The 72,089-nt window shown below is 25.0% G+C and overlaps 6 protein-coding genes and 1 pseudogene across 6 annotated transcripts; 4 read left to right on the top strand and 3 right to left on the bottom strand.

The window, feature by feature from the left end:
• Window positions 1-6,706: 6,706 nt before the first annotated feature.
• On the bottom strand, window positions 6,707-8,011 carry LOC112595121. The gene is made up of 3 exons (XM_025340213.1): window positions 7,640-8,011; window positions 7,106-7,217; window positions 6,707-7,008 (listed from the first exon to the last, which is right to left on the bottom strand). The coding sequence occupies exons 1-3, from the start codon at window positions 8,009-8,011 to the stop codon at window positions 6,707-6,709; spliced, it is 786 nt and encodes a 261-aa protein (XP_025195998.1).
• Window positions 8,012-14,219: 6,208 nt separating this feature from the next.
• On the top strand, window positions 14,220-16,420 carry LOC112595120. The gene is made up of 2 exons (XM_025340212.1): window positions 14,220-14,645; window positions 15,776-16,420. Exons 1-2 carry the CDS (start codon window positions 14,220-14,222, stop codon window positions 16,418-16,420), a joined length of 1,071 nt encoding a protein of 356 aa, XP_025195997.1.
• A 9,926-nt stretch (window positions 16,421-26,346) lies between these two features.
• Window positions 26,347-29,186, top strand: LOC112595109 (ER membrane protein complex subunit 4). Its single transcript, XM_025340200.1, has 5 exons — window positions 26,347-26,458; window positions 26,583-26,664; window positions 26,731-26,881; window positions 26,941-27,058; window positions 28,785-29,186. The coding sequence occupies exons 2-5, from the start codon at window positions 26,615-26,617 to the stop codon at window positions 28,979-28,981; spliced, it is 516 nt and encodes a 171-aa protein (XP_025195985.1). The 5' UTR covers window positions 26,347-26,458; window positions 26,583-26,614; the 3' UTR covers window positions 28,982-29,186.
• A 582-nt stretch (window positions 29,187-29,768) lies between these two features.
• Window positions 29,769-34,443, bottom strand: LOC112595119. The gene is made up of 5 exons (XM_025340211.1): window positions 34,425-34,443; window positions 34,300-34,352; window positions 31,854-31,898; window positions 30,064-30,117; window positions 29,769-29,994 (listed from the first exon to the last, which is right to left on the bottom strand). Exons 1-5 carry the CDS (start codon window positions 34,441-34,443, stop codon window positions 29,914-29,916), a joined length of 252 nt encoding a protein of 83 aa, XP_025195996.1. The 3' UTR covers window positions 29,769-29,913.
• Window positions 34,444-34,591: 148 nt separating this feature from the next.
• On the top strand, window positions 34,592-38,468 carry LOC112595105 (protein CutA homolog). Its single transcript, XM_025340195.1, has 6 exons — window positions 34,592-34,800; window positions 34,865-35,009; window positions 36,562-36,667; window positions 37,095-37,144; window positions 38,123-38,165; window positions 38,340-38,468. The coding sequence occupies exons 2-6, from the start codon at window positions 34,936-34,938 to the stop codon at window positions 38,451-38,453; spliced, it is 387 nt and encodes a 128-aa protein (XP_025195980.1). The 5' UTR covers window positions 34,592-34,800; window positions 34,865-34,935; the 3' UTR covers window positions 38,454-38,468.
• A 2,322-nt stretch (window positions 38,469-40,790) lies between these two features.
• Window positions 40,791-49,972, top strand: LOC112595107 (transcriptional adapter 2B). Its single transcript, XM_025340198.1, has 10 exons — window positions 40,791-41,091; window positions 43,396-43,494; window positions 44,207-44,266; window positions 47,710-47,854; window positions 47,947-48,143; window positions 48,215-48,284; window positions 48,395-48,539; window positions 48,593-48,798; window positions 48,872-48,939; window positions 49,748-49,972. Exons 2-10 carry the CDS (start codon window positions 43,405-43,407, stop codon window positions 49,871-49,873), a joined length of 1,107 nt encoding a protein of 368 aa, XP_025195983.1. The 5' UTR covers window positions 40,791-41,091; window positions 43,396-43,404; the 3' UTR covers window positions 49,874-49,972.
• A 3,498-nt stretch (window positions 49,973-53,470) lies between these two features.
• On the bottom strand, window positions 53,471-56,223 carry LOC112595118 (annotated as a pseudogene).
• Between the last annotated feature and the right edge of the window lie 15,866 nt (window positions 56,224-72,089).

Here is a 72,089-nt window from a genome sequence, read left to right as displayed (position 1 = left end):
ATCTTACTCGCTACGTCACGCAATTCAACCCAAACAATAATAATTAGTTAATTTATATGTATATGTTTTGCTTTTAATGAGGAGGTCTTATCAATAAAAATCATATGATAATTATTAAAAAAAAATTTAAGTGTTGAATTTTTTATTTTTATAATTAAATATATTATTTCCTTACCTCAAAGTTACTATTAATCGTTCCTCAGGAGATATTGTGTCGCGAAAGTTACTGAATTTTGTCAGGTTAGGTCGTATAAAGTTTAAAATATATTCAAAAGTTTCTTTCTTCATGCGTAAATAGCCATGAAACAGTATGTGGTCATTATATAAGTCTTCCATAATATGATGAAATTCACCGAATTCATTTCTTTTTAAATATATTTCCCGTACCCATTCGGTTCTACGATAATGACGACGACGCAGCCGTCTCCGGATTAGAAGAGAATTATCTTGAAGGTACAAATTATTCATTGCGTTCTAAGGACGTCACGATTGCGATATCGCCGGAACACTGACTATTTTACGGAAAAAAAACGTATTCAGTGTGCGCAATCAATTCGTACGACCAGTATTCGTACGTTTTTGTACGAAACAAATTCGTATACAATGTGCGCGCGGCCTATGAGTTTCTTCCGTGAAATAGTATATTGATCTAATATAATATTCTCTTGTCTAATTTTAAATCATATTTTAATTTGAACTAAAAATTATAATTTATTGATTAGATTTAATAAAATATTGAAATAGATTCAAAACATTTAGACTAAAATATTATTTTAAATTAAAAATTGTTGTCTTAAAGTTATTTTATATTATTAACCAAATGTTATTTTAATGTTCTAGTTTAATTTAATATTAAATATTACTTAAAAAAAAATTAGATTAAAACATTAAAAAAACATTTAAAAGTATTATTTTTTTTTAATTGCTATAAGATATTTTAAAAATGTGTTAATTAAAATATTATAAAAATCGTCTAACTTAAAAATTATTATAATGTTAAAATAATAAAATTACTATCTGGGTTATTCTATATTATGTTCTTTATTCTTTAGTATTATAGGTAAAAATTATTCATCTTTAAAATACAAAATTTTGTTCAAATTGAAGCTTCTTCAAAAATGTATACAAATAATTGTATTATCAACTATATATTATATATATATATATAAGCTGACCCAGTAAACGTTGTTTTGCCATATAAATTATATCTGAACTTAAGCGCATTACAATGCGGACATTCCTTGTCCATAGCACCAATCTCTACTTTCGAATGAGCGTAATACTTAATATCGGGCCCATACTTGAATGCTAGACGAAGGAATGAATTGGATGTATAAGTCAAAATGAAATTATATCTCAATTTAAGGATACTGATAACGGCGATTATCGATAATAACTAATATACAAAAAGTACACTGGTGAATGGTCATAGGAATTGGACATTGGACCTATATAATCTGACAATCTGTGTATTATCTTAGATTCATTTTGACTACTGGTTTTTATTGTTGGGTTTTATAAATTGCCCAGTAGCAGTAAATTTAACAAATATTTAAATGTTAATAAGTCGCAAACGGATAACTCAAATAAAATACTGTAAACGTTAAATATATTTTTTTCAATATGTTTCTAAATAGGCTATTTTCAATTTTTTCAAAAAAATTTGAATCAAATTTAAAATTTATTATTTTTCCTACTATAAAATAAAAAAAAAATTTTATAACATACGTGTAGTACAAGCGTCTATTAATTATATAAAAAAAAAAAAAATGAAAAAATATTGATTAGATTTCAAGTTATTTCATTTGTCAGAACTCCGTGGGACACAAACTGAAAATTAGTAGATAGCTTAATTACAATAAAAATTCCAAATTTATCAGACTTTATTGGAGTCTTGTAATAACATTTTTACAATAAATGTTTTCCCTTCTATCATAATTTGATAGTTAACTAAGTTTTTTACAAATAAATTGCCTTAATAACATTGTTATCTAATATTCCAAAATAATAATTGGATTCTAAATCTATTATTAGAGTGATTAATTTATATTTTAGAATGAATGTTTTGAATTCAGATCCTTGGATTGAATTTGGTAAAGGGCCATTTATATGTTGGTTCTTTATAATTATGTCACTGTTATTATTAATAATAATATGATTTGTGTTTGAAATACAATTTATTTCAAATTCTTTAAACCGCTTAATAATTTGTTCTAATGGCTGTTCATGCTTTCTTAACATAACTTGGAATTTTTCAAGAAAATTTTCAAATGGAAAACAACTGATATTGTCTAATCGACCAAAAATTTTTAATCATTACACAAATTCAATAACCCATAAACTTTGTGTGAAATTAAATGCTTGCCATATATAATTTGAACATTTTTAATTTAAACTCATTAAAAGTTGTTTAGCAAATTCAATATACAAATGCAAACCAGGTCTTATTTATTACAGCACATAAAATGAGACTAATTTTTTTTCAGATAAAGCATTCTATGCTAAACATGTTAAGTGCATGTAGCCTAATAGAAATTAATTAATTATATTAAAATTTGGTAAACTTAAAAGAACAGTATTAACATTTGGAGTAATATATTCATTTTATGTTCATAATGGTGCCATATCTTTGATGTAAGGAAAACACCTACATTTACAAAAATCTTCACCTTCTTGAGTACATTTTGTACAAGAAAATACTATGTATAATTTTTGGCTTTTGTTTTTTTTTGGGGGGGGGGGGAATTATTATATCATTGATGTTTAATCCAATTAGCCCATTAGTCAATAATGGTTTAGCTTAATTTACAAAATAATATAGATATTCATATTTATTGTTATCAGTAGGCTTACTTTTCTCCTAATATAAATCAATAGGAAATATATTTTTTTTACCTTAATAGTTATCAGGTTTAACATAAGCTAATATTGGCCAAATTACTACTGTAGCTATTGGGAGTACCTCAATACCAATAATTAATTCTAATTTTTTGAGAATATTATCACTTGAATAATATTTTATCAGTGTATCAACTATTCCAAAATGAAAATATTTGCCATTTGGTTCGAGAAGTCATGTTTGACCAATATGAACAAGGGGAGTTTGAAGGAGTTCTAGAATTTTTTTAAATCTTTTAAAAACCTTTAAACTTTCTTAGAATAATTGATAATGTATTCAAAAACACTGAGTAATTTTAAAATTGGCAGCCCAATTTTTAAACTCAATTTCAATAGTTTCAGTAGTATTTTCAATACTTTAACCATACCTATATCATAGGTAATACATTATAAAAATCTTTTGTTAAATCGTTCAAAATATTTGTTTCAGAACATAAATTATCACTAATTATATTAACAACAACTGCAGTACCCACACTATTCGTTATAATATGTCATAAAGGTGAATTAAAAGAACAAGGTGAACTTAATGAACTATTAAAATTAATTTGTTCATTTAAATTGTTTCTTGTAGCTGAATTATTCTTTTGAGAGTCTGAGAAAAAATATTAAAAAACTTTTTACTGGACCCTTTGTTAATTTTTGGCATTTTTATAGACAAATTATGATTAATGATTATACAATTTCTAAAATAAATGCTAATGTTTAAAAATTGAATTAAATTATAATTTACAATATTTTAGTATGGTAAATAAAACCTAATAATACAGAGAATGATAAACAGGAAGCATAATATATTGAAACTTCATTAATATTTCTTTTTGCATTTGATGTTAAATGAAATATTATAACTATCATCTATATGAAATTACTAAATTTTCAATAATAGTTAAAAAATTATTTAAATTTAGCATTATTGTGTCTTATAAAAGTAAAGTACATTTAAATACTTTTATAAATAATAATGCTTACTAATAGAATGTAGATACATATCAAATATATAACAACTAAGTTTTTTTTTAATTACTAATAAAGTAATAAATGTAATAAATACTTACTCATATTAAAGAACAAATTATATTTCACGTATTCCGTATTGCGTACTAAATAATTTTGGAGATGTATTAAGACTGAAAGACTGAATTGACTCGACTACTGGAGAACGGAGGATTCTTAAATTTTAATTGTCATTGCCAGTGCAGTCGTCTACTCACGAACACTAAAGCCAAACAAACAATCGACGGACTAAACAATCATTGTCGGATTGTCGGTTATAAATTTAGTACAGTATAAAAAATTATACAATATAAATATTTATTAATAAATTTATTATATAAGTATATATGAATATAATATGTACCACATAATATATTAATTATTACGATTACTGTTCGGAGTATTCATTACTCCTCAGTCCACGATATCACACGCGATAACATATTGGGATTATCCGTTACGGTAGCGACCAGCAGGCCTGCAGTGGTGTTTCAGAAAATACCTACTACCTAGAGTAAATATTAATGTACAAAATACAATAGATGTTTCATCCAAAATAATAATTTTTTTTTTTTTTTTTAATATTTTATTATAATAAAATAATATTACCGAAACCTCATTTTCCACTAATTTGACTAATCGTGTATCTAACAAAAATAATAAACCAATATTTGCAATACTATACACGAATTAGTATTAATAAGTACTATTTAAAAAATACCAACTTATTTTTTGGACTGATGTCATTTTTACTATTGATTTAATATATTGATATATTTTAATTTTTAATCAATGCTTTTACCAACTATAAACCGTTTGCTAGGACTATACAATATATTTTATTGTTATTTGATAGGTACCTAACAAAATCGCCTGCACAATAATTTCATAATAAAAAAGAATAATGTTGTGATCCAGTTACATCGAATCAAAATAAATTTAACATGTCGTTTAATAAACTATTATTGAAGTTTATTAACGTAGATTAATATTTAACACGTTTTAAACACTCAGAGTAATGTAACATCTTAAGAAAAATACTTCTAGCACGGATACCGTTAAAGAGTCACCACGCATAAATAGTATGTTCAGATCGTTCTGAGAGCGCCCTTATATGTTAAACAACAGCCGGATTCTATTATTAATTACAAGGTCTCGTTTAAGTATTTATTTTTGGTACTTTGATTTTAGAAACTAACTAGGTAGGTATTTCTTGTAATATTTATTGACAACAATTTATGTACTGCAGCACTGCAGCTCGTATCAATGCGTTAATGCGTAATACATGCCTGTTAGTGTGGTCCTACGTGTTACATACATATATATAAGTGTGTATGTATTGAGTACGGAGTTACAATCAGTCATCAGTGGTGTATTGGTAAAGGTAATAGGGATGGACAAATATTTTTAAACACCGATTTTCGATGTATCGATACATTGAAATTTGAAACATCGATTCTCACAGTGAAAATATCAATGTTTTTTAAAATCGGTGTACATAGAAAAAACATCGATGTTTACCGATGTTTTCACAAAAAAATTTTACCTTAAAAGCTGTTTTTTTTAGTGTGAGGTGGAATTTTTAATTGCTACATAGTGCAAATTTTATACTTACTAAATACCTTTTATACCTATTAAATGGTAATTAATTGGGTAAACTTCAAATACAAAACTATTTGTTTCAGTAAATATAGATTGAACATTTTTATTTTGAATTATTTTGTTATATTATTCTATTTTTATAAATCATTATTTACACACGATTAGTAATACATGTATAACTTACCTAATACCTGTATTCATATGAATAATTTTTAATAATAAAATTTTTAAATAAAAACAAATAACAATGCTTAATGTAAAATGTTTTATTATAATAATAATATACCTAATAGCTATTATGAGCAGATAATTAGTTATATGTATCAAGATAAAGATAATAAGTATAATTTTTTTTAGATAAATTATATAGGTTTTCTTAGTACTTAATTATAAATTATAAGTTATAACTTATAATACGTACAAATTACAAATATAATATTAATAAAAACAAAACTAAACAAAAAATATATAATATTAAAAACATATCTTTGTTTATAAATTATAAAAAAAAAAAAAACTAAAAACTTAAAAGAGAGTAAAATATTAAAAACATAACTTATCATTTATACATCTATTACAACAAACAATTTTTAACAAAAAAGATAATATAATACTAAAAACGACAACTTTTTGTTTAAATAATTATGGCATAAAACATAATAACTTGGTTATAATGACCATAATGTATCATCTAAGGATTGTAATAATAATAATTTGTTTAGATGTTTTTGTGTTAAACGATTCCGTTGATTAGTTAAAGTTAGTCCAGCTTTAGAGAACAACCTCTCACTTGATACAGATGTTGCAACAGTTGATAAATATTTTATTGCAATGTTTGACAAAATGCGATATACACTTTTCATATCATTCCATAAGTGAAAAGGATTGTCTGATAACCAAGCCACGCTTGATTTCAAGTACAAATTTAATTCATTTGGAAACCCCATGTCATCAGACCGAAGCTGCCCTCTACGTCTGGTAGCTTGTTGTGCCATTGATTCATGTTCTTGGCTTCTTGCCATAAATTGAAAGGTTTTGCTTCATCATGTACTAAAACAAAATAAATATATATATATATATAATATTATAATACAGTTTTTTTTACATTTTATTTCTTGAAGTTTCCATACTTGTTGTTGTATCGTTGTTACTCGAGCTTTCACTATGATCTTGGTTTTGTTTTATCTCTTCAGAAATATATTTCAATGTCTTAGAGAGTGCCAATCAATGGATCTTTAAAATAAATCTTTTTAAATTGTGAATCTAAAACTGTTGCTATGCTTAAAAATGTAACACTTTCAACTAAACCAAAACGCTTCTCACAATGAAATATGATTTCTTTTTTTAACTGAATGCCTAATTCTTGTGTACGTTTGAATTGAATGATGTTTTTAACCATCATGTACACCATAGGAATAACCATACTTGAAGTTACATATTTTTGACCACAAAGTTCTTTGGTAGATGCTTCAATAGGTCTTAATAATATCAGAAATATCTTTGATTTCTTTTCTGGATATCATTGATGGAGCTGTAATATGATTATGCACAATATCATTAATTATTTTGCTTAATTTAGTGAAGCGTTTTAACATATTATAATATGTACTGTTCCATCTGGTTGCTACCTCTTGAATGAGTTTACCATCACCATTGGTTGCTTTTCGCAGTTCGTCGCTCGCCACAACACTATATTTATTAGTTCTGTCAGTTTGGAGACACTTGAAATTGCATTCTGTGCAACAAGATTTAATGTATGTACAAAGCAAAGAATGTGTTGTTTTTTTCCAAAAGACAAATCGATTGCTTTAGTCATGTTTGCCGCTCCATCGGTTACCACTGCAACTATTTTTTATTTGGTAATATTCCATTCTGTGCAAACATCTATCAATTTAGACTTTAGTGGCTATATATTCATTTGTATGTCCTCGTCTAGTTCATATACTCTTAATAATGCTGCGTTGAATTTATATTTATCAACAAAATGAATAGTAACACCAATATAACTTCTAGTTTGGATGTCTGTCCAAATATCTGTCGTTAAAGTGAAATATTGTACATTTTTTAATTTGGCCATAAAAATGTCTTTCATTGTATCATATTTTTCAAATATTTTGCTAGAAATATATCGACGACTGGGTACTTTAAAATTTGGTGAAACTGTCTTCATAAAGTATTTAAACGCTTCGTCTTCGACTATGCTTAATGGCTGATTGTCTTTACAAATTATAAACATAATTGCATGGATAAGTTTTTTGGATTTGACACCACCTTCTTTGAACGATACCATAACACCAAATGATTCTGAAATCGTTTTTTGTCGTTTAAATGCTCCCATAAAAGTTTCATTGGATACGTTATGGTCTTTATTTTGTTCAATGGAACTTGAAGGTATATCATGAATCTTGGATGTTAATGCCTCAGGAATCTTGGATGCTGATGCCTCAGGACTCTTTAGTTTATCTTTATTAGATAATAAAGTATTTTTATGTTTGCTTTTTAAATGTCCATTCATATTAGATGTGTTACCTAAAAAATATGTCATGAAAATGTTGTGCTCACTTAGCATACGATTAACCAGAATAAATATGCAAATGTTGAAATGCATACAAATCCGCGCGTAAATTTATAATTTGTACATATACCTACGTAATTTAATAATGTTTATCTTAACGACGTTCATGTGCGGTTAGATTATCAATAAATATTGTATGCTGAATTACTGGACATCTATATTATACTTGTACGAGTATTATGTATATAATTAGTCAGTTTATCAAAAATTGACTTTTTTTTAATTTCTATTATCCGAACTCAGTGTGGTCCCAATTATATAGTTCGGATAATCGAGGTTTTATTGTACTAATTATTGTTGGAGTAGTCGAATAGTGTTCCTGATAGTCTACAGTAAATTATTTTACGTCCCAAAAAGTATTAACAACAATCGCGTCATATAACTACTACCAGTAACCGAACGCAGTTGCGTTGTCGTCCGCAGTTCCACGGCTAGACTCCGGTGTAGGCCACACCGTGTTGTCCGCCGTCTTTGATTGGGTGTACGGTGTACCCATAGGTCATCTATGATCTATTATCTATAGCAGGGATGGGCAACTCAAAGTTACTATAGGGCCAATTTTTAGAAAAATTTAAATATAGCGGGCCAGAACATAGAAAGCAAAAAAAAAAAGTCATCAAAATATACATTTTGAATAGCATTTATTTTGTATATAATGAAATAGGACTTAGGTTAAAATTGTATACCTATACCTAATGCAATTTGAAAATGTAGCGCAGGCCAGATAAAAAAGGCTCGCGGGCTGCCAGTTGCCCACTCCTGATCTATAGTACATAGATAACCCAAGCAAATATTATGTAAATATCTATTAGTCATTATTAACATAGGCGTAATCTAGGGGAAAGAAGGGAAAACTGTCCCTCTATATTTTATTGAGGAGACAATAGTATCATTTTTCCCCTTTTTAAAAGTTATAATTTAACTTCTACTTAATCATAGAAAAATAAAACAGCATAATTAATTTTAAAATAATTAATAATAGATTTATCGTTTTGTGTGCTATGGTATATTGAAAGAGATGGACTAGTTAATATTGATCAAGTAGTTTGACGAATTTGATGAAGGTGTTCTTTGATTCGTGATCGTCGATTGTGTTAAAATAAATTGAGTTATAAACATATAATTTTTAATAACTTTGTTGAGTTTAATATCTTTTTTATTAGTTTTGCAATGTAAAATTTAAAAAAAAATAATGAGTTATTAAATATTATTTGTTCATTAATTTATTAAACTAACTTTTAGTGTTACATTGCTTACCCCCCCCCCCCCTTAGAATTTACTTAAAGTTCTGCCACTGGTTATTAGTATTTTAGTAACTATTTATACTTAGAACCCATTTTTATATTATCACAAAATATTTTTAAATTATCAAAAAATTGGATAATTTTAATGAATTTTTTTGAGATTATTATTATTATTATGCGTATACATGTACTAGCCGGTGTGTATGTGCACATATACTGACGTATACTTGCGTATCGGCTATTTTTCAAAAGGTATACGCTATGGATGAAAATCTCATGACTATGGATATACTATGTCGTATACCCTCCAATGCATCACTGGTAAAATTTTTAAAAAAACTCGTATGCGGAGTCAAAGTGATATATTATGAAACAGCAACAATGCGTATACAATTACAGTGTACCGTTATATTCGTTATAATGATTCGTACATACCTACGTGAAATATTTTTTTTCTTTTATCATCTTCTATAACGAATTATTGAAAATTCCACTTTTCTATTCACACGATGGACCATACCCGGTAGAATACCTACCTTCCTATTTACATGTAGATTTCCAATGGTCATTCATTGTTATTTCTTTGTTAATCCATTGTTATTTATCATTATTCCTTTAGATCATACACGTATTGATCAGATTTTAAAGATTTCAATCTCTACTTAAGAACTTATTTAAGATTTATTTGAACATGAGTATGCATGATACGTCACACAATATTTTGCTACATAGCTTAAAAAAATTAACTGTTTTTGAATTATGGTTCGAGTTTCTCTCGAAAAAAATCCTTTATTTAATCGTTATTATTTGCAATACGCGGTGACAAACTGAATAAAAGTCATTGAAGACAAAATTAATAAAATGTATAACCATAGCAAAGAGATCTCTCTAAATTTTATATTAAAAATAAAATAACTTGGAACAAATAAGATGCATTCAATTTTGTCTGAAACAAAAGAATATTATTTTTCAATTACGAAGTATGAATATCTTATTTTTAAGTTAGAAAATTTGGAATATTGGTAATTGGTGATATTTAGAATGCGAATGTAAATGTTTAATGTATTTAATATAATGAATGCTAGTATAAAAATCTAAAATAACTTAAAATTCAAAAATTATTTCAAATGCTTCTTAAAATTGTTTCTTAAATCTAGTACAAATTTAGTATGGTTGAACAACTAAAAGAAAAATATTTTTAAAGTAAAAACCACTGATGGTTTAAATTTAATTAAAATATTTGTATTTATGACTTCTTCGTGCTATTTAAAAAATACGTGTTAGCGTGTCTTTTTAAGTGTCGACATCTAATTCACCACCCAATTCCCAATTTGCATACTGCCGCATACTTCCAATTGATTGAAATTTTTTTATTTTGTAAATATTTTAATTACATTTTATAAAACGAGTAAATAAGTATTATGTGCATTAAGTCTAGTTTTTTAAAACTTAGGTCTTAGTTATATTTAAATAATACTATTCACAAAGACATGGGTGTAGGCACTTACCTATTAATTATGCTACGGTCTTCACAACGATTTTGGTATGGGCCACGAATTAAATTTTAAAACTACTTGAATACAGTGAAAAATTTTGAATTTACTCAATCAGTATTGATCTAATAAAGCGTCTCCGTTGGGTATATTTTTCCCCGAGGTATAAAAATGCCTAATTCCCGGTCAATACATTGTTGATGATTAAAACTAAAAGATAAAGATGAAATAAATAAAATATGTCGCATATAAAAAATAACAAAACAAATATTTTATTTTATTTAGGTAGAAAAGTGTAGAATGTTAAGTTTTAGAATATAGAATTCATTTTTAGTGCAGCCCGCTGAACTAATGGAACCGAACAACACCTTATTATGTTTAATTATCAACTATTTTTTTTTTATCCAGTATTGTAACTTGTTAGTTGTCACATAACAATACCAGTTGTAGTCGCATCAGACTCGTTCGGAATAGGCTTTCTCTTTAGGAGGGGAGATAATATCCCGGTCGTCTGAGATGGACCACCAGCATTGAACGCCACTGCTGCAGGTCCGTACATATAAAGAAAATGGAGTGGTTTATGCCACTCGGGCTCCACCACTCATTTCTCATGTTGTAGCACCGATGATTTTCATACCTACTGCACATATCTGATGTCACTTGTTCTACATCTACCTGCATGTTACAGCCCTAATTCACATATTTTTTCAAAATATATGATATTTTTGTCTATTGTAGGTAAACTGTCAATGTGCAGGGCGGAAGCGTAAAGTAGTAATATGTGCGTCCCGATACCAAAAATAAAAACTTAGACTTCGCACACTAACACCTAAGACCTAAAATACGTAGAAAATAGATATATCTGGCTTGTGTGGTGCTGTTATAACTCGAACTGAAGTGGTCGGGATTGCCGAGCAAATACTGTCAAGCTATGAAATACGTGTTGTATTAAGTATGAGTTAAGTTAAAAATTAGTGTCAGTCGATAGATAAGTAACTCAGAGTTAAGTATAGTGTAATACGATATAAATAACTACGACCCTTTTAGCCCCATAGATAAAAATAATATACAACATGTATGTAGTAAATATAATAAACTATCTGAATTACCCGGCTTGGCCGTGTGTATTTATGTCGATTAATTTCTCGGAACAATTCAATTTATAGTATTAATAAAGTTTGAACACTACTACAACTTTTCGGCATTTTAAGATTGACGAATGTACAAAAAACTTGAAAAATTATTAAACGAAATCTGTATGTACGGAAAGCGTATCATGAAATTATATTTATATACGTGACTGCGATTACTGCTTGGCGATTAAACACCGACTAAATGCTCGACAATATGAGGCGGTGTGTTTATAAAATATAAGAATAAAAATATAATTTTGTAAAGGAAATTTAATAAATTTAAATATAACTGGTCTTCATTGTTGTCTATGACTACGTTGCAAAACGAGATACAATTTTAACATAAATTATCCAAAAATATAATAGTTAGGGAATAATTTATTTCTTAACAATACGTCATGAATTCATTAATCATAATCTCTTTCTATGGTAAAATGGAATTAAATAATTAGTTTAATGATCTTTTTATACAAAATAAGCTTGATTATGCTAAGTATGATTTTGGAGGAAATGATGAAAACCACCTAAGATTATTTTTATCAGTTTGCAGCATCATGTACGATCAAAACTGTAGATGCATTAAACGTTTTTTACGCAAATATTATTCATGTAACATGTATAACACATAAAATGTGGTGGAATAAGTAAGATAGTTATCCTTTATTGTAAACAAATTATTTAACAATCCCCTCTAAGATTGAATATAACAGATTTTATTTATTATAATATATATTGGTTTTTAGAAACATAAATTGTTTTCATGAGAAAATGATACAATATTTATAAATTATAATTATTCGCTAAAATAAATTATGTATTTTTATTTAATTTGAGATTTAATAAATAAGTGGACTCTATATCATGCATGACGTTTAATTCCAAAAATTAAGTTAAACTGAAGAAATTCTGAAAGCTGTCATGAAATTAAACTAACACTTTTAGAGTATATAAATATAATATACTATATATTTTGCTAACTGTAACTTCTGTAATCCTCCATCACTACCACGACGTATGCATCGAGTAATAGTAGTGATTTTGATTAAAACGATTTTAGACTAAATAATTATGAAAAAAAATTTGAAATTAATGATATCCACAATATTGCAAATAACTATTTTTTGAATATTAATATTAAAATTCTATTAGATTTGTTATTAGTTTAAAAAAAATGCTTATAACCAATCTAATACAACTCTTCAGTTCACGGTGAATGTATATTTAGTGTAATCGGTTAGTTATTTAATAAGCGAAGAGATCCAATAGGCAATAGCTGATAAAAACTTTAAGATGAAACTTTTGCTATAATTTAATAAATATTTTACTAAAATACAAAGTTGGCTCCTTTCTCTTATAGTTTTTGTTCCCTGAAAAGTATTCAGAGTTTAAAATTCATTATATTCTTAAATATCATGTCAATTTTATTTAATAATTTAAAAAAAAAAATGTTTATCTATATAAACAAGTTAAAAGATTACCTATAATTACGCTTTTGGTAACTACTACATATTTATTTTCATTTGTACCTTTTTTTTTTCAATTTAGTTTTATGTATAGTACATTTATTTTTAAGCTAAATAACATTTATGATTTTTATTATTTTAAATTATATTATCAATTATTTATGTATTTCAAAAAAAATAAAAATAATAATTTAATTAAAAGTTTTTTTATAACTTATAAATTAATTGAGTTAAAAACAAATTAGGATACTATTAACCAAACTTTTTAAAAATGTATTTTTTATTAACTTAACTCGGTCAAAAAAATTCAAGTTATCATTATCCAGGTTTGTTATTTTATAGTAAAACATTTACAAAATCTTCAATTCTTCTGAGGTTTTACAATTGAATAAATATTTAATAAATAATTTTTAATATTGAAACAATATTAAATAAAATTACATTGTTTACATAAATATAAATAGCTTTACATCTTAAAATATTTTCCTTAATAATTAATATTATTATTTATTACGATAATTGTATTTTAATTAATAGTGTATCTAGCTAGAATCGGTTGCAGTTGCTATGCATGAAATGTTTATTTGGGTAGGTTCACCTACATATATTATTGTACGCGTCGCGAAATCAAATAAAACTGCGATGCTCAACAGCGGCTTAATTAACAAAAAACAAAATTGATGAGTTGACAAATTAACCAAAACATAATAAATATATAAAATTGCCGATTTCAGGGCACAAAATTATCGAAAAAAATCTATAAACAGGACACCACTGATTCGATAACGATATAGATTAAATATAATATTACCTTCATGAACGGAATCGATTGTGAGGAAGATGGCGCAAGTATGTTCCTGATGCCCCTAAAAAAGAAGCGGTGTCCAGTCGATAACGACTATCCACCTACCCAAGCTGGGCCGAGTGCTGCTCGGTTCGAGGATTCAGTCGAGTGGAAATGGACAAAGTGCACGTGCGAAAGTCTGTTCCGGACTTTAGGTCGGTACTACGACGAGACATGGTTTCCAACCGTGATTAACGAGTGGTGTCAGCTTTATTATCGGTGTAACCACGTAACTGATTACTGGCAGCACCGGGACGAATGGCTGGCTGGCGACGAGGAAGTCCGGCTAGCCGTGTGGGCTGAAGTGCTTAGGCATCGCGACCAACACGACGCGAATCAAAGCGAACAGAATGATACCGATCTAATGTACGTTGACGACCGAGTGGATGCTGCAAAGGTCAGCCCATTATATTTTATTATTAAAGCTCACTCACACATTTTTTGTTGAAACAACTCGACAAATTAATTCTTCACACTTTCTGTAGTTAATTTAACAAAAATAAGATTAAAAATATTAGTATTTAACATTAGGCATACATAACTTATTAATTTGTTTGATATGATTTTTTTTTTGTTGTAACCTTGATGCTAATTCTTTTATATTTGGTTTAAAATTTGTAACTTTTAACGAAACACATACGAGACTGCATTCATCCAATAGTCGTAACACTCTAGTCTTTTAAATAAAATTTGATGAAATTCATTTCCAAAAAGACTTACTCCCATGAATAAGTTGAAGGTCACTATAATATAATTTTCTAGAAGATGTAAAGGATAATGAAAAAGTATTTATAATGTGGTCTCATGATTAATTAAATTATAAAATAAATAAAATATTTTTATTTTTCACGTGCCTTTGACATTTTTTTCCATCCCTGTCTTACATATTTAACTAGTCACTTTCTGACCTCATCATAATAATATTTATAAAAAAATTGACATAACTATTATATTTTAATATACATTTTTTAATTTTTCAATATTTATACCAATTTTGTATTTATCGTTTTACTAGTAATAAATAGGGTACCAAAACTTATTTATATATCATATAATATAACAGAGGTAGCCAATATAAATATGTTCGTGAGCTAAAGGATAAATACAATGACACCAAAATCTAAGATATTTATAAACACATTTCATAATATAATTTGATAAATGTTTTTAAATTTATACCAATAACATTAAAATTTATAGTAACAATAAGTACATTTTTATTTTATAAATAAAACGCGGGCTACAATAATTAACAACTCCTAATATAACATAGTAACAGCTAAAAAGTATGATGTGGTATTTGTAATTCACCCTTTATACTAAGTAAATTACGCACTATAAACAACCTATACATATTACGTATAATGGATTATATTTTCATGATCAATAACACTAATTTTAATATAGAAAAAAAAAAATGATTAAAATGATTTGGTATTATTATTACTGAATAGTTTATTTTATTCAACAGTTATTTTACCATGCATTATTTTTAACCACGCAATTTATACTGAATGCATGCTGTAGATAATGGAAATACACGGGGCCTTGAACGAAGCCAACGATAGGATCGAACTGAAACGAATGGACGTACAACTCACGCCTTATGTTGAGAAGCCAAGTGCTGCGGATAGAAAACGGGCAGAAGTTGAAGCAGCAGAGATAGCATTAGCCGACCCGGACAACGAACCAGACTGGGTGGATATGAGACGAAAAATGCGCGGCTCGTTTGCGGCATTAAATCTGGCCCAGTGCGATGTCAGCGCCGAACTCCTGGACCACATTATTATTGAGCTGTGCAAGTATTGGGCCAATGTGCCGGAATTAGAGCACGTGATTGAACCGCTTCTAGAGCGGAATATAATGCGTGAAGTACAAAGCTTTCGGTTCAAACTATTCAATATGGTAATCGATATTGAACCGGAGATCGAACAATCATGTCCGGAAACGGAGGAACCGGAACCATGTTACATACGACCGCGGTCATCATCCCTACCGCCACCACCACCACCATCACCTGTGATCTGCAAGAAACCGAAACCTAGAACGGCAAGCTGTCGCAGTCGCAGACCAGCTACCACAAAATTGGCCGAAGCTAGAGCTCGGCAAAACGCCGCCCGAGCGCAGGATCGCGAAAACGCGTCTATGGGCCAATGTCGTGACCGTAGGTAAATCGCGACCGACTAATATTTACGAGTCTACATTTTACTCTTAGATTGTACGTTGTGACAGTTTATAATATGATAACCAAATAAAATTTTAAATTTAATTATATTTTTCATTAAAAATAATATATACAATCTATGGTAAAACTTAATAGACATAATAAGCAAATTAGAAAATGAAAAGAATACACAAAAATGATATTCATGAGTAGGGATACCACCTAGTAATAGAAGCCAACGTTAATATTCTTGTTATTATAATATAATTATATAACATGCATTTCTGGATATAATAATAATTTGGTGTTATTATTGTTTCTCACCTTGTGAAGAATATTTGACGGGTTGATTTATGAGGGAAGGGGGGGGCAACGTGACATTGAACACTAGGACGTTTTAAATAATAATTATTTTTCATATTTTTTTTAATTATGCATAATTCTTAATATGTTTATTTACATAATCTGTAAATCATTTTTATAATTTTATTTATTTAAATATTAATGTGGTAATATTATACTGCAAAATAATAAAATGTTTACAGTGAAATCATATAATATTTAAATAATATATTCTATTTTATAATGGGCTGTAATACTTAATTTATGTTATTTAAAACTTGGACGCAACTAGACTATTTAAAAAGATACAGATTGGACGCAGATAGGCTATGATCCTATTTGAACTATTTTAACGGGACGCAAATTTGACTCGTCTACTGATAATTATCTCGAACGCAAGTATTATGCACTGATATTTATAAAAATAAAATTCTTTATAAGCAGGGTTGGGAATTATAGCATTTGCATATTTCTTATGAGATGCTTAAAAAATAGCAGAGTAAGCTAAAAATGTATTTCATGATACAGATAACTCAAATTAAAAATTTTATTTAGCTTTTTTTGGACTTTTTTGCATTTTTACTAGTTTTTAAATCAAAATCGGTCATATTTACTTGAAATTTTATTTTAGCAAAATGTGTTTTCAGATTTTTGTCAATTAAATTTAAAAGTGAATTGTAAATGTTTTAAATTAAGTAAATAGACTGATTACGCTGATTTAACGCCGTACAACTATAGCGATAATATTATATAGATATAATATAATATTAAGATGATTTCGTGTTAGGTATTTGGTTTTAATTTTTGTTAATTGCTGATTTTGTTAGGTTTTTTGCACGATTTCCTTTTTTTGCATATTTTGTTTTTTTTACAGCATATTTAGCGATATTTAAGGTAATATTATAGCGCATATTTATGTACCTAATTTTAAGTGTTATAAAATCCTAACCATGCTAATAAGCATTTATTTTCTCAAAATGTGACGAATGACAAAAAAAACACAGATTATTTTAAATAAGCTAATTAATTTTCACTTCTCTCAGAACTGTATCTATAAAATGAAAAATAAATGGACACTTATTTAAATAGGAACAAATAAAAACAATACAAACCCACTAACCAAGGTAAAATAAATGACAAAATCCATCTTATAATTAGCTTAAATATTTATACAGAGATGAAGAAAAATAATTATGTATATTTGGGTAGAATACCTACGTATTTTTTTAAACAAAGAATACTTCATATTGCCTGTAATGATATTAAATTTAGATACCCATAGGTCATAGGTACCATAGTTATTTATATTAATAATTAACTATAACTTGGATATATCTGTGCAGTTTATAAAATAGGTAGGTATTTCAGAGCATTTAATGTTAATTTACTTTTGTTAGTGTATTATATATTTATATGTATCGAAACAACTTGATAATGCTCGTTGGTTGAATTATTTAGTTAAATGGAACTATAATATATAATAATTGTTATACACATACGATGTTGCTTGGTATAATTTAGTAAATTATTTAATTTTTTTAAGACATTGTTATTTCTTATTCGACTGAACTCAACCTTCTCGAATTTGAAACATGCTTAACAAGTTTGTTTTAATATAGATTAAAAAAAAGTTTATACAGATTGTAGATTGTGCGTAAATAAAAAAAAAAATGAACAAAAAGATGCAATCGCCTCCGTGTTAATAAAATAAGTCGTAACTCGTAGGTACTCTCTTATTTTTAATTAAAGTCAAATACTTGAGACAAAACAAATATTATAGATACACGATAAAGGGGTTTGAAAGATAAGTTCTATGGTTATTCAATTTAAGTTTTAGAAATTAATTATAATCTATCAACATTTAATAATTTGTAAAAATTTCGGAGTTATATACTTATTAATTAATAATTAATACGTACCTACTAGATTTGATATCACATCTGTTTTGTAATTTGTAAAATAATGTATAAAAGCTATTATTCTTAGTAAATATTAAATACATATAATAACTCAGAATTTATTCAATCGAATGTTAATTTAGATACCTATATTATAATTTTCAAAAAAAAAAAAATACATGTATCATCAAAGAAAAAAAAAAGTTTGAATCATCATAGAAACACAGGACACTTTTTAAATAGTATAAAAATGTAAATAATTGAAGATATTGCCTTTAAGTAATCTTAAACAATTCCAAAAACCAAAAATTGAATGAATTTATTATTAAAGAAAAAATGTGAATGAGTATGTTTGGTGAATCATTCTGTATAAGATTCTATGTATTTGTACATTGAATATTGCAGGTGCATTAGTATCTGATGTAAAATAGAAACATCTTCGTGATTCTCCCTATAAAATGGGAAACGGGTTCACACTGGTATAGCTGTAGAAAATATATTATTTATAAAAAGGTACTTGGAAATGCTTTTGAATGCATTCCATGCATTAGTAAATAAATCACTTGGGTAAGAACATCGTTTTCTTAGGGGAAAAAAAGATGACAGCAGTTATTTGGTACCCATTTTATACTACCTGTATAATACTATTATGATAAATTTTTATATGGAATCGTTGTTATTGTCGAAAACTGTTGTTATATTATTGTAGTACTGTGGTAACATTCATTCAAAATGGAACCCTATCTTTATACTTCGAACAAATAATACACATACATACCACGTCCCTACGGGTGGGAACGCGTAAGCGTTTACCCAAAGAATATTTATCACCTCAATACACCATCATAAATTCAAAACCTAAATCGAGTATTCATTTCGTAAATCGTGAGCATTGACAACAACCAAAAGTAATAAATCGATTCAAGTACACATTCCATCCAATATTTTTAGCTATATAAACGAAAAAATGTAGGTACGGTATAGGCAAATTATGTTGTCTAATAGCCAATAGGTATACAAGCATAATAAACTGCTGCATGTTATTTTCCAAAACAGCGTATAAGTATCTATTTATTATTTTAATAAGATTTTTCTTATACGCTTGGGTATCAACAACAGAAAAATATCAACCAATTATTATTCATGTATATGTTATTAAAATATTATAACAAAATAATATCAATTTTATCCAAGAAGAAGGCGAAATAAATTCAATAATGAACCATGAATATTCTCAATAGTTATGTTGTCGCCGGGAAAGCACTTGCAATTCTTAGCCGTTTGCTGCCACGACTCACGGTGTGTTGAGGATAAAAAGTTACTCTAAGAAGTATATATACAATTATATAGATACAACGTAATAAAAAATAAATATTTCATAACAATGATTAATATAATAACTGATCACAGCTCCAAAATAGGCAATATAACAATATTAACTTAATGACCAATTTAAAAAGGTCGCCCAAAGATTATAGAACTACATAGGTCAACATATATAGATATAAAATAGAAAGGGGAAACAATATATAAGTAAATTCACCTAAAACGTGATACAAAATAATAATAAATAAACCACGAAATATACACAACCAAAAACGACCTGGCAATTCCGCAACTGTCTTCTGGAGATGAAAAATACGATCGTTGGTCTAATATGATGCTGTTCCAACAATGGATTATACTTGTCCGTCACTTGTATGACACGCCTCAAGTTATCGATGTACTGTGGTACACTGCCACACAGGTAACGCGCACGTTTACCAAAAATAACCACAAGGTTTTGTGTGGTAACGCACAGACGGCCTCGAGCCGGCACGCACTACCCGGAAGAAAAAAAAAGAAACCACCGAGGTTTATGGCGGCGGCACACACAAAATTATAAAAAAATATGGATAAGACAACCAACCAGGTCGCCTTCCAAAAAAAAGGTTTTTAAGTCGCAACACGCGTGATGGCGACGGGCAACACACCAAGATATGTTCCGTCCGGTGGTTGCGAAAAGACACTAAAAAAAAGTATATCGAATAGGCCGACGAGCAAAACCAATCGAACCCGTGTATCGATTTCGCGACAATTATATCGCACACAAGATAAATATTAGTCGATAGCGGAGTCCGGTGGCGGCGGGAGGGAAGATGTACCTTTTTCTGAATCGACGGGCAATTAGATAATTAGAAAAGATACCGAGTTCGAACAGGTTATGTGGCTTAATCAATATAATTGATGTACCTAATTTTGTGAAGAAAAAATAAGTTACTCGTACAATAAAGGTATGTTTAATGTCTATACTCTATACCAGGAGTAGTCAAACAGCGGCTCATGTCATAGTGTTAAAAGTCTCCTATGGCTCGCATCTTATCATAAATTACAAACATTATTACAAAAAAATTATTTTCAATATGAATTTATATATTTGAAGATGTATAATATTTTATTAAATTTCTAGTTATAGAAAAAATGTACAAAAAAAAAATAGTGTTTTTGATATTATATTTAAATATGTATTATTTTTATTTTTAATTATTAATTAATATTATAATATATTGTTCTACATTTTATTACAGTTTGTATCTAATTATCTTCTTTACGATAATCATATACATTATATTAATATGAACTTTTTTTTCATTTTTGCTGGCCACCCCGCTGCTCGATATTCTATACATATTACAGCTGTACTCGCATGATGCCGCTCATGAAAAGAATTGTTAGTCAAGTACCTATTCTTTAAAATTTCATTTTTGTTGTTAAACATGATATAAAAAAAAAAGTAAAAAAAAAACGCAAAAAACACGCTCCTTGCTGATACTGTATTTGAACTAAAGACTTTCTTTTTAATAATATTAAAGTGTCACTAACCAGAGAGATCCAGCACAAAACGGTAATTTAATAGCTATTTAAAAACGATATACCTAACGTTTCTGAGGCATAAATTTGATTGTATGATAGAAATATTATTGATCAAATTATACGAATGAATTATATGTTAATCCAACAGTGAAAACCGCATCAAAATCCATTCAGCTATTTCGGAATTTATCCCGAACAAAAAAGCAACTTAATTTTATATTATATGTCTATTTATTGATAAAGATAGGTAGGTATATTACACATGTTAACTGCTTTCATCATTATACTTGTAAAAAGTATTTGAAATAAATACTCGAATACGTCATAAAAATAGTATTCCAAATAAATAAAAATATTTTTTGTTTTAAATACTAGAAATATGATTCTTATCTTCGGAAAATTTGTAATTATAATCAATATTAAAATGTATTGAATTTATAAATATGTATACATAAAGTACTCGTACTGCTAAACTGCTAAATTGTATGTGATAATTTCTGATTTACAAATTAACGATAAATATTAAATTATATTAAAATAAAAAAAATAATTTTAATATTCTAAAATTATTCGAAATATTACCCAAGTCTGATCATCGGCCACTTCTGGTGGTTTTACAGATTCGCTAAAGTAATATCTAAGAATAAAAACTGAATCTATACACGATTTTGATCGTTTAAAGAACTATCAAAATCAAACTATAAAACAATATAACTTGTATTTTAACTATGTAATCACAAAAATAAAAAATAAAATATTTGTATTTTAAAAAAAAAAAAGCTATCCAATCATTGTGTGTCAAACAGAAATAATTGAAGGTATCTACTGGATTTTAACCTGTGGGATGTTTACATGGTGTTTTATAAAACAATTAAGCTGTTATATTTACTTATTTTATTTTTTTATAAATAGTAATTTTTTGCACCTTCTCAACTAAAGACAATATATATTAACCAAAACTCAAAATATGTAATGTATAATGAGTTAAGTGATTAAAAAAAATATAATAATTTGTTGTTTTTGGTATCTACTTTAAAATTTACAATTATTTAAAACGTATTTACTATTTCCATTTATTTTATAACAATAGTCGTTTTGAAAATAATTCGTATTAGAAAAACTATTAAAATATATTCCAAAACAAAAATATCATTATTTAATAATTTCTAAACCTTTTAATTTAACTATTATTTAAGTACTCAGAAAACATGCTTATAAACATATTATTAAAGAAAAATTATACAATTATAATTATATTTTTACATTTATGTTTATGTGTTTAATTGACTAAAATATTAATACTTAATTATAAGTTTACATTTATTATTTTTTTAATTATTATCTTCATTAATCCTTTCATCATCAATTTCATTATTTTTTTTTTTTAAATTACGTTTCAAAAGAAGTTTAAAAAAAAATTTTAGTATTGGGTTACAATAGGATGTAAATTTAACATAATTTATTTTGAACAAAATATTAGCTTGAGTGCTTGATAATATTTTAAAGATTGGTATAATCGTATTAAAATTGTTTCTAATCACTTCTATTTACAATAATATTAATATTTGCAGTTTCAATTAGGGCTTTGACTTTTTTCTTAATATTTACATTTTATTGAGAAATATCAATATTATTAAATATTAAGAGTTGAAAACTATATACGAGAATTAAAAAAAATTAAACAAATCAAACTTTACATTAGAATAAATAATAAACATGTTCTAAAATAAAAAGATAATGTCGTTTTGATAACTATGTTGGAGTTGCATTGTAAATAAAAACAAATCACTTTTTAAATAGACAAATAATTTTAAAAAATAAATGAATTTTTAAAATTATTTAAAAATACATGATTATCATTTAAAATAATTAAGACTTTCTCAAAAATGTAGGATTGTATTTTCAATTTAATTTCAAACCTAATAATTTTATTTTATTTCTTATTTTACAACATAGACTATAGTGTGTTTGGAATAATATAAAAATACAAGGTAAGTATGATTTGGAATAATTTATGTAAGTAGTTTGTTTTGATATAGTATATGATTGGTGACTATTAAATACAGGAAATAGTTTTACTCATAGCTTAAAACTAGAATAAGCATATTTGGCCACTCATATACCTTTGTTATGTATGGAATAAGATTGTTTTAGATTAACCAGTCATTTTTAAAAGTGGATTTAAACTAGGAATAATATATAGTAGATGTTTAGATCTAATCTGTCAATGCCATCGATTAATTAACTTATTTCCAAAAAAATTATCTAGTTACACATAGAGCGGAATTGGATTATCATTCTATATCATCAAGTGATACGTTTTTTTTATATAGCTATTAGTCATTTATTTAACTTTTAATATTAAACTAAATGATATATTTTTTTACAAAAATATTACATTTTTTAATATTATTAGTATTTAATTTATTGTTGTTATAATAATATCTTTACATAAATCATATAAAACAGTAAAAATAGATTTATAATAGGTACCTATCAATAAATAATATTTTAAAATAAATCAACATTTAAGTTCTCTCATAAAATATAATGTTATATATTGTTTAATAATGTAATTTAGTCCAAATTGTAACTAAAAATGTTTATTTTAAATATTAAAAAAAAAATAAATAAATAATTGTCTTTAAAGAATAAATATAATTTTATAATATAAAGTATTAATGCACTATATTGAAGTTATTTAATTTTAGTCATATTAAAAATAAATCAATACATTATTCAAAATATTTTGTATTAAATTTAAATCGTCTCGTATAATGCATATTTCATTAATTTTATTGTCTACCAAATACATCGATAACAATAAATTAATATTTTAAAGAACAGTTATAAAAAAAAAAAAATTATTTTTTGTTTTATTTTTACATTTAATATTTATATTATGAATTGTATTAAAATAAGTTGATGTATATCTATACAAACTACACAATATACCTACTCGATAACTCAGTTATAAACTTAAATAAATTATTATTAATTCACAAAAAAAATATATAACTATAGACTATAGTATATAGTTATAATTCATAACTAAGAATTAAAGTTATAGAATATAATAGAAATACCAGTATAATAATATATATAATATTTATTAAATAAATATACTTTGTTAAAAGAGATAAGTTAAATAATACATTTTAATATAATTAAATTGTATAAGCAAATTAATATTTATTATGAAAGTATTTATGAATGCTATTATTATAACAACTAATAATTAGTTATTACATTATTGGTTCATATTAGTTAAGTTAATTTGGATTTGAAGATAAAATCCCATCATGAAATTCTTAGTAGTTAAACCAACTAATTTTAATTTTCTCAGATTGTTTTGTGGTTTTTTGTATTTATATGTCATAAATTTGCAAGTTAATCATCTAATTCAATAAGATTGTGTTCTAAAATAACCAAAAGAAAACTGAAACCTTTTTATTCAGTTTTTGAACTAAGAACCAATCATTTTACTTGGCATCTGACATTATAATTATTAATTTTATAACTTTGTATTACATATCCAAATATTTATTAGGTTAGTATAATACTATATTCCATAGATATGAAAAGATAAAAGATAATATTAAAATTTAAAGTAACATTGACGTTATTATTTATAATAAACGTTTGTCATGTATTATTTATGTGTTTTTTTTAGTAATATTGTAAGTAATATACTACATACTCAATGATATTAAGTTAGGATTGTTAGGCCATTAGACGTAGCAGATATAGTATATTAAATTATAGGTACTAACAGTAGCCAGTACGTACATGAATTGAATCATTTATGATTTTATATTATTTCATCTTATAGGATGGGAGGTGTTAACAGTTTGCTATGGCTCAATTTTATATACACATATCCCAGTGCTGGTCAAATTTACTGTTTTTTTCTTTTTATGCCGTTCACTAGGAAAATAGAAAATTTGAGGTACGGATTGGACACATATATGCAGTAACATAAACCGAACAACACTAACAAATACAAAGATTAAAACACAATGCTGGCCAAATTGAAAATAGTTGAAAATTAATGTAAAAATGACGCCTTTAGGCGTCATCTGAACATGGGAAAGATCAAAATGATGCCTCAAGGTGTCATCCCATGGCAAATGTATCAAATGCAGATACATTTTAAGTATTTTTTTTGATTATTATAATTTTATTTCCAAACATATTACATAATATTATTTGTTAATTATTAGATAGGGGTCCTCCATATACATTTCTTAAACGTGTTAATAAGTCATAATTACCCAGAGGTATTATTCACAAATCTGGTATAGATAAAGAAGGCTTTTAACAATTTGGGAAGCGATCTTAGGTCTCCCTTTTTTTTTTAATTGTGGCTTACCATAAGTTTGTTCATCTACTTCAAAAGACTCGCTAACACAAGAACCGCAGATCGCCAACCAATATAAGTTCAATTTAGTCAGTTATAAATTATAACATTAATTTATGCTGTAATATTGTTATTTTTCTTGGGTTAATTGGGTCCTTACGATCATCTCATCACACAGCCAAGCTTCTGTTTTTCACTTTGATATTATAATTATTTAAATAATTATGGTAAGTATTAAACTATATTAATATTTATTATTAACGATTATCATTATCAATAATTATAAGTTTTAAGAATATTTTTATCTATCATAATATTATTATCATATTTAATATTAATTTATTATTCTGTGGTAACACGGAGCAATAGTTTACAAAATCGCATTACGCATTCTGTTGGTGCTTATGACGAGATACGCCGCGTTTGAATAAACGTTGTGATTAAAACAACCTGGGCGGTGACCAAGCATTATCAGCAGTTATCTGTTATCAATAATTATAAACATATTGTACACTATCTTAATTATTGGAGTCTCACGATTTATTCATTATTGTGAAATCCCAATTGTCGTAACCACCGCTTTTTTATAAATTGTAAGTATTTAAACACCTTTCAAAATTCACATCGTATTGCACAATTACCTACTGAAACGCTCACAAATCCCCAAGTGAAAAATTAGTGATGAAAAACGTATAAACTTTTTTGTTTCCTTTCTAGACTGCCAGTACGTGTTGAAATTGTTATACAAAATGACCACAATCAAAAGTAAAACCTTTAAGTGGTCGTTGGATTTTACCAGGTAAAAATATTTGATCACTGAGTCCATATTTCTTGTATAACGTTATCACATAATTTTATCCCCTAGAAACAAACATGAAAAATCAACGGATAACGTTAGTCCACCAGGATATAGTCAATTAGCTGGACAAAATGGTACTGAATTGACAAGAGATAGTGAATCAAGTCGACTAATTATAAAAAAGTCTTGGGATTTAGCCTTAGGACCACTAAAACAAGTACTTGAATTAATCAATTTACATTTAATTCTTAATTGTCAATGTTCTGGTTTTATTAGGTACCCATGAATTTATTTATTATGTATATGGCTGGAAACTCCATTTCCATATTTCCTATCATGATGGTTGGTATGTTGATAGTAAGACCAGTCAAAGCATTATTTTCATTACAAACAAGTAAGTTAATATTAGAATTTTCATAACTATTTCTATTAGTTTTAATTAAGACGGAAATACATTAAAAATACTATACCTAGTTGCCTATAAAAAAAATGATTAAAGTTATAGATGTGTTTAATATATATACATTTAAATAGTTTATTATGTTCTAAAAAAGTTAATTAGAACTATATAATTTTAAGAATAATAATTATCAAACATTTTATATATTTTGTTATTTACATAATATTTTAACTATGACATTAAATTATACAAAGACAGTTATAATACATTATATAATTTCACGAATAAAGTCAAAATATTATTAGATTCACTTTGCATTAATTATCAATAACAGCATAGTACCTATATAATCATTAATACAATTTAAAAACATAAACCTATTATGTCAAGCAATTTTCATAAAAACCCGATTGTTTATACAAATGAATTTTTACCAGTTATTATATTGAAATATGTTGTTTTTTAAATTTAATTATTTTCAATTACATTACTTTGTAATTAACTTTTATCTTATTTCATGTTTATATATTTCTTTAAAAATAAAAACTTAAGTTGTTATCAAATAATCAAAAAATTAGTATCCAATTTTATATCAATATAGATGCTTATAAATATTTTAGACTACATTTAAAGTCCTAAATTTTTTTTAAAGAAAAATTCTAAATTTAATCAAGTGTAATAAAAATATTAATATTTTAAATTTTAAACATCAAGTTATTCTTTTTTAAATGTGTTTCAATTATTTAATTTATTTTTCTAATAGTTTTTTAGTTATTTGTAACTTACAAATTAAATAAAACTGCAAAATTTTCATTTTTAAACTATGATTTATTGTTTGACTAAAATATAATGCTAATAGAATTAAAAATAAAATAGAAGATAAATTTTATTCACTATATTTTTAAAATTCTTATTAAGCTTAATTTACAATTGTTCAGCTTAAAATCAATTTTTAAATAAGTACTAAGTAGTTTTTATGCATTTTACATGTATATTAGAGTAATGTAATTTATTCAAAAACATAAAATACAAAAATTAAAAAAAAACATAATATAATTATTTTTAGTAACTTACCTGTAAAAAAATTGTAGATTAATTCATTCTTGATCTGAAGCTGAGCAATAAATAAATCAGTTATAAGACGTGTTTTATATTTTTCTGTTTTGTTTGAACAAATTTCTCAGTACTTTTTTTTGAACAAAAAAAATACATTTGTTAACTAATTAACACAATTACAACTATTGTTATCAAAAATTAAGCCTATTCTGCTCAGAATTGTTTTTCATATAGAATATTAGTTATATCATTGAATTTAATTAAAATTTAGTTCATTCATTATAGTGATCCAATTAACAATGAAGTACTCTTAACATTTGACAACTTCTGTTGAGTAAAGTAGTTATCTACTTGCTTTGTTATTAAAATGATCATACTTTCCGATTATAGTTTTTATCGTTTTAGATCCAGACTAATGTTTTATTTATTATATACTTAGAAGATTAAAATTTTTAATGAGATTCCTTAAGTTTTTCAAAAATAATTAACTAAAATAAAATACAGACAGCTATAAAAAAATTATCTAGAATTGAATATACTTAAACATTATGTTAATACATTTTTAATATTGCACATTAGTATGAACTATTTTAATTATGTATTACTTTTATTGCTTCATGCTGTCTTATATGTCTACAATATTTATATCGTTTTTATTTTACAGCATTTAAAACCATTGAAGGAACTCAAGCATGGGGTCAAAAATTTATATTTTTCATTGGAAATTGCGTTAATATTGTTTTAGCGTTATATAAATGCCAGTCTATGGGTTTATTACCAACACATGCATCAGATTGGCTTGCATTTATCAATCAACCTACTAGAATGGAATATTCTGGAGGTGGTTTTGTTTTAAGTTAATCAAAAATGTAATTAAAGGAATTTATGAGCTATATTATGAAACTAAAATGACAAATTAACTGCCTCGTGTGGAAATTGTGATTATATTTCAAAATTTATTTTAGGTATAATGTGTATGTGTATTGAATCATTTAACAACATAGAATATTTTCGATAATTTTGTATAATTACCACATTTTTTTAAATTAAATTATTTACTCAAGAATTTTATAGTAGTATACAATTAATAATAATTAATAATGTAGCATGTGAAATATTTATGAATTCAAAAAACAGCTAAAATATAATAAAAACATAAGTCAAGGGTGCCTTTAAAAATATGCATTGCATAATTATTAATATTTTGATTCTTATGTTTTTTTTATTTTATATTACTATTATATTTGTGTAGAAATCAATTGATTTTTCATTGGTGTGGCCTTTATCTTAGTATTCAATTCACTTTTGTTAAATATGGTTTCATCCAATTTGGTTATCATTGATAAACATTACAAATATAATTATTTTGTAGTTAACTATTGTAAATTTGAACTATACATTTTTTTTTTTCATAAATAGACCAAAGCTTAAAAGGTTAAATATATTCATACATTTATAAGTATTAAGTACATATTTAATTGGGTATAATATAAAGGGCACTAGGTATAAATTTTTGGTTAGTTAGTTTTTGCATTTTTTATCTATTAATAGTTGATAAAAATTCAAAAACAATAACAAGGATAACCTGCATAACAAAGGTCAAAAAACAAAAAAAGTACAAGCACATTTTTCAATAATAAAATCTATCTATGTAACAAATAATTTATTTGCTCAATACTTATACATTATTTCATATTGAAAATATTTATGTATTTCTACTGAGGAAATAACTATCAAGTTATATTTACAATATAAGTATTAATAACATAATTTATGTTAAATTTTAAAGTAATTTAGGGTTTGGGTTTCATTATTTCATCTAAATATTTTTTCATTTTGTCTATAATTACTCCAGGATCATCAACTTTGGCTACCTGTGGCGTTTAAAAAATTAAACATCAACAATAAAATAAAAGAATCATAGAAAAAAATATAAAGCTTACTTCATAGTTTTGTGCTGCATATAATCCTGTGTAGACACCCAAACCAAAAGAAACCTATAATGTATAAATTAACAAATTAAATAGATAAAATTATAAACATATTCAATATAATATATATTAGTTCAGACATTAAATTAAAGAAACCACAGAAACAAATATTTTTTTATTTATTATATTGACAAACTATACACAATAATATTTAATAAATAATAATCATAATTATCTATACTATTAAACATAGATGAGACATTTCTATAATTGTATGTTTTAATTATCGATTTACCATCAGGGTTAACATTGCAAACCTTGGGCTAAATAAAGTATAAAATAGTTACTTTGAACAATTATCAAAATCAAATAATCTTAAGGCTGTTTTTAACCATTAAAAAAAATAAACAAATAAAAAATAAAGTATGGTCTAACTTTTTTATTTTAATTAAAAAAAAATAATGATAATGATTTATAAAATATATAATTTATGTCCTTAATCAACAGTTATAGTAGTTAAATAAGTTAACTACAATCAAATATGCAATTATAACCTTAGTATAATAATATTCTAAATAGTGAATTGAATTTAAAATGTTAAGTCTCAATATTCCAGTTATTATACTATTCTCAAGAAAGTAAAGAAACTTTATTTCTAATTTGTGTAACATTTATAAATAAATATTAGTTCTATAAAATGTTCTAGATTATTAAATATGAAGTATACTACTATATTAACTCAACGACAAACTTCATCTTCTGTGTCAGATCTTAATATCAAGAAATATAACACTATATTCTGTCCTGCAAACATGTGGCAAATCAACAAAAAACAGTTGTTTAATATATCTCAATGCAACATTTTGCTAGAGTAGAATAGGTCTTAATGGCTAGTTGTAGTGAGGGGATGCTTAGAATTGTTATGTTTATTTGCTGGATAGAGTATACTGATCAAGCGATTACTATAAAAATTAATGCTATAACCCATTTGGTTAAAGCCTCATTCTACATTTCCAATAATAATTTAATATTCTTCAATCAGTTTTAATAAAAAAAAAAAAATAACCCACTATCTACTGTCATTAAAATGTCAAAGCTTCGTTATAAACAATTCAATAACCAACTAACTGACTATCCCAACCATTTTATCAACCAATTCTCATCTGAAAATATTCTAGAAAATACTCAAAAAAAGCTAGAATGACACTAGTGGTGTGACCTGTTTCATTTAATTCTAACAAAATGTAAATCATTATTAATTATATATTTAATTTAACTAATATTTTTTAATGAAGAGCCATCATTGGAAGGCCTCTTTATTGTTTTTATATTAATATTTACTTATTTATTAAATCAATTAAGCTTATTATTCAGCTGTACAACAAATAGCCAGATGACTAATAATAAATAAGAAAAGACTTGTCAATAATTATTATAATAAAAAAAAAACAAAGCCAACAACGGCACACTACAATTTTACAAATAAACCACATGACAAAAACCAGCATCTTAAAAGTATCAATATTTTTCTAAGTATATTTCCTAATGAACAACAAATTTTCCTTCATAACAGATTTACCCAAAGACAAACAATTTAAAACAATTCAAAAAATAATGATTTAAAAAAAAATAAATATTTTGTTATTGCCTAAATAATTTTAGTGTTTATTAATTGAAGTTTTTCAATAGCATAAAAAATATGTATTTATAAAAAGTCTACTTAAAAAAAAAAACTTATATAAAATAAATTTTTTTCTTAAAATATCAGTAAAAATATGTAATGGATTTATTTTTATACTTACTATTGTAGATAACATGCCCATATTATTGAGAAGAAGTATTACTTTCTAAAAACAAAATGAAAAAAGAAAAATTATTTTAGGTAATATAATTAATATACTGACGTTATGGTATAAAGCTGTAATAGTAGTATTCTACTAATATTCAGGGCTGACACAAAAGGAATTTTAGGTGTTAAACTAAGTTTTACACAATACTAAATTAACAAAAATTATTTTAATAGTTTAAATTAAATCCTATTATATTTTTTTTAGATTTTGAGCGTAGAAATGAAATTATTAATTTTACAATAATGTGTTTATTTTTATCTATATATGTTATGGGCAATGTGAAATTGTGAACCACAATAAACTTTTTTTTTTTAACCAACTAATATTATTTTTATTTTAATAATAAATTATAATCAACAAATCTATTTATAATAATTAATAGTATTGTTTTTTTTTGAAAAACAATGATTATGAATTTTACTCATATATCATAATATTACAAATACTTTAATGAAATAACAAAAAAAAAAAAAAATGAACAAATATTTTAATTTTTATTATAAATTATATTATACCTACTTATTTGAATAAGATTTAGAAGCATGACATTTGGAATTACATAGTCTGTCAGCTTTTCTACACTTGCATTTATTTATTTTGCAACCCTGTGTACATGTACACCGCACAGATAATATCCCTGTCCTCCTAAATTAAAAAGGGAGCGGGCTACTTCTCGCAAAGAAATTGAATTAGCCGGTATGTCTTCGATTTATACAAATTTTTCTTAGCAAATTGTAAATTGGTTCCTACTGTACTGCTATTGCAGTTTTTATCATTTTAATCAATGTTATGTAATAATAATAATTATTATTATTGTTTTAAAATATTTGTAATATGATAAGATTTAATACAGTTAATAGTAATTGTTTAAAAAAAAAAAATAAAATAACAATTTATTTATATGTATATTAGTTATTATTATATATTCTATAAATATATATATGTTACGGTAAATTATGTTATATCAGAAATTAACGTTATTTACTTACAAATGTGGGAATTATCATTATTTAACATCATTTACCGTAACATATAATATATATATTTAACTACTTATAAATTATTATAAATAGGTAATAATAAAATTATAATTTATAATAACAATAAAAATAATATTAGTTGGTTAAAAAAAAGAAATATGTGGTTCTCAGTTTTACATTGGCCAGGCAGGACTACATTGCCTATAAAATATATATGTTTATACCATAATTATTGTAAAAAAATGGTTTAATTTCTATTATTTAAAGTGGTTTTGGATAGCAAATTGTAGTTAAAAATTTTAAGTTTCCAGTATTTTTCAAAATAATGGGGAAAAAACAAACAAAATAATTAAAGAAAAATGGTAATTTTAACGCTCAACCAGTTTTTTACAAAATTGATTTCTTTATTTTGTTGTTATTCAGAAAAAAGTAATTATAGAAGTCAAAAATTTTTACCAAAGTTTAAACCAGTGGCGTACCCAGGATTTTAGTACTGTAGGTCTGTCTTATTTACGAGAGGCCACGGAATAGAAACTTTAACCAACTATGTGTTACAAAGTAGTTTTTAAAATATTTAACTCTTTAGGATTTAGTTAGTTTTGGATATTTGACATTTTTTTTAGTTTTATTTCTATACTATTATTCATTAAAATATTTTCATTTTGTCAAAAACTTTGAAAATGTATTACAAGATCCTATATAAATTGTTTTTATAGATGTTTAAAATTTAAACTTTATCATAACTAGGAATATTCATAAATTATTTTGAAGCTGACATTTTATAAAATGGTAATTTTTATAAAAAGTAAAATAAATTACTTTATACAATAGCAATATTAAAATATACTTTATGATATAAACTGATAAACCATTTCCACTTAGAATCTTTTTTCATAATAACGATTAACAAATAACAATATACCATTAAATTTAAAAGAAATACATTCTTTACAATGACCCATTTAACACCTATTGTACAAAAAAAACAGTACTCACATTTATCATGATGTATTCAAATAGGTATTAAGAAAACAATAAATTTATACATACACTCCAAGACATACACTAATCAAACTATTATTTTGTATATAATCAATCCTTGAGGCAGTTGTCAAAGATGTAAAAAATGTATTAAAATAAAAATAAACTGTGACTGTGTAATAATATTACATTTTTTGATTACTTACTAAATAAATTAGGAAACTATGTCATAACTAACCATTTTGATAACAATTTATATAAGTATTTTAGTTTTCACTAAGCTAAATATTTGTTATCGAGATAATAAGATATTCTTATGGAGGAATTAAATAATAGTAGCATTGTAATTTAATTTTTACTAGGCCGCATAATTTTAGTGCTAGCTTTGAATCTATTAGTAAATAATATTTAAAACATAATGATAAAATAACACTTACTTTTAAACGTAGTTGCGATGGTGTCGTATGATACAACACAATTTCACAGTTCACTGTAGACAGTTAGTGGCTAATAACAATTCAAAACTTAAAATGGAACTATGGTACCAACAATAACGAAGTACACATGTAACGAAGAGACATTCGAGGAATGAAAAAAATTATAATAATTATCTGTCTTATTAGTCCGGTTATCAAGACACAGCGGGCAATCGCTAATCGGGACAATGATATTGATTAAAATACTATTATCACTAAAAATTATTTTATCTACCAAGGTATGGCGATTATTACCACCAAACCTATGATTTTAAATTTATTGTATTTGTTTTCATTATCGTCATGTTTAGGACGGATGTGATTTTGTATTTGATATATTATTATGCCCCTTGTTTTGTCACCGACTATCTCATTTTTACCCTCCACTCAACCATATTGTAATGGTTTGATATTCATAAAAAATAATTACGAATTAAATAAAAAGGAATAGTGTCCAAAGAAGTGTGTAACTCGTAACTATTGAAGTCAAGTACAAAAAAATGATGAACAAATATTTTTTTTTCAGCATTATCATAGAAGAGACTTAAAACTATTGTTGTGCTTTCATAACAGTTGATTACGTGACGAAATTCCATAATGTATAAATGTGGAATACATTCTATTGTACATGTTACTGCACCATCAATTGAATTAGCAAAAGGCTTAGCTCGGTGAGTCAAATAATAAAAATAAATTGAAAATATCTATTTTCTATGTAAATTAAATAAATAAATCATTTGGGTACATAACTATTTTGATTAAATATTAAAAAAAATATTTATATGCTTAACTGTTTATTATAATTTTAAAATTTTACTGATTTATTTTTATAGCTCATTTTTTTGTCATACTTATCAGTATAATATAATATAATATAATTTTAAATGTATTCGATGTTATTATTTTAATATGAATCTAATTGCATAATTTATTCATTATTTTAAAATTAGTTTTCATTTATAGTGGTTAATATTATAAGTATACTTTTCCATTAACTTCAATATTCCATTGTACATTATATTTTACAATATTTATATTTTTATGGATGTTATGATTATGTAAAATATTACATGATTTGCTCTAATACTATATAAAATATGGTTGATTCTGTTGAATGCAAATTTGCACGCATTTTAGAGAGAGAAAAAAAATAATAAGCTAACATCCTCTTAGTAATATAATAGAAACATTAAACAATAGTAAGACAATTAGATTACTATTTAAACTTAAGGAAGATTAATCTTAAATGGTTCACTCTAAAAGTTTATTTATTAAATTGTTTAGTTAACTCCAAATATATAATATTTTATAATATACATAGGATTAAAAAAATATTTGGAATATGATATTTATATCAATACTTATGAGTAAGATTAAGTTTAAAATGTTATAAAATAAAAAAATATTTCTATCAATATATATATGGTCACGCATTGCTGTGGTTGTTGTGTTCCGTTGAATTAATGCTATACTTAACTATTTATAAAGTTCTTAATTGATAACATGAAAATTTAATTTTAAAAATGAAGTAGATGATGTTCATTTTTAATAGTTTTTAAAAATAATTTTTATTATTTTAAATTATAAAAATTTATATTATTATTAATTAGTACCTTTAGAGTTATAATTTTAATTATAACACAACATCAGACGCTCTATCCAAAAATTAAACCGATTATTATTTTCTTCTCTCTCTCTCATATATCTCTCTTATATATAATTGAGATATAAACTATCCTATATATTAAGTTGGATCAAATCACACACATGGGTAAATCAAAATCGGTTGTGTACTTTTAAAGCATATTGCACATAAATTTGTATACTTAATCTTAATATTATATAAAGATTGGAGTATAGATAGTGAAACAAAAATTATATTTAAACACTCAACAATAAAAATAACAATTTACAATTAAAGAAGTTTATAATTGTCTATAGATTTCAATTGGTAGTGTGTTTAAACTTACTAAATGGGATATTTATTTGGATTTAAAAACTTTGTTATTTTGAAATATTAAATTCTAAAAAGAGTAATTATTGATAAATATTCTATATTTTATTTTAATATTTATATTACTAAAGATTATCTTTACAAATAGATATGTATATAATTAATTTTATTTTTTGAAATTTATAAAATTACATAATCAAATAAAAAAAAAATGTTATATAAATTATTGTTTAGTATAAAAAGTTAATTTTTATAAATTTTTATTACAGTGGTATAATAACAAAGGATCTTGCAGCTTGTGTAAACTTGATCCCTAATGTAACGTCAATTTATAAATGGAAAGGTGAAGTAATTGAAGACTCTGAAATACTAATGGTAAAAAACATTATATATATTACATAGTAAATTAATTAATTTTAGTATTTAAATTGTCAAAAATGAAAAGCATTCTGAAAATATATATTTATATTTCATTATAAAATTTATAACTGATTTTAACGAGTCTTGGTGAATTAAAATTCTAGTATACCTTGCACTTTTTTTTTTTTATTAATGGTTAGTGAAGTTAATGTAATTTTATCCATTTGTATTTTGTATAAAAATATAACCTAAATTAATTTCATTAAATTGTATAAGTTATAATATATTTGTTGACATCATTTGCGTGTTTATCAATTATCACATCATAAAGTAATAACAAATTTATAATAATCTCAATCATTAATATATCTAGCTATTTTTAATATGTTATTATTCATTACTAATTACTAAATATTAATAATTTTATTTGGTTTATGTATAGATTATTAAAACACGAACTTCAAGAATAGAAGATTTGACTAATTATGTTAAGTAAGTACTGTTTTCTTGGTAGCCAAAGAAAATTTAATTGTGTATGATGTCTTTACACGAGTAGCAAAAACAGTTAAATAATATTATAATAATTTATGAAAATTAAATAGATCATTTATGGGTTACTAGTTTTTGGTTTAAAAGAAGATCCACGATAATGCAATCTATCTAATCTGATGTATGTGATATATTAATATATTTATTTAAAATTCAAAAGAAATTATTAACTGATCAGACTATTTACTAAAACTATTTATAACAAAATAAAGTATTAATTTACAAAATAAATTAAACCTATGCAGATTAAACTTAAATTTAGTATAATATAATATTATGAAATTTACGTTCATACAAATTTAATTTTTTTTATAATGTATGAAACATAACTACAAATAATCTTTGAAAGTATTTTTTTACATATCATCAAAGCAGTCTAAATATTTAAATTATAATTTTAACTATTTGAATAAGAATGAAATTGTTAAATTATTATTATTTTAATCTTAAATAGTTGAAAATAACTACACACTGATTATTTTTAATTTAAATAGAAAAATCATTAAAAATATTATATCTAGTCTAATTATAATTTCCAAAAAAAATTGTGGGATAACTTTTGGCTAATAAACAAATATGGTTAATAGATTATAAGAATTAACTTAATATAGCTTATCCTTAAATAAATAACAAATAATTTAATACTTCATACTAAGAAAAAAATATTTATCATTGCTAAAAATATAGAAAACTTATAAATAAGAATCTATCACATAAATACAATTATTTTAAGTTTGTATTATTTTATTATTTAAATTAATTGTAATTTTTCATAAATATACAAAAATCTAACATTTAAAGCTGTTTTTATTTTACATGTTTAAGTGTTGATTTTGGTATTTAGCTGTTTCATTGGATTTGTTACTATTGTACAAACACTAAATTTTATTGATTAAGTTTTAAAAACTAATACATTTTTAGGTCCGCACACCCATATGAAGTCTGTGAAGTAATTTCTACTAAAGTTAGTATTCTATTACAGTTACTGTTACTTGTAGAGTTTTTAATCAAAATGAATATAATTAATAAATAATTAACTTTATGTTATTTGGCATTATTTATATCAATATCATTATAAAACAATATAGTTTTTTTTAGGTATATTTAGTAAATACTAAACATTATTTATTTTTTACAGATAGAAAATGGAAATATTCCTTACTTAGAGTGGATATCAAAATGTGTACCAGAAACTTCTAAAGATTTAACTATTGATAATAACACGACTAATTTGTCTGAAACCAAAAAATAAAATAATATGTTAAATCTTGACTGCATTATCATTGAATACATTTTGAAATAAGCTAAACTTCTAATAGTATTGTAATTAAATTAAAAATTATTTATTTTTATTTCTGAGCTTACAAAATATTTTATTAATAAATAATAAATAAAATGGTATTACAATATATAAGAAGTGTATATTGAATTGTAACATATTTAATTAAAAACATTTTTTTAATTTGTGTTAAAAATTTTCAATATTATTGAGGTATATTACCATTAATATATAATAAATATTGAAACAATTTGATAATATTTAATTAAAAACATTGTCTAATTTCCTATTAAAATGTTATATTATTTATTTATATATAGGATTTAAAATTATTTCTGAATCTGTAAATCTAAATTTTAAGTCTGAGATAATTCTTAAATTATTGATATTTTAAATTATTATATATCTAAATTATATAATATAATGTAGTCTATAGTAAATTCATCATTTTCATCAAAATACATGATTTACATTTTTTTAATATCAATTAAATGTTAACACTATAATTTTATGTATAGGAATAAAAAACTAAAAATATTTTAGAAGTAACATCCATTTCAAATTAGGATGTTAGGTGTCTTTAAAATAAATAGTGTGATTTCATTTATAAATCAAGTGTTTTATACAAAGATAAATCAATTTAATATTAAACAAAATATAACTGCTTTTCTAAAAATCAAACAGAATTAAATATTGTTAACTTTTTTTTTTTTTAATAATGATTTTAAGAAGCTCTCAAATTCATACTTTCATAGAACTGAAATAATATGTTTATAAAAAAATGTCGATAAACTGTAATTAATAAACAAATAAGTAACATGTTTCAATGTCTATTAACATTTTGAGTTACTGTTATTTATAAATTATTTTAATTATTATAGAATATAAATTTTTTTAAATTCAATAGTTTTATATAAGTTATAGTCATTATTAAGAACACAATTTTCATCAAATTGTAAAATTTTATAACAAATCATAATTTTAAACTAGCTCTAAATGCTTTAAAACCTAGAATATTTTGAACTACAATTATTTATTATACCATTAAAATATAAAATGTTAAAACCTTGATAATTGGCATTTTGAATAAAAATGTATGAACCATTTTAGTTCAATAAACAATCAATACTGTTTAAGAACTGATCTCTAAAAAAATATTTGGTTCTCTGTTTTAAAAGTACCAAAATGTTCTATTATCAATTTATAAATCCTAACAGTTCAAATAGTAAATATAAATAATTAATAGTAGTAAGTACTAGATAGAATTTGCCCCGGTTCAACCATATGTAACAAAAAAAGTATGTAAGTCTTTGACAAGGTTATCAATTTATCATACTAACTATCTACTTCATGGCTTCATTAGTGAAAAGAAAATATTTTTAATAATGATTAATAACAATGCATACATATTATACAGCCCATGAGGGAGCGAATGTCCTCATTGTCTCTCTCCACCAGGTATGCCACTGGTTAGAAAATTATAAGTAGTTAATATAAGTTATTAAAGGTACAAGTATTAAACAATAAAAAAACTGTACTTCATTTTAACTTAAAAATAGGTACTTCATATTAAAGCTAATTGTAAATGATACTTATAAGTTATAACTGATAAACTGTATTGTCTGTACCTAATATCTATATACTATATACATATAATTTCAAAAATTTTACATAAAATAGTCTAGTCAGACTTGGTATAACAAAAAATAATAAAATTACATTAGAATATATAGCACTAAATACCAATTGACAATGTTTAATAAAATTGTACTGTGTATATATTATGGTCAATAAGTAAATCATAAATTTAATTACTACAGAAATAGAAGGAAAAAATAGCTGAAAATAAAAACGAAGGTACCGATGATTAGATGGATATAGCTTACGTTTATTTATATTAATTTTTATAAGTACTTATTGAAATGTTTATCTAAAAAGTGATGTATGTGAATAAAATATAATGGCTTAAAATAATATTGCAACAAAAATACACAGGTATTAGGATTCAAGTAAATAGATAGGTACTAATAATTACGTATAACGTTATTTTAAAATAACTGCAATTTTTTTCCCAGTCTTTTCAATTTTATGTTTTTAAAAAATATGTAAAAATTACTTTTATATAGCTGCTAAATAGGTAGGTAGGTGTGGTTGCGTTATCACTTATCATCATATTAATATCATTGGTAACGAGTGATCGTATAAGTGTGCGTTGGAAGTTGTGCACCAGCAACCATTAACGCACCAGTGGAAGTGACGATGGTAGCAGCTCTTTAACGCGGTCATAGTGTTTTGTTTTGTTTGACGCTACTGTTACCGCCGCCGACGCCGTTATCAGCGTCGTACCTCTCAAACGGTTTTTGACGTTTTCCGCTGATAGTCGTCGCAGTGGCATTCCGTAAACGCTTCGTGCCACAGAACGCAGCTTTCCGAAATGTCGTAGGCGACATTGTTGCACGTCCTGGTGTTGCAGTCGCAGTCGCAGTCGCAATCAGTTCGCCGTCCACACGATCTTAGCCCACAATTCGTCTTGTGTCGCAGTTGTTTGCGGTGTTCGCGAACGTTCATCTGGAGAAGATTGTATAGGTCTGCAAGAGCTCCGGTACTACGGGTACTTATATACTTACTACTTATGCACTTTTGTACTTTTGGACTTATACCGTGTTTAATACATCCGGCTCATAGTTTAGTTTAAATGTCATTCTGCATAGTCAATTATTTAAGTTCTATACTTTACAGACAACTTTTATTCATTTCACTGTGTGCAATGCTGTGCATTGTACATTTGTCTCGTATGGTTTTCTAAACAAAATACCTATCGTATCTACTTGCAATCTAAATCCACTGAATTTTTTTTACTGAGACAGGTTTAAGCATTATCTCATCCTTCGTAGTGTTATTTGGGAAGGGAGTAAAATTCAAAGGCACAAAACACTAATAAGTGTACATCTACTAGTAGGCGTAACACTATTAATGTATAATATAGATCACATATTAAAATAAAAACACAACGAGACAAACATTTTAACGATTACAAATTTGTTTAGTTCACTATTATATGAAATATACATAAGTTAGTAACCAATATTACATAAAAAAACACTTTGTTTTACATAATTATAACTATATTCAATGCTACTTCTATATCTAAAATGTTATGTGTGTTTTTTTATCAAAGTTTTAAACATAACTTGTAAAAACAAAACATAGGTACTTATTTTAAATCTATAAACGATCTGTTGTACAATGACTGTCAAATGTATAGCAAATAAATAATCTCATATATTAATTTACTGTGTTCAAATATTTTGATTAGAATTTGATACCAAGTACTGACTAAATATTTTTGTATTAGTTTATGTTAAATATAAAAGTTATTTTTAAAATTCTATAAAAAATGTAGAAATATTAATGTATTTACTCAAACAATTTGAGGGGCATCAAATAATGAAGCTTCCCTCATGTTACTCCTATAGTGACATAAAACTTATTCTATCTAATATCGAGTCTACGGTATGGAGTATAGACTTCACACATATTAAAAAAACCCAATATATTTTCTCTTCACTAATAAAAAAATCTAAATTTTTTCAAGACAATTTTAATTTTAATTTTGATGTCTTTACATGGATCATCCGAATGAATGCATACAATTTGCCCCTGACGTAATCAATTAAGTGACTATTACAGTTATAATAGTACGAACTGACAATTTAAAATTTTTCAATACTGACTATAACATAGAATAGGTAGGGAAATATTTATAAAGCATTTATGTTGAACAAATTCAAATTGTACACAAAATATGGCTGAATTTGTATTAACATGTCATAAAACTTTTGCTTGAACATTGTACCATGAAAATAGTGTTTTAACTTCTTTATCAATAATAATAATTAAAAAACATACAAAATACAAATTTAACAACTTTAAGACCTAATTTATTATAATTTAATAATATTGGTCATTGAGTAAGCTACATGCAGAATATAACCAAGTTTATTTATATACAGTTAACAAAATTACTTTTAGTTAATGAATGAATTCTAATTAGCTTAGTTTAATTTAAAGTTAATAGGTCAGATATTAATAAATAATAATTAATAACAATTAAGTTGGATTACATATATTATGGACCAAATTATATATTGTGTATATCTTATAATATTGTCTTCTTTACTAGTTAATTTCATACTATTTCATAATATATACCTTATCAGCTACTATAAATCTGATATAAATTAGGCAACTCACATTTTTAAGAGACATAAAACTAAAAATTTGAATTTTTGTAAAGTGAATGTTTAATAATTCTATGATAAAGTAATAATTTTTATTTAAAATCATAACTAAAATGATATTGCCAGAAATTAACACTTAAAGATATAATTTATTATGTTACAACTTATAAATATTGATTCGTTATTTTAGTCGAAATTCTCAAAGATATATTAATATTATGAAATTTATCATTGTTTAGTAAATTTACTTACAAGTCATTACTTGTTACAAATAATTTGCATCAAAATACTACATTACTAAAAAATAGTTATCACTAGTTATATTTTTTGACAGTACTAAGTAATAATATATTATAATTTATGTAAATAATAATTTAAAAAGAACATTGTAGTAGTACTTATTAGAAGAAATAAGATAACAACAGAAATAAAATAAATATTTATGTGTAAACTATAATTTATGCAAGTTAAGAACTGTACTTGGTAGCCAACTTATTCATATGGACATCACTAACTCAGTGAAAATGATAAATTTGTGATGCCTGACAAAAGCTGGTATATACAGAGTTTGATTCTCAACTCACATAAAGTATAGATAGAGTTAAGACTAATATTATTTTTTTAATTATTGCTAAAATTACTATGAAATAAAAGATGTATAATATTATTTATAGATTTTAACTATGGATAACACTTGTACGTATTGTCAGGATGTCATAGACAGTTTAACCGTAGTATGTTTGGAATGTTCATATTTTCAATTATGTTTGGCCGTAAGTATTTTATAACTTCTTAATCATACATTTAAAAGAACACTGCCTACACGTGTTATCTCTCTATTTTGTAAATATACTACCAATAGCAATTTTCAGCAGAATCAATTTAGTGTTATTAACTTTAATATCAGAATTAATTGTCTTGTTATCAAACTTAAAATCAAAGAATATTATCAAGAGCACTATAAAAAGTTCTATGAATATTTTAATTTTTTTTTTTTTTAACACTAAATTAAAAATCTTGATGCCGCTTTTTTACAACTGTAAACAAAATATATTTATAAAAATTAAACAATTTAAAGATTTTGGATTTATATAGATGTAATTTAAGTCTGTAGCTGAAAATGTTTTGGTTTATTGATTTAAAATAAACAAATGCATACATTTCTGGGTCATACTTAAAATTGTATGAAATATTAAAATTTTAAAATGTTAATATTAATAAAAGCTAATATAAAAAATTATAAAGGATAACATTTATACCTTCAAATTTAACACCATTTTTATGATGAAACCTATAATACAAAGTTTGATTTCAGATTTGTTATGTTGTACATTTTTAAGACTAAGATACCATATTCGGGTTTAGTGTTCTTTTAATTGAAGTATTTACATGATAATTAATTTATCTTAAAAATTACTTTATTAAGCTACTTTTTATTATACATAATATGCATATAATTGTATGATAATAAGTTTTTTATTTTAGTGTTATAGCCATGGAGCAGAGATTGGTGATCATAAAAATAACCATGGATACAAGTTAAAAGTAATTTTTAATTTTAAATATCTGTTTAATTTATCTCTTAAAATTAGTTAGTTACCAGTATTATTATTTAAATCAATAAAATATTTATGCCATATGTTTAGTTATTGTTAGATATCATAATAGTTAGATATAGTAATAGTTATATTATTAGTTATATATGTTAGTAAGTTAAATATGCTGTTTAATTAATTACTAATCAGTCATTATAAATTATGATATAACAATAAATACTTTTCTCCTCCTCTTCCTCCTTATCATTCCACTCACTCAATTAAATGATTTTTATGCCTTAATAATTTAAATAATTCATTTATAAAATATGTTTAATTTTTTAATTGTAAAAGTCAACATGCTTCAATATATTACATTTTTTATCATTCACATAGCTCAATATTGGCATTAGTGCTTCTTCTTTTATATGATTGTTTTGTATGAAAGAAAACTATTTATTATTTCATTAATTGATTAGATTACTGCTTTTTATATTATTTATTGTTATTTATTACCCAATTTTGGTGGGGAATGTTTTAAAAATTTTTTTATTTTATAGGACATTTGGTATACTCCACTGCTATATTATGATTTTCTTTATTTTTTTTGTCTTAACAGCAATGCAAGTGTAAGCAATTATTTATGTACTGCAATATTTGAGAATACTTTAATAATGATTTATATATTTTTATTAAAAAAAACATGTAAACAAAAATTTTTCAAAGAAAATGATAAATTTAACACAAAATAAAAACTTTTTTTCTTATTTATATACCAAAAATATATAAACTTTGGTAAACAATGTAAAAGTATGTTGAAATCCCAGCTCTAATTATATTATATTATTGGTTCTATTTTTTTTACAATGTATAATATTATATTTTAATTATTTGGAGGAAGATTGTCCCATATATTTCCTTGTGTATAACTGCAAAATATACTTTAACTAATCTATATTAAAAATAAAACTGTTGCTGACTAAGATAATTATTACTGTTAAGAAAAACAAATTATCAATATTAAAATACTATTTATAGTTTTAAAAAATCTTAAAATCCTTACTTACTCTACAATAATAATTTTTTATTTATAAATATAAATTCTAATTACAATAAAATAGTGATAAAGTAGATAAACAGATTAACTGCTATTAAGTATCTAAATAAATGTATAAGGATTATATAATTATTAAGCATACAAATTTAAAAATAGATAATGATATTTAATACATACTATTTAAATTAGTTAAAAGCTAGATAAGACAAAACAATGAGTTAAAATAAAATAGTAATTTTGAATAGAGGTTTTAGACAAATTATATTATGTAGTATTAAATAAAACTATATTATTTAAGTTTTCCGTAAAAATAAGAATGTTTGCAGGAGTGTATAACACATTAAATATTGTCCTGATAAAGAGAAGATCAAATATTGATTTATTTCTACATTTAATTGATCTATCATGAAATTTAAGATGACATGAAAGTTTAAAATTAGAAAAAAACCTGTAGGTCCTTATACAATAAATATAAGTTATTTAATGTTTAATCAAAAAGTAACATTTTTTTTTTTTTTTAGAAAAAATGAAATAATTGCACACCTATTAATATTCATTATTCAGGTACATAATTCTTGACCATTGGTAAAGATTATTAAAAAATCAACCACCTATAATTGTTTGCATTATCAGAAAATTCAATATTTTTATATACTTAAATATTGTCTGCAAGTAAAAGGCATTTCAAATATTTTAAAGCTTTATTAATATCATTTATGAATAGAGAATAAAGTAATACTAATAAATGATCATTTCGGGGAACACTAAGTAAAACATGGAATCAACAAGAAACATAATTTTCATGTTTTACAGCTTTGGTCTGATTAAAAAAAAAAATAAATAAATAGATTATGGAAATCATAAGATTTATGTTAAGCAATTAATGAAGAATGGTTAAGCCTATCAAATTCTTTAATGCAATATGAACTTCATAAATTTGAGTATTATTATAAAATGAATCAAAAATTAATTGTTTATTATATTCAAATTAGTTACTAGTGAACATCATAGGTGAAAACCATATTGTACATTTGAAAAGACTTGCTCACAAAAAGTGAAAATGCTATTGTTTACTAATTTAAAAAATATTTTAAGAATAATTTAAATTGTTGTTATATCTTGATTATAAATTGGTTATTAATAATTTATGATTTGTCATTTTTTTTTTATTTTTTTTTTTTTTTTTTTAATGTAGGAGTTGAGTATGAAAATTTCCATCTGTCAAGAAAAAAGACTTGTTTTTGATGATTTTTCAGTAAAAAACTTATAATAAATGATTATATAAAAGAACATTCTTCTAAACATTTTGTAAAAATACTACCACGACCTAAGGGCTGTTTTGAATTAATAAACCAAAATTCATCAAAAATATTTTAGAAATATTTATAAAGTTAAACCAAATAAAGTAATTTACAATTTATCAGTATTAATAATATTATTATAATTAAACATACTGGATTTATTTGGATTTAAAAAATGAGACTTACCAATATTAATAATAAATTTAATAAATTAATAAGATCAACACCAGAGAAAGCTTCCTCTTTATGTTATGATATAGAACTCGCTACCATTTTTTAAAATTATAGAAGTTTCTAAAATATTTCAAGTGGATTTATTTTAATTGAATTTTAATGTTATTGTTAAATAACATTAAATTATATTAATTAATTAAATAATATATTTAATATCATAAAATTTGATTGTTCTGCATTTAGTTCAAAATTTGGATAAATGTATGAATGATTTGAGAGATTTTATGGTGTTAAAAATAAAATGAGATTGTTATTATTGTCTAATTAATATTTTTAACTTTTTATTAAACCAAATTAGATAAGTTAATTATGTCAGCAAAAATATGCCCTTTTGGTTTAAATTTATATATCACAAAATAAATGCGTGATTATAAACAATCTATATCATCATTAATATTATAATTATAATTAAACATATTCAGTCAATTTATTGTCATATATAAATATATTCAAGAGTATTCCATTTAAAAATTTAACATCAAATCGTTAATCTACAGAGAATGTACAATTTAAAGTAAAGTGTATTTACAGGCATAGTAGAATAAATTTTTTTTCAACATTAATGTATAAAGAATTTTGATTTATTATAATTTAAGATTACTTATATGATTATATTGAAAAAACAATTGAAGTAGAATAATTTATCATTATAATAAGATTTGGAGTTTGGAAAGTTGGCTAATATAGATAGTAATCACTAAGCAATAAACAGTTAGTATTTAGGTTTTTGTTATATAGTTTAGTAATATATATAATTAAAATAATTAGACACTACAATATTTGAAAGCTTTCTTATCATTCTAACTTATTTCTTGATAAAAAATCCTGAATTTATATTTAAATTAAATAACTATTTTTAAGGGTCAAAAATCTCCTGGACAGTATTTAGTTACTATAGATGGATGGACTGGTGATGAACTCATGCATATTTTAGACTTTGCTGAACAATATTCTTTTGGATGCTGGGATGAGTTACCCAAAAATATAATAAATCGAACTCAATCAGGTAAGAAGTAATATTTTTTAGTGTTTTTACTAAATTGTTATTTGCATTTAAGCTAAGAATTTTAAGAAAAATAATTTTTTTAATTTAAATAGAAATCAAATTACAATTTGCTAAATATTTCTTGGATGGTACAATTGGAAGGCTGACATGGGGTACAATCAAGAAACCACAATTAGAAGATCGTACAGTCCATTTTAAACTAAATGAAAGTATTACTCATTTGTCTGGATTATCTAAAGCTCAGTATGCTGAAATTGGATATAATCCTATAAGAGATGAATTTGAGTTGGTATGTATGCACTATGCCTGTTAACGTTATTATTTTTAAATTTGTTTGTTAATATAATGTATTTACATTAGGAAAATGATTTCGATAATAATGCAGAGGCAGTGTTAAGTATAACATCAGAATGGAATGATTTTGGAGATGGTAAATATTAATTATATTGTCATTATGGACATACTTATATTTACTATTTTATACAGAAATCAATGGTTAAACTAACATTTATAATTATAATTATTAAATAAATATTACAGATTATAATCTTGCATGTATCGATATGTATTGTGGACGTTTACATGAACGCGAGTACGCTAAAGAAGTTGTTCATGATTATCAATTGATGGATAAATATTTTTTCTCTAAAGATAAACCCAAACGTAGATTAACACCAGAAGAGCGGTATGTTGTTTTCATTATTAATAAAATTATTTTCTACTTTTATTCATTTATAGAAGTATAATAAGCATTGAAAATCAAATAAGAAAATTTAGCCGATATTTAACTGAAGTTGAACTATGGTCATTAAATATACGGCTGCAACAAGAATATTTGTTAAAAAAACGGCGTGAAGAACTAATATATTACAGAAAAAATGGAATTACAAAATTATACGACATTGTAAAATTTAATCTTTTACATTATAGTATGGTTGTAGATGGTATATACATATACTTCATTATTTCCTTAATTATTATATTCATTCTTTAATTGTTTTTACTCTTAACTTATAGAACAATCCGAACAATCCTCTTCTGATGTTTTAACACCAGCGCCTATCAAACGTGGTGAAAAGAAAAGGATAAATACTATACTTATTTTGTATTTTATTTTAAAAACTATTTTAATTTATACTCAATAAACAGAAACTTTAGTAAGCCATTTGCTTATATATTTTTGGTCATATAATCATTTTTTTACTGAAACTTCAATTTTATCAGTGTAATATTATATATTTGGCTCAGATTTTAAAGCACTAATATTCAAATATCTCTTAAAAAAGTATATATTTTTTTATAATAAAATTAACTATAAACACTGATTTTACATTAATTAACATGAAAATTAAAAATAAATAAATAATGTAATATTTACATGTACATTGTATATTTTAAACATAAAATTTTGTCAATTAAAAGATGTTTTATAGCACTTTCATTTTGTTTGCTAGTTGTTCTTAGTATCAAAAGTGGAATAATCGGTACAAACAAAATTTAAATGTAATAATTTGTAAGCTAATCAATCTAAGAAAATAATTTATGACTATTTTTCTAGTTATTCAGTGTATATTTATAATTATTGCAGTTTAATTCAAAAACATAAAATCTATAAAGTAAACATATAAAGTTAAAAAATGTCCTCAAACCCTAAATTATGCAAATATAATTTTACATATTTTACATTCCTTATGTTTATTAAACATATTTGTACTTTACCTATGTTTTGAGCGTTCTATAAAAATATGTATTTGCTATAAAAACTGAGTTCTAATTATCACATACATCAAGTCTATGTGATAAAAAATTATCCAAATACATAATTCATTTTTTTTTTTAACAATTTAGTATAAACCTTTTTTTATAATTAATTTAATAATATTTTTTTTCTAGAAAAAACGAAAACGCCCTAAATTATTCCATAAGAAAAATCATGTTTATCATCGTACACCTCAATATATTGCTGCTCTAAATAGAGTATTGACTCAAAATAACGACACTGAAGATAACTCTGATTAATATTAAGGTTCTAAGTTACCTACTAGTAATAATAATAGTATGTGAGTAAAAAATGAAACAAACATGTCTTTAAAATTGTGTTCAATAATTATTAATGTATATGACTGATAAAAGTTATAATACTTCAAGTATCATTAAATTTTGGTTATACATTAAAATATATATATTATGTATATAAATAATGTTTAATATTTCCATATTAAAATTATTTATTTATTGAAAATTAAAAAATGACGGTATATTTAAGCTGTAATTTGATTGTATTTTTTAAATTTTGTTTCTATTGATAAATTATTTGTATTATATTAAATTATTTTTTAATGTATATGAATTGAATAATGAAATTGTAATAACCCTAAGTAGGTTTATTTTGTAAGTATAAAATATTTCATTAAATACAAACATTTGTTTACATTTTATTTATTTATTTTTTCTATTAAGTATTAGAAATAATTCTGGTCTAAGGTATTAAGGTTAATTATAATTTTATTTAAATCATACTAAATTGTTAGATTTAGCTATTTCTCAAAATCCAATTTTATTTAAAGCTCTGCTGTGATGTATTAAATTAATTATATTAGCCATGTACTACTTGTACTCGTCACTATGAATTGTTATACATGTATAATACTATAGTATATAAGCACAAAATATATTTATAATTTATGGAATATTAAAATGAATGTCTCTGTAATGGACAACTCATTACATAAAGTTAATATTTAGTCAAATAATTTATTTTAATTTTAAATACCAAATATTGTTTTATTTGTTGACTTATGACTTTTCTATAATTTGTGAATGTATTTTCTATCATTACTTGCAATAGTTATTTTATTCTTCTTTATAAATAAATAAATATTCAATAAATATTACATTAAGTTATAATTAGACTTTATATTTTCTAGCTAAATAAATGGTTTGAAAAATAAAAAATCATCAGTACTTAATTTGATTATATCATATTATAAAGTTAGAGTCTGTTGTTCTACTTACTATAGTACTATACCCACTTTAGGTAATTTATTTTCACAGAAAATATCAAATTTGTAATTTAACAAATTTTTAAATATTAACCATAGAAAACGGAAACAAAATTAAACTTTAAAAGCAATATATCTAAATAAAATGTATTCTATGTATTTTAAATAACATTTAATAGCTTAAATTAATTTTTATGATTATGTGTAAAAGTCTATACTTAGAATAATCATTAAATACACATGAAAAAAAAATATTATTTATTTGAAAAAATAAATGATAGATATCAACAATAATAACATTTTTAGATTCATTGGGTATTTGGATATCTTAATATCTGTTATACTGATTTAAATTTTACCTATTTGTGCTTAAAGGTATAATTATACCTTATATAATATATACCCCATATATACCCTATATATGATTTTTCAGGATTTAAATTTAGAAAGAAAAATAAATAATATGTAACATATTAATATGAGGCTGATGTAATTCATATTTCATATTTATGATTAAAGAGTACTATTTTTATCATTAGTTTAGTTTGTTTATCAGATTTTATTATTATTTTCAATGGTCGGAGTTGTAACATATTAGAGTAATAATAATAGAATAGTAATAGTTATAATATTAGAAGTCTAGCATACCCGAATACTAGAATTTTATTAATTTTTTTTTTTTTTTAATTTGGTGGTTGATTTATATGCTATAAAAATTATTTAATCATAATTCTTGACACATAATATTAATTTATCTTCATTTTTACAAGTATATAAAGTAAACTATTTTCAAAAATTAAAACTAATTGTTCTATTATCTACCAATGTGTTGAATGTTGATATAATCATGTTAAATTGTTAAACAATATTTTATTATTTAAGCAGATTATGAGTATTTTTAAATATTTTAATATTTCACATATAACGTTATATGCAGTAGTCAATGTGCATTGAGTAAATCCTAATAATCTTAATAACCTAACCTGGCGCATATCGCGTTTTTAATTTACACAAAACTATTGTACATTTATTATTTAACTCAATTTGTCAAATCGAATTACTCCGGGGTTAAGAAATGCTTGTACACGCTTTAATGCAAATTAATATTTTCGCGGCAATTTTAAAACGCCAGATTATAAAATAATACAGGTATCAATTACAGATTTATAATATGTATAAATAAATATATCTGTGGTACAAATAATCTGTCACTTCACAATATTCATCTGGTGTTATGGTTGGTTATAATTATACAAGGTTGGTAATATTGATAAAAATCATATGATAAATATTATTATTCAGTGGTTTTCTTTTTAAATTTATAATGTACACATAACACAATTCACAGTTGTAACAAGTTTAACTAAATTAAAAATGTATTTTGATGTTCTGTTGAATTTATTAAATAACAATATTACACTAATTCTATGTTAAACAATAATTTGTATTTAATTTTTAGTTTGTATTTGATGTAGGTATCATAAATTACAATTATGGATCAAGATCAAATTATGTTATGCGTGGGACAGTACAATGGAAATAGGAGAAAACAATCAGAAAGGGCTAAGAAAATGTACTATTATAATATTAATATGTTGTAGAATGATAGATAATATATAATATAAGGCAGTTGGTCAAATGGAATGTAAATACATGTTCCATTTGATAGTCAATTATATATATTATATTATCATAGTCTACGATACCAAAAAGTACCAAGTTTAAAACTAAAATTGTGTAGATATTTACTTCACTGAAAGTGTATTCATTAATAAGTTTTTTATTTAATTCATTGGCAACCATCTTAAAAATATCTTCATTCCGATATCGTGATCCCTTCAAATTTTTCAAGATTTTCATTTTCTCAAAAATATTGATCATCATATTGACAGCAGTATCTGTCCAAATGACTCGTTTTTTTTTTTTTTTTTTTGTTTACTTGTAATCAAGATGAAAATGAAGTAATTATGTTATTAAATTACAAATATTTCAAATAAATTTAAAGGAATAAAGTAACAAATTTAATAACAGAAATTAAATAATTATTGAAAGTTAACACTGTAATAAAATCATGATAATTATTTTAGTCATGGTGTACAAAGTATAAAACATGGACTAAAAAACATTCGCATTAACTTTTAATTTATTGTATTTAATATCTGATCTTGATGTTTTAGGTGCATATAAACCTATTCTCTAATACATATTAACTCCTGTAATTAAACGTGGAAACAGGTACTATTTTTGCTCATATGTCATAATTCCTTAACAACTTTAAAAATCATAAAAATCCATGTACAAAATAAATAGAGATACCTAACAATAAATTCTAATATTAAAAATAATAAATCAATATCACATTAACGGGAATACTAAAGAAAAAGGGAACTGCTCTGCTGTACAGTAAATACCTAGATGTCGAATGTAATTCGTTATTAAGTAATGCAAAGTATGAATTAATTTTAATTTAATAATAAATCATTGAATATGATGAATGATTTTACACGAAGACGATCTATCAAACATTATTACTATGTAATTAGTATGATATATTTATATTTGGTGGTCCTAAAAAGGACCACTTTAAGAAGAAAAAGAAAATAATTGTTTTGTACTACTTCTTTTTGGGAGCTACAACTTTCTTGATTGAAGTTTTTTTCATTTTGGATTTGACAGCGACCGGTGTTTTTGCCTTGGCCAGAGATTTCTTTGGTTCGACTACTTTGGGTTCGGATGTCGCAGTCTTTTTCGCTTTTTGGCTGTCGGTTCACCGGACTCAGGTTTCACTTTTTACCAGTTGTGGGCTTCTCCTTTGAAGTTTTAGCGGCTTTAATTTTCTTGACGGCTGGTTTCTTCTTCTTAACTACAACAGCTTTTTTTGGTTTGACCTGGGTAACGGGCAACTAGAAATGTCCAGAAGCGCCAGTGCCATTGGTTTGAACTATATAGCTCCGTCAGCTACAGCGGCTTTTAAAAATTTCCCGATAAAAGACACCAATTTAGCGGCGTCGACCTTGTAGTTGGCAGCCAAATTTTCCTTGATGACCGGTAAATATGAACCCTTTTTCTCCTTGAGCTCTTTGATTGTAGAAGTCACCATAACAGAAATAGTTAGGTGAGACGCAGTGGGCTTCTTGGCCTTGGTGGTTGATTTCTTCTTCTTTGGAGACTTTTTTTGGGCTGACGATGCGACAACAGCAGTAGGAGTAGTAGTGACGATGGTATCAGTCACGTCGATGAAACATTCAAGTAAAACACAAGAGAGAAATTCAAAAATGTTGAGTTTATAATATTGTAAAATAAACTACTTAGATTAAATCAGTGTCAGATTTAACTACTGTGCCGCTGCACAAAAATAAAATTTTTGCCTTTTTAGGTAAGTACATAAAAACTAATTTTATTTTATATTTTGATAAGAGCTTTTGTTCTTTTTGAAACCATCAAATTATAATATAGTATTGAAATTATAAAAACTAGGTATATTGATAAAATTTACATGTTATTAACATTTTTCTCAAATATTACAAACTATGAACATGAAATATAAATATGGTATCAATATATGACCCATATATTATTATATATGTACCTATGATAATATTAAAATGTGTGCTAATAAAAAAGAAAAGTTATAGGTACAATGGAATAATACGGTTTTTTATGAACGTCAATAATGTAGATAAATGATTTTTTTTAATTTACACACTTAATGGCTTTCAATGTTATTTCTGAGTTACAAAATTTTAAACTATATCATTTAAATCAATTTTTTTAACTAATTCTGTCTCTATTGTTAATAAAATCAATGATTTTAATCTATCTCATCCACGCTAGATCTTAAATAGTTCTTGATGCGTTTTAATGTAGAAAAGATAAATAACTAAAAATAATATTATTTCATTGGGTAGGTAATAGGTACTAAGAAAATAATTAAAGTGGCTTCACGTGGTGTCAGTTTCGAATAATTTATTGATTATCTTAACCTTAATTACGAAAATCTAAAATAAATATAACAAAAATACCGTAATTCTAGGCGGTGGCGGCGACTGAAATATCACTTAACCTCAGAAGAGAAAAACTACTCCAACTTTATTGTGCCAAAACCAAAAGAAACATACACAACCTAGACATAAAAGTGATAAAAACATAAATACAGGAAGCTGAAAAAGAAAATATAATAATAAACAATATTCTCGAAAGAAAACCTTACAATTTCCCCTTATGGAACACAACATTTATTTATTTATTTTTATATAACGGGCACAAGGTCCAAAAATGTAATTATATATCACATATAACTAGAGAATACAATATTTTGAAAACATAAAGTAAATGTTAACCTTACTTAAACTGATTTCAAAATAGAAAATATAATACTTTTCATTTTTCAAGTATAAAAACATGCTCCAAAACATAATGCAAGAGCACCTTAACAGTGTACACAACATATACACTGATGCCTCTAAAACTTACAATGGAGTCAATGATAATAAACAATAAAAAAATAATATACAAACTTCCTTCTCAAGTTTCAATGCTTGCAGCAAAAGGGATGTCAATATACCAAGCAGTAAGATAACTCCTCTAAAATACGCAAGCTTTCAAACAAAATGTATAAATATACAGGGTGGGGCAGTGGGTTCTGACAAATTTTAGAGAACTTTGGTAAGGTACTAAAGTAGATAAGATAAACTAGTTTGTCGCCAGATTAAAGTTTATGATGTTTAGTTTTACTTTATCAGTAATCATGGACACGTGGCCTGTGAATCAGCGCATTTTTGCCGTTACGACGTTTATTGAGTGTAAATCTATTATAACTGTGCAACGAAATTTTCGACGACAATTCAATATTCCTGTTGGAGGTAATGTTCCTTCACGGAATTCAATCTTAAACTGGTATCATAAATTTAAAAATACTGGTTCTGTTTTAACAACTTATAAAGGCAGCCAAAAAAGTGTAAGAACACCATAAAACATTGAACGAGTACGTCAAGCAATCGATAAAAGTCCACAACGCTCGGCAAGGCGCCATTCTCAGTCGTTGAACTTGTCCACCAGAACTATTCGAAGGATTTTACATAATGATTTACAACTTTTTCCATATAAAGTGCAGATAGTGCAACAACTCCTTCCGAATGATTTTGGTACGAGAATTGAATTTTGTAACAGGTTTCAGCAATTGTTACACGAAAATCATGAATTGATGTCTAATTTGATAATGTCAGATGAAGCACATTTTCATTTATGTGGTGTGGTAAACAAGCAAAATTATCGTTTTTGGGCTTCAGAACAACCTAGTTTGTTGCATAAAACTCCTTTGCATTCTGCAAAAGTAACTTTATGGTGTGGCGTTACATCGTTTGGCATTTTGGGTCCGTACTTTTTCGAGGAAAACAATGTGACTGACCGCCATGAACAAAATATGATTCAGCGCGTCGTATAAATTCTTTATTTGTTGTAGCTATGATTTGTTCATCAGTCAGTTGATTGTATGCTGCTTGTTAGGAAGAGAATGAGATAAAAATATTAGTCATTAACTATTTTGATTTAATTTCTATTATAAATGTTATAATGTAGGTATTACAAAATTTTGAGAGCAGGTAAATGTAAATAAGTCGAATGAAAATTGACAAACGCCAAAAGTATTATAAATTTAGATTAACTTTTAGTTTCAGCCTAGATTAAACTTCAATTTATAAATTAATTACGTAGTACATTTTACAATTTTCTTTGATAAAAACCTGAAATTTGTTGAAAAACTTTAAAAAAATGTAAGGGGACATATACATTTTTGGGGGCTAAGTCTCCCTAAGCCCCCCCCAATTTACGCTCATGTGTTTTATCATAATTTTAATATTAATAAAACAATTTTTGTACCTATTATTATTAAAAATGTGACGTTGGTTTGTTTCATCAGACATACTCTTTTGAACGATATAGCTAAAGATGTAGTAAAACATTGATAGATGGCGCTTAATATTATAAATTATATGGAAATAATAATCAGTAAAATCGTCTTGGCAGTTTTTTTTGTTGGTACGAAACGCAAGACATGTTTTAGATTATTAATTATTAAAAAGAACATAAATTTAGACGTCTATTCGTACTTGCAATGAAAATAACGTAATAGGAGAATTACATTTTTGTTGTACACAAAGTGATATCATACATAATTATTTTGTTTAATTTTTATCGCCGATTTTGGCAGAACATTTTTAACTTAATTTATACTTCGTTTAATTAAGGTTGTATGAAATATGATAACTTTAAATCTAGTTAAGTTAAGTTTGACAAATAGGATTTATTATAATCAGTACGTATACGCTGTATAGCATACTGAGCAGTTGATGTGATCATTGTAATTTGTACTGGTCAAAAATTCAAATCATAATTTTCCAAGTCTAGCAGTTTTAAATTGTTGTATTGAAAACCCATACATTTTTAATATCATGAAAAATAAAAATTAGTTCAGTGAATTTTAAGGTATGATTTTATGATTTGATTAATTTTTATAAAGAAAAATATAACAGTAGGCTGGTTGAAAAACATTGATAACATCTATTAATGCATTCAAGGAATGTTTCGAGTTAAAAATATACTTGTCTGCAGATTCATCAAATTATTTAATTGATAAATTTAATTCGATTAATTATTCTAAGTTATATTTATACTTAAAAACTTTCGTTATCCGAAACATTAAGTTTATTAATAGACTATAGTATTGTTTCTCGATGTCAGTCGATTAACTCGTGAGAGAAGTAGTCATGATCCATAAAAGTAATTTTTTTTAATATCTTTAAGTAGAAAAACGGTAGATTATTAATTACCTAAACATTATATCTTTTGTAGTGCTCTGGAGAAGGAAAAAACTCAACATTTTTAGCAGGGCTGCTGCACTGCATTACTCGAATGTTATATTAATTATTATAAATAATAATAATTGGTTACCTACATCTTAGAAAAATATTTTTTTATTTTGTATTTTTCTGACCATTATTTTGGTACAAATCGTATAAGCACAATACGTTTGCTATTTATAAAAATATAATTTATTGATGTAACTTGTAACGCTTGTGCGTACGTTATATTATATATTATTACGTAATTTTTTTATTTTGTCATATTAACGTTAATCGGCAGTTTTGTAACTATACATAAAACATACATCAAGTATAATATATGTATTAATGTTTTATTATATAGAATACGCACATGCTATACACATATATCCGTCATAATAATAATATATAATAAGCAATTTTGTGTCATTTTTTAATTTATTATCATTATGTGAAATTTATTTACACACTATACGATAACAGAATAATCCGTGCCATAGGTACACGATAAATTTCATAAAAATCACGCTGGTTTATTTTCGAACATGATAACTACTGGTGAAGCATATCTAGAATATTCCTATTTAGTGTAGGTAGTTGTTGTGGTGTGGAGAGGACATAAACAGTTTGTGTATAAAATAAATAAATAAATCGGGTAAAATTATGAGAAATCAATTACCAACACTCCCAGAATTTTTGAAAATTGAAACTAGTAGTGTGTAAGTATACATTTTTTAAGTAAGCAAATCCATTAAAGTTTTAGCCATCAGCTATATTATATTGACTGTTGCAGTTATTTTTGAGTGTAGGAATCCGTTAACTTGGAGAATATATTTTTTCAATACGTCAATGTTTCACGTAAAATATATTGATTTTATCATCGACTCTGACAACATTTTTGCACAACAATAATATTGTATTCGTTGAATAGGTACTTTAGGGGCCAGCACGACTTTTTTTTTGTTCAAAAACGTTTTTGAAAGAAAAACCTTGATGTACAGTGATGCGATTTCGATAATTTGTTGTTTTTTTTTTTTTTTTTTAAGAAATCCTATTTACGAGACATTTTGGACTTTTATTTTCAAAATTATATTTTTAAAACCTATTGTAAAATTTTGAATTTCACCAATTTTTACTAGTTTTCAATTTATTTTTTATTTTAAGGAACGTAAATCTTTCTCTTTCTTACGAAAAAATAAATAAATATTATATTGATAAAAATCAAATCAATCTGCAAAACGTGAGAATTTTTCTCGTTTAACTTATGTTTTGCATATAAAATCACGCTTATAATAATTTTTCTGTCTGACGGTACCATTGACACGTGCGTGCGCGTGCCGTAGATGGTCCCGTAACTCACGTAGCATTACTTACATTGAAACTAATAATCATAATAATATACCATTAAGGCAAAGGTAATAAAAGATTTGATAATACGCGTACAGAGTGGCGGTAACAAGTGTACAAATTGCCTAAATGTTACCCCTTATTAAATAGCCATGGTTTGGCATTTTTGAAAACAATAATTACAATTTTACTGCTGCCTTTATATTTTTATTATTGAAGAAAATATATGTTTTGTAATTTAAAACAGTTTATGTATTCTTCCGTTTTCTTGATATAATATTGCCTTTACGGGGTTTTACATTAAGGAGAGAAGTAGATATCTGTCGAAAACATGCACGTGATGTGCATAACGCGTAGATCGACGAACATACGTTCGTTTTTATTTATTTATTTATTTTTTTACTCTTCGTATACGAGTTGAATATTACGGTTTACGCGTTTGAGCGTCTCTACCCCGAGTTCCTTTAAACTCGAAAATCGTAATACATATTACTACGACACTAGTCTACGTCTGTCTGTCAAACTGGCGCAGAAAAACAAATACATAATAATAAAAAACAAAAGCACAATTGGAACGGAGAGAAAAATAAAATCGAATATACAAGTTTCTCCGTATAATGTATAATAAATGTACAATGTATACATTGCGTAAGCAATGTAATATATTTTTAATATAATATTATTATTTGTTTTCGTACAATGCATGACTTACAAAGAACACAGTTACAACCAAAAGGGCTTTTTTCAGTATACGTGAAATTGCGGAATTCGAATGACAGCTAGAGCGTTTATTAAGTGAATATATTATTAGGTATGTCATTACATATGCGAGTACACATACGATCGAAAATTGAATTTGAATTCTGTAAGGAATTCAATTTTTGGAACTTTTGTTTTCACTAAGCTTTCAAAATGTAGTAGCATCTACTATTATCGACAGTATGTATAAAATAAAATGTGTATTATCATATCCAAATTTTAATACGAAATGCGGGAAAAAATATAACACAAATAGTTCTACTATTGTTTTGAACATTATGCGCATAGCTAATAATCGTTTTCGCATCATTATTAGTTGTTTAAATGCATTTCTATCTATAAAATTAATAATTATTAATTTAAAAAGGAAAATTATTCATAGTATTTATCAAGTCGTGAGAATTTTAAATTTATTTTGAACATTAAAATAAAATATTATTCATAATATGTATCTAATATTCCCTAAATTTAATTAATTTTTGTGGACGTATGGCATTTTTATTTTGGATTCTGTGAAATGTTCAAATAATAGAATAATTTAAATCTTTAAAAATATTTGTCTACGCATAATTGGTATGGTTATTTGAAACATACCATAAACCTGGCACGATTCAAATAACTCCATAAAATCAGATGTACACAGTACACATTTGTTCAACTGACGGACGAGACCGCTTCTTTCTACTATAGACGCTTTCATACAAAACTTCAATCAAATTCTAATCAACTAATCAAGGACTTAGGCTAACACACTGCCCGAAAATCCAACAAATGGTCTCCATCGAAAATAGTTCCGTGATATACTGATATGTTAATTTATGGTATAAGTGTTTCTATTGTGAGTCCCTTCTTCATGTTATAATTTTTAATGTTACTTATTATTTTGATTACTTATTATACATATGTATAGATTGTAATTTTTTATAATAAAGTTATAATTGAAAAAAAAACTTTTACTTAATTTAATTATAGAATCCTAAAACAATAATAATTTTTCTTCACTTATAATAATACTATTACATAATAATTAATCAATATTAAATAATACATACAATATTTCTGGAAAATTTTAGTTTAATCTATTTTATAGTATATAAAAAAAAAATTACTAATTTGTAATATAATTACATTATAGGTTTAATAATATGCTTAAAAATAGGAGTTGATACACCATTTCCCGTCAGAACTGTTTTTCTATTTTTAGTGTACCTATGCAAAAATTATTGTTAAGTTATATTGCACTAACAATCAGTCTAAAAGATTTTATTTTATATTGTTCTACATGTCTTAAAAACAAATTGTGTCGTATACTCTTATACTCCACCTTTAGCGAAATATAAAGTACATTAAAATATGTACTTACTTATTTATAGTTGTGCTGTTGATTACATTAATTGTTTATTATAAGGTTTACCAAATAATAGAATTTTTGGGCCAATGTATTTTATCTCCACCTGCACCGATCTACTCGTTAATTTATCTCTGTATAAACGTATTATATACTAAATAATTAGTAAGTATTATCGTTAATATTTTTAATTTCACTAATGGTTCGAACTATAATATGTTCTTAAAAATGTATTTTTAAAATGTAATAAAAAACTAGGTACTCAATGAAGATATTATATAAAAAAAAAAAAAAAAACAAACAATTTCTATATTAATGTGATAAATTGGTGTTCATATATAATCAGAATATGCTTATATGTTGTTCCTACGCAAAAAAATTATTTTTAGTAAAATATTGCGGATTAAATGTCTTCATTATTATACTAACTAAAAATTGCATATAATCATTATTTATTTAAATTTAATAAATTTATATAATACATAAAGTTGTATTATATTGTTGTCCGATACGTCGCGTGTACATAGATTAATAATAAATAATAATAATATAGGTCAATATCATGCGATAAACGAACGATTTTCATAGGTACCTATACGGAACATGATTTTATAAACGTGTTTAGACGATTTCTTACCATGTTAGGAATATAATATACAACCTGATAAATAATAATATTATAAATGGTAGATGATGAAATTTGTAATTGAATTTGTGTGTTTTTGGTTTTCGAAATTTTAATAATTTGTAATATATATAATATACCTAATTATGATGTATAAATAATTTATTAAATTTATAGATCTTTTTTCACGAATGTATTTTTATTTTTATTTTTTTTTTTGTGCGAAGAGCTTAAAAATTATTTTAGTAATAGCTTACAAAAATGGTCGGTTACGGAAAAAGATGAAAATAGAGAAAAACAAATTAAAATTGACAAGAAGGGTAAATGCATTGGTCTATGTTAGGATATGACGGCACTTTGGGAGTACGGAGTCTTTTATTGACTCTTCGAAGATATTTGAGATGTATTATCTTTTGATATCTTCGAATTTTTCTCTTTCTATTTCATATTAATTAGTAAACATACAATTTTTAAATACAATTTTTTTAAAGTAGCTAAGAAAAATAAACGAAACGATGAATTGCATTGTTTGAATAATTTAATCAAAGAAAACCTTGGCCGGCTTGACCAATCCTATTACCCATTATCCACATATTAACTAATATATTAAACCTATGGCAAAAATAAGCTAATAATATTAAATCAATTTTTGAAATTACAAAATCATTATTTTATTATAGTTAAAAATAATAATATATTTTCAGCATATAGGTAATACTTATTTAGTTATATGGTTCACACAATTTTCAAAATTATTGTGAAAATAGTTTTTTAATTAATCAAATGGTTAGTAAATATTAAGTAATAGCAAAATAAAATATAGGATTCGTTTACAAATGTATGTATAACATGATATTATTTTAATACACTCATTACTCGTATTACACAACATCTGACTTTTCAACAGACAAAGTTAAGATTATTTTAAAATTATTAATATTGAAAAAAACCTCCTTAAGAACTATTTCCTTAAGTTATTATGACTATTAATGCAAATATTCTATTCATACTTACGAGTTTCGAGCATATCGCGATAGTAATATTCAGACAATTATTTTTATACTTAAGACTTCTTCACTCCTTCGGGGCTTTAAGTTTTAAATGTTATGCCTCTTAACTTAAAACTTAAAAATTTTCATTCTAAATTAATTTTGATATTAATTTTTTTAAATAATTTTCCTTATCTTATAATGTACATTTGTATTCACAATTTTTTTTATGACAATAATATTTTCATTTCTAAACTTAAGATATAATAAACATATTATTGTATATTTTTCGAAAATTTTATTGTTATGCAGATAGACATTGGACATAATATACTATTGATTAAGATAATGTGTGCGACTATAAAATTACATAATATTAATACCTAAAGACCTAAATAACGACAAATGTTAATACAATTATTTAGTTGTTGCATACAATTTTAACATAGCCCATAGGCATTTTGCCGTTGTTAAAAATTTATTAGATTTTCAGTAGTGTCTACCAATGAGGATCTTTATTAATAAAACCTGGTAAATATCGTTTTCGCTATAAAGTTATAATTGTATTCTAAAACGTTCGCAACTCCGTACCCCTTTCAAAACTTATGTTCTTTTTTGGAAACATACATACAGAATCTATTCCACCCGCAGTTGTATCCATTGTATACGATATAAATTATTATTTTTACCTATTATGATTCTCAGTTCACACGATTTTCCGGGTTCGGTTGCGCGAAGAAATGTTACGCATTGCGCGCGACACCGATGACGACGGTCGTGCCAAAAGTGAAGGGCAGACGCGTCGCTGGAGAGAGTTTTTTCTATCTCTTCTTTCTTTCATTCTTTCTTTCTATCTTTCTTTCTTTATTATTATTGTTATTTTGCTCTCGCGAGAAAGCAATGTCAATGTCCTACATCGCGGTGGTGTTCGAGTAATACACGCACTCGCGCAATTTCACGAGGCTGATAACCTCGACCGTGGCGCAATAGCCAATAATAATATAATAACACAACACACACACACATACACACATATTATACGCAATATAACAATATTACTCGGATGTCCGCAGGCAGAACATATTACTACTTGCGGGCTGAGATTTTTTTACCTCTCACACACTTTTTCCGCTTCTCTTGTGTTCCATATATGTCTACGCTCTGCATACATACGGCATTATTATTATCATATCGTCATCGTCGTAGTTATCACTATTGCTATGTAATATATATTCGCATACACATTTGCACGTGAAAGTGCGTCATCCAACACAGCCGGCACGAGTCTTCTCTGTCGATCGTTGTAATAAATAATATAACATTTACTACGACACATTTATACTTGAGTTAGTAGCAGTTGGTAGATAGGTAGCCGTTTTATAAAAAATACTTTTTTAAAGTAGGCATTTAGAATATGCACTTGAACATTTGAAAAAATAATTGAGGATAAATACAGACTTTTCAAAAATGTATTTAAATAACATTTTTCGGTATTTTGCAAATTAAAATGATGAGTGGTAAAAATTACAATAATACACAAGTAGATATGCCAATGACTCAAATACACAATAAACAAAAGATCTTTTAAAAAACTTTTTAATACAACTTTAAATATTTTGTAACTTTTACAGTCATCTTAATGTATATTTAATTAAAATACAATTTTAAAAAATTGGAAACGTATGAAAAATTCGTATATTTATTATTCGTTATTAAATGTGATCATATATTTTCTTTTATGAGATATAATGAAACAATTAAATACTTAATTAATAAATTCGCCCAAAGATATACTGAGGTCTGAGAAACACTATACAAAATCAACTGAAGTTATTAGAATATACTTAAATCCTTAATATTATTAAAGTTTGGTAAATTTTGTTGAGCACGGAGAGTCTTTATTGATATAACCTAACTTGTGTCTTACAGAACACGCAGACTTTTGTTTTAAGAAAAAACACTTTACACAGATTTGTTCTAAATGCTAACCCTAATAGACCAGTAATAATGTTATTTGTTTCTTATACCTAATATAGCTATTATATAAATTGATAGTTGGGACATATTTTGAGTTTATATAATTTATAATACCTACGGTATAAAAATTAAATGAAAACTACGTTTAATTTATTTGATTGCAATTTACGAAAATCATTAGGTACTACGTGTAATGTATTAATTATACAGCGATTCCAACATAATTTATTAACATAATATATGATATAGCCATATAGGTATTGCGGCTAATGCCGCATATAATTTTACAGAAACGTTTTGAAACACAATTTTCAAATAACTGATGTCAACATGTAATTTATACACCATAACTTTGGTCTATATCTTAACTGTCTGCAATTGATCAAAATTGTGAAAGTACCCGCTACTAGGGACTACCATTATTATAAATATTATATTGACTTGTCTACCGCTTTTCTTTTTACTCAGTGATTTTGACACAATACGTCACACTTGGTAATAAAGTATAGTACATGTAGATATTTTTCATATGCATGCATTTTTTGGTAAAAAAAAGCATTGACACCATCATCGAAATTGCCTCAAAAAGGATGTCAAAAGACAACAATGAATTTTTAACCTAGTTATATCAGTTGTATTCTATTATAGTGTTCAAAATAATGCGTGCTACAGAGTATCGCGCGTGATAATGCAAACGATGGTATTGGTAATTGCGGTTGGTTTACGACCGTGAAGTATAAAGACGCGATCGGTACAGATTATGTGGTACAGCACTTACATGGTAAGAAAAAATAAATTTGTGAAAAAAAAACATATTTATATGTTATAACAATATTTTTAATTCAATGACTATACATATATAACTTGTGAATGATAAATATAGTATAGTACTTTGCCACGTAGTATAATGATATCATGTCACATAGTATTCGATTATTGATTTACACTTATAGAATCACGGATTGACATATTATTTTAATGTCTTACTTTTTACAAAGGTTTTGCACTTATCCGTTCAAAATTTAGGAATACATTTATAATTTATATTTATTGGTGGGTACTAGATTCTTTATTCAAACCGAATTAGTAATTTTATTTATCTCAGTAAATTAAAGAATATTCAACAAGTAATTAATAACCACACACACCTTTTCGTCTCTGACAATCGTACAATATACAAGTTTATTAATTTATTATTTAATAATTGAGATTATCTATATCAATTATTGGCATTAGCATAATATATTAGTACCTAATGTTTAAAATGCTAAATCAATAATTAGAATCTAACTACTCAAAAACTTCGTGATAACAATCAGGTCAAAATTCTACTAGCAATTTACTAACTTTGTTCAACCTTAATTATTATTCTGTTAACGGTATTAATTTAAAATTTATATTCATCAAATTACGTAATATTAAAACTAGGTATATCATACGTTTCGATTATAACGGAAATATAGAAGCGAAGACGTCTGTTGTGAGAAAATATATTATTTAATGTGTTTATTTATAATCAGATTTATTATACATTGTATATTCACGCAATTAAAATTAAAATTATAAAAAAGTACTGAAACTGTTTATATCATTTTATTCTGAGGACTGAGGGGAGGACTTAAAATATATGATATTATGCGAAACAAATTAAATGAAAAAATACATAATAATTGCATTAAGAATCGTAATTATATACAATTATACATAATACGTATAGGTGCCTAAAATAAATTAAACTATTACACAATGTTACTTATTTTTTTTCTATACGTAAAATTTTTGTTCAAAATGTTAGTAACTTAAGTTTAAAGAACACCTGGTACAACGTTAGTCATCATTGTAAATTATTTTAATGTGTAATTCAAAATCGCACCGCAGTTGTAGGTACTTTGGTAATGCTTAATGATTAATACGTATTTTTGACAAAAAAAAAAAAAAAATAAATAAAATAAAATAAAAAGTGAGTCAATCAATCAATTAAACGAAACAAACCGTAAACGTGTCGTACGGTAATATTTTCTTCATTTTAAAACAATATTTATAAATTATTATAGTCTCTATTAAATTTCATCATTTCTATTATTATCCATATTGTTTTCTCCCCTCGCCACTCGTTACACATCACATTTATGCATAAAAACATTGACCTATGACCATAATACGGCTATACCTATTCCTACCTACCTATAGCTATCTTCCCACCCGTCCATCGAAGGATCGTATTATTATCTCGGAGACGTATCTCATTCATCATCTCGCACTGGCCGCGGCACGATTAATTTATATTTATACATTATGTAAGTAACGGTAGTGTTGCGCATAACGATGAGGCGAAGTTATGCATACACACACACACACACACACACACACACACACACCTTACTTGTATGCACATACCCACGTTTATGGGAACGAATAACCGTTTTTGTATTTTCGCGAATACGCTCAGATATGCGGCGCGCCCGCGACCGTTTTAAACACAACGAAGGTTGTTCGGTTTTCTCGGTACATATAATAGATATTATTATGAACACGTATGCATAGAATCTATTGTCGGTGGTCGTGTCACCCACAGTGGAAAAAAATAAAAAAAAAAAAAAAAAGCTGGAGAAACAAAGCGATATTATGCGAAACTCGACGACTAAAATCGGCAAAACGGTTCTTATTATTATCGTCGCGAAATGACGTTGTACGCACAACAAATGATAAACCTAACATACATATGTTACCATAGCACATTAAATGTTATAAATTTTATAATATTATATTTTATACTCAACATTATAATTTACGTAATATGATGTACCTACAGATAATGTGCGTAATGCGTAAACCACGTGAATGTGTGTAAACTATCCATTTTTACACATTACCCGTGAATGCGAATAATATACTATCCAAATTGTCACATAGTGACACCAACATTAAAGTATGTTATGACATATATATATTATATATATGTATAAAAATATTATGCATACATCAATCTTATAGTATTGAGGAGGTGGGACGTGGACTTCAAAAGGTTGAGAACTTTTGTGCTTTATAGTTCACTTCACAGTATACCATTACATATTAATACAATAATATTATACCTACAGACTTTGAGAAAATGCGACCTTGTAAACGTTGTCATTAAATATGCTTCGTAAAGTTTATAATATAGTATACTCTGGCTTTATCTAGGAATGACGGATATTTACCAGTCACTATACGTATAACTCTGTTTAATCACTGAATAAATTCATATTGTTTAAATTGAATGAATAAACAATTAAATATTACGTCGTAAATTATATACATTAATACCGAAAATTAATTTTTAACGCTTTATAATAATCCAAATATTTTTAACTACTTAGGTGACTTTTTCAATAGGTGTAATCTCTATGTAATATGGAACAGAGAGAGCTCTTGCTATTGTGTATTATATAAATATATACACTTTGAATGGTTTACGCAAAAATATTGAGAGCGTTTAATTTGGATACAAATTGCTAGTAAATATAAGGTGCTTACTTTTTAAATTATAAATAAATACATTATACATTACATAGATTTAAATATATATTAAAATAAACCAATTAAACTAACTGAACCCAGATACACAAGCGCAATTAAAAATATAATAATTTTATGGCTAACAAACACCGTAGATTAAAATACAGACAATCATGTACATAATATATCATTATATAGTTACTGTAGTACTTTACAAGCTATAAAGTAATTGCCTATTTCAACATTGAACTAAACGTTTTATACATCAACGCTTATAATGTGTGTTAAAAAGAGTTAGGTATTTGAAACGTTGAGAGTGTTGAGATAATAATATAAAACCAGTTTCGATAAAAATCTAGATTTGTATATTTAGCAAATTATATTTTCATAATTGTTTAACTACTGTTCAAGATGTTTAGGTAGGTATAGTAGCTGCTGTACCGGGCAACTACTTACTTACCGTGGACTCGTGTCTCCAATACGTTCGTTCATATTAACTGTCGGATTGATTTTTTAGCATTATAATATACCAAGTAGATCTATATAATAAAAAATATACACACCTTGATACCTTCAATGTTTTATTTAATCATTATAACTTGCAAGACTTCCATTAGGAAAAAAAAATCGTTATTAAGAATTCAAACGTTATTGCTTATTTGATTTTTGCGTTTTAATTTATGTAATTTAAACACTAAGAATTAATTTATTTTTGAATTGAATATTAAATAGGAATGATTCAACATTACGCGGCCATCATATGTCGGGAATATATTGTTTATTTTATACTCATTTAACTTTTGCGAATTAATAATAATAACTTTAACGGTTACAGATTATTAAAAAATGTATAGACGCAACTTAAAAGACATTTATTCTGTTCGTTTACTTACTATTTTAATCATTGATAACAGAAATAAAAATGTAGCTAATCCGAAAATTATTGATATGAGAAAACTACATATATAGAGATTAGATAGAAAAAGCGTTTTTTCCGAACTAAATTACTCCACTGAGAGTTTTTTAAAACTTTTTTAAGTGTACAGGTACAATCTAAAAATAAAGAAAATAAAGTATACAATCTATTTTATCTATTGGCTATTTGTTTTTAATTTATAAGTATATGATTAAATGTAATATAATTTTAATATATTATTATAAAAAAAACGATATAACTTCAAAGCATGATAATACAATAATTTTCTTACACTAAAGAAAAACACCGACTGAACTCTAACAATAGAAAATTGCTCAACATGGGCGATTGTAAACTCCACCGATTTACAGGTAGTTGATTTTAGGGTTGGATTTATAACATGTAAATTCCACCGATACATTTTTTTTACCTGAAAAAAAAATGTAAATTCCACCGATACGTATTTTTTCGTCATTTAAGGCAAACAATATTACCATTATACAATTCGTCAAAGCTGCATTTAAACATTATCAAACCAAATTTTAAAACCAAACAAATTTTTTTAAAACCTAAATTTTCTTTGATTAATTATTTTTTATTCATTTATTTTAATTAACATTATTTTAACATCGAACTAGTGATCACTATTAATTATTATTATATCATTTATTTTAATATTGTGTAAAAAAAGATATAAGTATCTAAATATAATATATATAAATAATAAATTTTTATTAGATTTTTATGATTTTTTTTTTTAAAATTATTGTTAATTATTATTAATAATTATATATTTTTCAATTTTCTATTATTGATATTTGATTTTTATGATTTTTTTTTTTAAATTATTGTTTATTATTATTAATAATTATATATTTTTCAATTTTCTATTATTGATATTTGATTTTTATGATTTTTTTTTTTTTTTAATTATTGTTAATTATTATTAATAATTATATATTTAAAAAAATATAATAAATCTGCACCCACATAAATTATGTAATCTTAATTAATCAGATTGGATTTGGATTACAATTTTAAAAAAAAACGTACCAGTGGAGTTTACATTTTTTTTTCAGGTAAAAAAAACGTACCGGTGGAGTTTACATGAAAAAAGGTCTAAAAAGGTCGCAATCGGTGGAGTTTACATGCGCCCGCTCAACATAGCCACACATTAGCAAATAGCAGATAAAATGTATTATTAACGAGTACTTATTATACTATAAATTTACCAGTAGCATCCTCATCCAATCACCTTTTTACATTATTTAATAATGTATTTATATACTCATAACAACTTTGAATATTATAAAAGTGTCTAATTCATTGAAGATTTTACATAGGTTTATCTTTCAACTTAAGGTTAAATACTATTATCTACAATATTTTCGAACTTTGCAATGTAATATAAAAATCATAATTTAGACTATTTATAAGTTAACAACTATACTAGTATATTAGACATTACACAATTATTGATGAGTATTGTTAGTTCACGAAAACAATCGTTCATTCTGCTGATTAAATTTACAATTTTTTTTACAGAAATTGATTCCCAATTTTAATTTCAATGATACAATTTAAACATTATAAAAAAATGTATATAATATATAATTTAAAACAAGGTTAATTGCTTAATGATTATATTATCACAATTTTATTATAAGTTAATTAAATTTGCAAATTGTAATACTATAACAGTAGTAAATGCCTAACTTTAAATATAAATAGCATAGAATAAAGATGTATTGAACTCTGATAACAAAAAAAAATTATATCCCTAGAAAATCAATACAAGCACTAAATATTTGCTCCTTTCGCCTTTGTAGTACTTTTAATACACTCTAAAATATATTATCATTAAAATTTCATTATTAATCAAACTTGTTTAACAAGTATAAGTCTATTCATAAGCATACTTCGATAATATTAATATAATATTTTAAATAATTATAGTAATTCTGCAGATGATTTTTTTTTTTTTTAATGAGTCAACGAAAAAATGATAAAGTATATAATTTCAAATATTTAAATTAAATGACTAATTAGTTATTTAATATATTTTATATTATATTCAATACATTATAGTTAAATGTATTTGATCTTGTCTGTAAGGACAAATATTTTGCCTATATTTTATTATTTATGGTTACGATACTTCAGATTATTAGTTTCAGTTATTTATTAGTTTATTATCTTATAGCTAAAATAATTAATTATTACATATAATTTATCGTGTTTCAATGCATCAGATATTTCAATATTTGATACTTATATACATTTTGTGAATAGTTATAAATATTTTATACATAAAAAAAAAATAATAAAAAAGTTTTCAAAAAAATCTCTAAAGTACCATCCCATACTTTTTAATTAGAAAAAAAGTGGGGTAAAAACACTATACATACCGGTATCGATAAGTACCTCTACTTAAGATCAACGTGCTTGAACAATAATAATAACGACAAGACACTAATAAATATTTTGTCGTATTAAAAATACGGACATTGCATCGAATAATAATATAATAATAATAATAATAATAATAATAATAATAATAATAATAATAATAATCAATAATATTGTGATCCGTATGATTACCGGAATAATTATGAAATGAAACAAAACCGAACAATGAAAACTGTGTAAATTAGTAATAGGTAGTTAACCATGTAATATATTATTATAACGGTTTGCGCATTGTTTATACATCATACCTATAATATATTATTATGTCGTATACGATATTGTATTGACTAATTCAACCGGAACATCAAGCCTTGTGATTTTTAAAAATCGTAATCGTATCATTATGTTATAGGTACACCGTACACGGTATTCCAATATCGTGCAAGCGGTTCTAAGCACAAGCGATTTGTATAACACAAACACAATAAATAATGCGCATAGCGTAGAATGTTAATCGGACAAT

This window comes from Melanaphis sacchari, unplaced genomic scaffold (genome assembly GCF_002803265.2).
Source record: "Melanaphis sacchari strain LSU unplaced genomic scaffold, SCAv2.0 Contig257_pilon_pilon, whole genome shotgun sequence".
In the NCBI taxonomy this organism is placed as follows: domain Eukaryota; kingdom Metazoa; phylum Arthropoda; class Insecta; order Hemiptera; family Aphididae; genus Melanaphis; species Melanaphis sacchari.
The sequence above is the reverse complement of the archived record's forward strand: the minus strand, read 5'-3'. Positions and strand labels throughout refer to the sequence as shown.

What these genes read in the sequence shown, in the direction of transcription:
- LOC112595121 (XM_025340213.1), bottom strand. Translation starts at nt 8,011, where the DNA reads ATGAATGGACATTTAAAAAGCAAACATAAAAATACTTTATTATCTAAT. An exon ending in CAGTTTCACCAAATTTTAAA is followed by an intron (nt 7,218 to 7,639) that starts GTACCCAGTCGT and finishes TGCAATTTCAAG; the next exon opens with TGTCTCCAAACTGACAGAAC. An exon ending in GGTAGCAACCAGATGGAACA is followed by an intron (nt 7,009 to 7,105) that starts GTACATATTATA and finishes AATGATATCCAG; the next exon opens with AAAAGAAATCAAAGATATTT.
- LOC112595120 (XM_025340212.1), top strand. Translation starts at nt 14,220, where the DNA reads ATGAACGGAATCGATTGTGAGGAAGATGGCGCAAGTATGTTCCTGATG. An exon ending in ACCGAGTGGATGCTGCAAAG is followed by an intron (nt 14,646 to 15,775) that starts GTCAGCCCATTA and finishes TGCATGCTGTAG; the next exon opens with ATAATGGAAATACACGGGGC.
- LOC112595109 (XM_025340200.1), top strand. Translation starts at nt 26,615, where the DNA reads ATGACCACAATCAAAAGTAAAACCTTTAAGTGGTCGTTGGATTTTACC. An exon ending in CCTTAGGACCACTAAAACAA is followed by an intron (nt 26,882 to 26,940) that starts GTACTTGAATTA and finishes TGGTTTTATTAG; the next exon opens with GTACCCATGAATTTATTTAT. An exon ending in ATTATTTTCATTACAAACAA is followed by an intron (nt 27,059 to 28,784) that starts GTAAGTTAATAT and finishes TTTATTTTACAG; the next exon opens with CATTTAAAACCATTGAAGGA.
- LOC112595119 (XM_025340211.1), bottom strand. An exon ending in TGGGCATGTTATCTACAATA is followed by an intron (nt 30,118 to 31,853) that starts GTAAGTATAAAA and finishes TATACATTATAG; the next exon opens with GTTTCTTTTGGTTTGGGTGT. An exon ending in ATGCAGCACAAAACTATGAA is followed by an intron (nt 29,995 to 30,063) that starts GTAAGCTTTATA and finishes TAAACGCCACAG; the next exon opens with GTAGCCAAAGTTGATGATCC.
- LOC112595105 (XM_025340195.1), top strand. Translation starts at nt 34,936, where the DNA reads ATGTATAAATGTGGAATACATTCTATTGTACATGTTACTGCACCATCA. An exon ending in AAGACTCTGAAATACTAATG is followed by an intron (nt 36,668 to 37,094) that starts GTAAAAAACATT and finishes GTTTATGTATAG; the next exon opens with ATTATTAAAACACGAACTTC. An exon ending in GTGAAGTAATTTCTACTAAA is followed by an intron (nt 38,166 to 38,339) that starts GTTAGTATTCTA and finishes TATTTTTTACAG; the next exon opens with ATAGAAAATGGAAATATTCC.
- LOC112595107 (XM_025340198.1), top strand. Translation starts at nt 43,405, where the DNA reads ATGGATAACACTTGTACGTATTGTCAGGATGTCATAGACAGTTTAACC. An exon ending in ATTTTCAATTATGTTTGGCC is followed by an intron (nt 43,495 to 44,206) that starts GTAAGTATTTTA and finishes TTTTTATTTTAG; the next exon opens with TGTTATAGCCATGGAGCAGA. An exon ending in TAAGAGATGAATTTGAGTTG is followed by an intron (nt 48,144 to 48,214) that starts GTATGTATGCAC and finishes TATTTACATTAG; the next exon opens with GAAAATGATTTCGATAATAA.